At 42.4% G+C, this 66,732-nt stretch overlaps 1 protein-coding gene across 1 annotated transcript; it reads left to right on the forward strand.

Moving 5' to 3' along the window:
• Positions 1-22,573: 22,573 nt before the first annotated feature.
• Positions 22,574-50,158, forward strand: OPN5 (opsin 5). The gene is made up of 6 exons (XM_077811532.1): positions 22,574-22,739; positions 36,315-36,434; positions 38,329-38,499; positions 40,430-40,764; positions 47,461-47,690; positions 50,095-50,158. The coding sequence occupies exons 1-6, from the start codon at positions 22,610-22,612 to the stop codon at positions 50,156-50,158; spliced, it is 1,050 nt and encodes a 349-aa protein (XP_077667658.1). The 5' UTR covers positions 22,574-22,609.
• The last annotated feature ends 16,574 nt before the right edge of the window (positions 50,159-66,732 follow it).

The following is a 66,732-nucleotide window of genomic DNA, read 5'->3' on the forward strand; positions in this document are numbered from 1 at the left end:
GGAATGGGCATCGTATTCTTGGGTTACAGTCCCAGCCATTGACTCGTAGCGCAAGTAACTACACTGCTCAGTAATTAACTTTACACATTGTAAAATACTTACGTGAACACATAACTCACACGGCTTTTGAAAGACTTCATTCTTCTATGTGAGAAGTGAATACATGTGACCTTATAGGCTGGTCAACACTTCCCTCACTTTGTCAACTGTAACTCTCTATTGGTATCAGAGTAACAGCCGTGTTAGTCTGTATTCGCAAAAAGAAAAGGAGGACTTGTGGCACCTTAGAGACTAACCAATTTATTTGAGCATGAGCTTTCGTGAGCTACAGCTCACGTCTCTATTGGTAATTATATACAGTACAATTATGTAGACAAGGCACTCTGCATATTGTTCCATGCTCCCACTGAAAGGGAGTAGGCCCATTCATAGGAGACCTCTACCTGAAAGAGTTCTAGGATGTTTGGCATAACAATCCTAAATAATAAAAGGTCTGTTAAATTAAATAATTACAGACAATATATTTTTTTGTGGACTTGAATTTCTTTTCGGTTTTATTTATTTTTGTTTTGTTTGTTTTTGTGCAGGGAGATTTTTGTATTTGTATTTTTCTCCTGCATTCTCGTATAGGAAAGTACAACACAAAATATCATTGCAATAACTCAGTATTATTCTGTGAAAATTGTGCACATTGTTGCTTTGCTGTTGCTCTGTCTTTGGTCTGATTTCTGGGGTTTCTGAAGTTGGAGCTGCTATTTTGTGGGCATTTCTGTTCCCAAATACTCGCCTTCATGTCTGGACAGCCTTCACTGGTTTGTTGATTTGTATTACTGCTATTGAGACACCAGTCATCACTTGATTGCTGTTGCTTTGACTTTTCCTAATTTTTGATCACTGTAATTGATTTAGAGCTCAGTTCTGCAAGCACTCAGTGTAGTGGTTACTACCATGAATAGCCCTATTGAAGTACTCGACTATCCACAAGAGCAAACCAACAGTAAATATTTGCAGCTTTTATTACTTTGCAAAGCAGACTGTGACTCTGTTGTGAAGGGTGCTATTAAAATCATGTTGCTGTTATTGAAGCACTAGTATTTCCGGAACAGAGGCATCCACTGTTGAGATATTATCTCGTGTTAGTCAGAGTCTGACCTGTGGGGCACAAACATTCTTGCCACATCTTTTATTTTTATTTATATTTTTTATTGATTTTTTCAACTATAACAAATATACCAAAGCACCTGATTCGTGCCACATCTCATAGTCTGGTATCACACTGCAAAGTATATTTTTTGGTGTTCTTTGCTGAGCCATAGGGATGGACCCCAAAGATGTTATAAGTTCAGACGGTTCTGAACATTATCATGCCTCCCTCACCGGGAGAAGGTGAGGATTAACTAATTAATATGTTTTCTGGTTTAGCTTCCCAAATGTGGTTATTACTTTGACTATCAGAGAAATGTGTGATTAAGGATGTATATCTCTAGTAGAAACCAGCTTAGAGAAAGCGGTGCTAAGTGGAGAAAATGACTGAATGAGGAGAAGCAGGTGGTTAAGGGATATGGCACTGATTGTCATGACATGTGTTGGACTCCTTTACAATGCCATTGTGGATTTAACGGTCAGGACCAAGAGGTATAGAAGGACGCAGACGATGCGGGTGTACCATCACAGGCACATTGTCTTGTGAACTACTAGGGTCTTGCAAATCTTGACCAAAGCAAAGGTTGCTTCATCCAAATGAACAGGGAAAGAAATCACTGGAGCGCAGGAATCACAAACAGAAGTCCCCCAAAGCTGTAGGGGTTTGAACTTGCAAGGGCTGAACATTCCGTAAAGTATGGACTGCCCATAACTCCCATTGAAGCCAGCTGGGGGCTGATGGTGTTCAGCATTTGGCAGGCAGGAGCCCGACATGCGGCATAGATTCCCTTTCTTAATGATTTTATAATAGTTGTAAAACACAAGCGTGAGGGAGCTTATCAATTATCTGCATCTTTATCAAGCCACAAAAGCCTGGAATTTGGCACTGGAACAGCTGAGGAGAGAACAGCTGGGATTTGCAAGGGCTATTTTTAGTTGGGATCTCTCTGGCTTGAACATCCTAAATGTCCAAGACGAAAGCTGGAGTTGCTTATCACTTGATAATGAACGTATGATTATGTTTTAAATCTTTCCTTTGTTAAGTGTCAGTTCCCTATATGAAGCAAAATGTTTGCAATGACTCTATGTTGTACAATTATTCTTAGATCTAATTGTGAAGACTAACTTAGGAGATACTTGGAAATGTTTGTTATTACCTTCTTCTTCCTTGCTTACCCAACAAATGGGGTATGCGCCACGAGTCCTCTTCCTCCAAAGTGCTCTTTTCAATGCCCTATCCTCTGTCACACCACATGTTAACATGCTTTAATTTATGACATTCCATCTCTTCTTCTTGGGGCAGCCTGTCTGTCTTTTCCCTTCAGTCATGATCTCTTGGACTGTCTTACCCACATCATTGCCAGAACTGTGCGTTACATGACCAAACTAGCTGAGCCTGCACTCCTTCATTTTTTTCATTTATGGATGTTACTTTGAGCAAGTATCAAACATACACAGTCCTTATGTGGCCTTTCTTGCTTACGCCACTCCTCCCTCCCAACATTCACATTTCTGTGGAAGAAATCATTTTGCTCATGTTTCTTCTTTGTTGCCCAACACTCAGCACCATACATTAAAACTGGACGGACCACTGTTTTATAGATTTTCCCATTTAATTTTGCTGGTATCTTCCTATCACACACTAAACCACTTATCTTTCTCCATCTGAGCCAAGCATTTTTTATCCTTTGTTGTTACCATGTCAAGTAATTTTGTTACAAATTATTTTATTTTGGCCTGATCCCGTGCCAGTTTAAACTGATGGAGAGGTTTGCATTGACTACATTGGCATTACGTCAGCTAGAAATATACAAAGTGATCTAGTCCAAACATCAGAAATGCCTCTCTTTACCAAAAAGCAGAACAGGGGCACAGCATTACATAATTAGGGCCATTGATCAAATCTGTGGAAACATGATGTTGCATTTAACAAGTGACCATGTAAAAGAAAATTTGGGCAAAATACATAAATATAATAATTTTAAAAATATTGAAAAAAAAATCTAGTATAAACTGCCAATGAAATAAATTCATTTTAACTTAATTCATTGTTTGTTTTATAATATAGCCTTTGATTCAGCAAGATGTGTGTAACTTTAAGCATGTGTTCCCCAAGGCACAATCTGGACCATTAAACAGCTGTCTCTCGCAGTTCTCCCACGAAGGAGAGAGACAGCTGCTCTTACACTGCTTTACTATGAGATCAGCCACTCCTGGCCAGACAACCCAGTCTTCAGCATGTAACTTGCTCCCAGTTGCACAGTATTGAGTCTACTAGCTAGCTACTCACAGATTAAATTGAAGAATAACAGCAGCACGTTCTCTAGTCCCAGACTGCCCCCTAGAAACGTGCATCTCATACTGTCCAGTCCACTCATTGCATAGTACAAGATCATATAAAGTCCGTGATTTCTTTAAAGGAAAATGGTAATGCACCAGCCTTGTTGTCCCAAATGGAGTTGCCCACACACTTTAATTCAAACACACTGGGTAAGATAAAACAGTAAACCAAGTTTATTAACTACAGAAAGATAGATTGTAAATCATGAGGCATAAAAGTCAGAACTGGTTACAAAGTGAATAAAAATGAAAAAATGTAATCTAATGTCTAAATTTAGCAAGCTAAATAAATGTCAAAGCAAAATGTTTGTCTCACCGTAAACTGTAGTACATTTCACAAGCTGGCTCTCCTTTCAGCCTGGGACCCTTCCCTCTTAGGTCAGAGTCATTCAGGTATTCTTTGATGTCTTCAGTACAGAGATGGGAGGAGGAGGAGAGGTCAAGTGGAGGCCACTGTCTCTCATTTTATACTGCCCTCCTCTTTTTGACCTGGGGTGAAGGTCACAAGCTGTCTGTTGAGGACGTGAAATTTGCACTGTCCCCACTGCTGGACAATGTGTGCTTATGTAACCTACACACCTCCTGGGTGTGGTGTTCTGTCCCCTCTAGTGGCACCAAGACCACTTAGAGAGAAAGAGATAAAATGAGTCTGCTCTACAGCCCTAGCTAACAGCCAGTTGCCTTTTAACTCATGTGGTAGAGGCTCATGCAGTAAGGTCCACAGGTCTCCGGTTTGATCCTGCCCACCGACAACCAGGGTCTGTCGGTGTTACCCTTAGATGACTCTGTAACTGGCTGGGACCAGTATGCCTCTCTCTCTGAAAAACTGGTTTGTGGGTATTACCCGGAATTATAGCAAGTTTCAGTAACATTCATACAGTAGAATCTTATAACTTCATACACAGTGTCGCAACACATATCTCAACAGGACAATAATGCTCAGCAGATTATGAGTTTTCAATTGATACCTCACAAGGCACACTTTGTACAAAATTTATCATAGTCTTGTAAAAGTGATGAACAAAACTGTCACAGTAGTCTCATTATCTTCAAGTCACATGCTTGTGTCCCTTGCTGAATCAGGACAATAACGATAATTTCCAATTGGCTGAGTTTCTCAAGGTAAAGCATACTGAAACTTTGTTAAAAAATAACCTAAATTGGAAGAGAAGATACAGACAGACAGTCCTTAGGGCATCCCATACTGGGGAAACTTTTTACTATATATTATAACAAGAGAAGGGTGTCCAGGTTGCTGCACTGTCTAGATATTTTTCTTGTGGATTCAACAGGCCAGACAGTGAATTCCATTTACTTCGGTAGTGACAACAGTAGAGCATTTAAGGCATTGTTAATTTAACTGATCCCTGACTTTGAAAGGTTTCATTTTCATTCCACATTGAGCATGAAAAGATTTTGAAACCTCAAAATGGTTCATGAAATGGAAATGTTTTCTGCCCAGCCCTACGTATTACACCCTTTTAGATCCCAACCCTGTGAAGTCTTATTGAATTCAGTGGAACTACTTGGATAAGTAAAGTTACACATGTGCTGTATCTCTTTGTGGGCTTGGAACCTTTGTTAGTGAATTGTTACCCAAACTTTGTTCACATTGTTAATGTCCTATGAACTGTGTCTTCCATTGTGATTTTGCAGCAGACTCTTTTACTTGTAAAATTGAAGCTGATCTAGTTCAAGTCCTATGATATTTTTCATCTTTTGCAAAGTAGCAAACTGATCTTTATCAAATAGTTGTAGCCTTGTTCTTCTAATCTTCGAGGTTTTCCATGAAAGTAGCAAATCTTGATGCAAACAGTTATAGCAACTATTGCAAAGTGTTGTTCCTCTGTTGCCTTTTTCTCCAGTTTCTCTTTATCATCTGGAAGATACTGCCAATTTTTGATAGTTTTTGTGACTCTCCATTTGGGCATAGGTCTCAAGCTATTAAGGCCCAAATGATGAACTCAATGTGTGATGTTAACAAAGCCCCAAAATGAAGGACTTTAAATCCCATTTAAAATGCTGTGAACATAAAACACTTTTGTCTTTTGGCTATTGTCAAAGATATTAGGGGAAGAGGCCAAGGAGCACATTTTAAACTTCGGACAAGATAAGACTCTTTTTTTCCTTCACTTTTAACGAAGGAAATGGTCCAATGTAACTTTGGTCTTTTACCATTCCAGATGAAATTGTTTACAGTTGTATGGAGGTTTTAAAAAGAAATCTATTTGGTAATGTGATAAGGAGGAAAGTTTTTGTTTTTTTGTTTTTAAAGACAATCACTGTTTGCCACTTCACCATTTTCATTACATTAATTCTTCCAAGCCAGTTAATAAAGGAGGGAATATAGTACAAAGGGCCAACACAGTGTTATACACCACTTTATTCCGTGAGCTTATCTGGAATTTATAAGCTGATGTAGTGGGGCCTTAACCCTGTGCTGGCCTTTTGTACTGGAGTGAATTTTACCTTAATGGATTAGACCATTTTTAAAAATCCTCCATAACTCGGTCCAGTAAGATGTTTGTGGTATATATGTCCTTGATCTCAAGCCTTATACTGGTATCTAGGTACTTAGGGCCTAACCCAAAGTCTATTGAAGTCAATCGAAAAATTTAAATCAGTGGGCTTCAGATAAGGCCCATAAAGCCTTTTTTGGGACACTGAGGGTGTATCTACACAGCAGCTGGGAGGATGATTCCCAGCTTGGGTAGACATTCACATGGAAGCTCTGCTCAAGCTAGTGCTTAAAAATAGCAGTGTGGCCATGGCAGCACAGGTTGTGGATGATGGATCAGGTTAGCTGCCCAAATACAATCCCACCCAACCCCTGCGTATGGACTTGGGCAACTAGCCCAAGTCGCCGCCCATGCTGCTATTTTGAGGCGTGAGTTGGAGCAGACCTACTGCATTTATTTCTACCCAAGCTGGTTTCAGAGTAACAGCCGTGTTAGTCTGTATTCGCAAAAAGAAAAGGAGTACTTGTGGCACCTTAGAGACTAACCAATTTATTTGAGCATGAGCTTTCGTGAGCTACAGCTCACTTCATCGGATGCATACCGTGGAAACTGCAGCAGACTTTATATATACACAGAGAATATGAAACAATACCTCCTCCCACCCCACTGTCCCAAGCTGGGACTCACTCTCCCACTTGCTGTGTAGATCTACCCAAACAAAGTGCAGTGATTAATTGCTTTCTTTACCCTTTCCCAATCCTTACCAAGGATTTGTTTGCCTTTATTTTAAATCCAGAGATGTGTTGCCCCAATTCCTCAGAAAAAAAAAAATTGAATTAAGCCTGCTTGGTACAGGAGCACATAGCATCTGTATGGAGAACAAAAGCAGAAAAGGAACGTTGGCAAATTGGTTACCCTGGAAGCCTTTATTAAACTCCCAGTTCAGGAAAGTAATTAAGTATGTGCTTAACTCTCAGTATGTAATCAGTCTTATTTATTTCAACAGGACTATGTATGTGCCAAAGTACCTTCCTGAATCAGGGCCTTAGGCCATGTCTACACTAGCAATTATGTCATAAAAACTTGTCTCTCTCAGGAGTGTGAAAAAAACAACCCGAGTGACACAAGTGTCGCCAGCATAAGTGCTCATGTGTGCAGTGCTGTGTCGGTGCGAGAGCTTCTCCCACTGACATAGCTACCACCACTCATTGAGGTTGTTTTATTATGTCGATGGGAGAGCTCTCTTCCGTCAGCATAGAGCAGCTACACAAGCAATTTTACAGGGGTGCAGCTGCGTTCGTACAGCTTGTGTCTCTGTAAGTTCATTAGTGTGGACATGCCCTTTGTCTTGGTGTTTGTACCAGGGGTCCAAGGGTAGTATTAAATAAAATTGGTGAAAGGCCTCCTGGCCTGCATCTCCCTTCCATCTTAAAATGTACAGATTTATCCCCTATTCACAGTTATAACAGCCATAGGACCGGCATATATCCCCCTCGTCCAATGTCAGAAGTGCGAGGGGCGGACCCTGTTTGTCAGCAGGGGAGTCCCCATTGGCCCAGTGTGGGTTGGTACACCACATCACACAGTCATCTGTGCTCCCTGGGCGATCAAATAATTGGAACAATGTGCTCTCGGGACCTCTAGCGGGGTCGAACAAATATCTATCCGTGGCCCATGGGTAGCTCCTGAGTGGGGCAGAGCAAACAGTCTATGGCCCCTGAGCCTCCTGGCTGGGGCAGGCAAACAGCAACTGGAGTTCTGACCCTCAGGGCAGGGGAGAACACAGTCAGTTTGTAGCCCCCAGAACAAAGTGGGGCAGAACAAACAAGCAGTAGCCGCAGCTAGTGGCAAGGTGCTTCTCATGCATCTCCCCGGTTGGCAGTGACTTGGCGTCCCCGTCAATCTGTGTGGCCATCTGGTTGCTCACAGCATAGTCCTGGTCTATGGTTTCCGCCCCCTGGGAGTCTGCAGCGTCTCCCCAGGAGCTTGCAACACATGTCCTTCCTTCTCCTCAGTCAGACCAAACTGAGCTGGGCTGCCTTCTTTTATCTGTCCCTTCCACCTGGAGCATGCGCAGCAGGTTTGAGGGGCATGGCCTCCTGGGCCCACAGTGATTGATCCATACCCATTGGCTCAGAGCAGGGTGGGTACACCCCATCACAAGAATTTTCCCTAAAATCTCATCACCACTGATTGGAACAAGTGACTAGAGTCACTCTAAAGCTTATATCTGTATTAGCAGAGTCTTTTGATAGATCCCTTCTTCTCCTGTCTTATTTTGTGCCACAGCCTATCCTGCCATGTACTCACATGATGTTATTGTTATTAATATTACACCAGTGCCAGGGCACACTAAGCAAGATTGAGACCCCTTTCTGCTAAGCACTGCTCAGACACAGAATAAGAGGTACTCTCTGACCTGAAGAGCTTGCAATCTAAATAGAAAAGCCAGGCCCAGATTTGGGAGGAAAAGGTTATAACACACAAGCAGAGGGAGCAATGTGATGGTCAGCAAATGGCTTGTTAATGCACTTTCCATTGTAGATTTTGCTTCTAGGTCTAGGGGCTCCAGGGGAGGGGAGAAGGGGAACATTAGGTGTCTCAGCTCCTCACTCCTCCCCTCATCCCCCGCCATTCTGTGTTCTTCATGATGAAAGCTGCCTGGGTAGCTTTACTCACATGGGGTGAGAAGGCCTCGTGCTGACTTTCTGCCAAGGGATGAATTTAATGCATGACTAGTCCCACTGACATCAATGGGGCTACTCACATGAATAAAGCAGCTCATGTGCTTAAGTGATTGTATCATACACGGTGGCTGGGGCTCAACCATTTTTACAGAGTTTTCAACAACTTTGTACAGAACTGGAATGAAGGAGGCATGAAATTCTGTGGGCATTATTTTAATTGTGTTAATATCCACTGATAATATTACATTCAAATCTTGGCTTTGCACATCAGTTATAGTAGTAAATTGTAACGTAGTCAACGTTTTGTTTTGTTTTTCTTTTTTCTTTTCAAGTTCACCATTTGTAGGGATTGGAGAACCAGACAGAAGTTGGCAGATGGAAATACATAATTTTATAATAGCATCATGGTTCTTTGATGAAATAGCAAAGACTTGTTGCACCAGGCTCGTCATTCCTTTGCTATGCATTGCAATATTGTCCTTAGTTTCTTTAAAACAAAATTTGGAAATCAGCGTTTGAGGCACAGATATTAAAAGAAATTGAAAAATTCTTACCCTGGCCTTGTATTAATACCAGAAAACCATCTTCAGTCTTTATTGTTATTTTCCAGCATTGAATGGGAAATATTTGTTTACCAGGGTTGCAACTCCTATTGATTTTGAATGACAAGAGGAACAGTAAACTCACTAATCTGTTCTGCTTTAGGTTTCTAGTGTTCTTGAATCAATTCTATATTAGGGTTCCTTTTTGGATGTAAGAAAAGGCATGCTTTCTTATTTTAGGATAATTTAGGCCTTTTGTAATAAGAGGCTGAATTCATTTCTCCACCAGTCAACAAGATAAACTTTTAAAGAAATAGCCCATTTTTAAAAGTCAAGAATACCATGGTTTTGGTACAAACTAGGAAAGAGAAAATCCATTGAAATGAGATAAAGCTACGTTTTTTTGTATAAAAAGATAAGGTTGGATTTTCTCTTTCCTGGTTTGTACCAAAACCATGGTATTCCTGACATTTTCTTAAATCTCTAAGGGCTGAATTTCCACCTTGCAGCCCAGCCAAAGCAGGACAGAGCATGTAGCTCTGCAGTCCGAAGAGCAGGGCAGGAAGCTGACAGTGACTCCAAAGGGTCACAATCTATTCCATGCTTCCCCCTTGCTTCAAGTGGGGAGTAACAGCCTGGCGGTGACTGCGCTCCCCCAAACCCTGTGCCAGTTCGGCTGGTATTGGAAGATTGTGCTATTTGCTCCCCTACACATTTACATAGCCAGGCTCATGACTGAGTGCAAAGAGAATCCACCCGACTGACACTAATAACAGTGAAAAAATTGTAAGAACTGGTGCAGCCTGGGCCTTCACCACTGGTGTGTTTTTTGGGAAAATTCCATAAAATGAAATTTCATAAGCTCATAATGACCATACTAGGAGCAATGATTCATCTAGCCCACTATCCTGACTTCCCACAGTGGCCAGTGCCAGATCTTCAGAGGGAATCCAGTCCCTGTTGTCCAGTCCCAGCTTCTAGCAGTCATAGGTTTAGGGACACCCAGAGCATGGGGTTGCATCCCTGACCATCTTGGCTAATAGCTATGGATGGACCTATCCTCCATGAATTTATCCAATTCTTTTCTGAACCCAGTTAATTATGAGGATTCAACATTTGGTTACAGACTTTTTAAAATTTTTCATGAAAAAACAGACAGTGAGCGAGGACCAACCCATAAAGTCAGACTCTCTTTCTTCCCAGTGAATATTTATTTACGTAAGATGGAACAGTTTGAACACAAGTGAGTGAGAGCCCCCACCCGGAATAGGCAGTCGCCCGATGTTTAGGGAACTCACATGGGATATGGGAGACCCAAGGTCAAGTTTCTTCACTGAATCAGGCAGAGGAGAAACTTGAGCCTGGGTGTCTCAAGTCTCAGATGAATATTGCAGCCATGAGGTGGGTATTGCCCCCTCTCTCTGGTTTTCATTGGAAACTCCATTCTGAATCGGAGAAGTCTGCTTTACAAAACTTTTGTCAAAACGGATACATTTCTTCCAAAACTTTATGTTTTGGCAATCAGTATCATCTGATGAATAAATATTTTGTAAAAAAAAAAATTTCTTGACTGGCTCCATCTGTGCAACACCTATATCTCATTGAACTCGGTAAGATCTGGCCTTTGTTTTTATAGTAATGTATATAGAACCCTGTTGGTGTAACCTCTTTTAAATCCTACAGGCATGTTCCAGAAGGATTAAAAACACATTTGCAGAGTTGTAAAACTTTTATTTTCATAAATCTTACAAAAAAGTCACTCTGAAAAATTTATCATTAGAAAAATGGTGAATAAATCCTTCTGCTATACTTATTTTATAAATTATTCTCACCATCATTCTGTATTGCTATTGTTGTTATGTGTATTGTGGTAGCACCTCTGAGTTCGAGTCATGGGCCAAGATCCCCTTGTGCTATGCCCTGTACAAACACAGAACAAAAAGATGGCCCCTGTCCCAACTGGCTTAACGTTCTAAGTATAATACAAGAGACCAACAGATGGATAGAGCCAGATGGGAGAGCACAGAGAAACAATGAGACAATATTAGCATGACAGGCAGTGATCTTGGTACACCTGAAGCCTAACCCTTGTCAAGTTTTTTGTATGCATCATGGCAAAGGCAAATTTTAGGAAGGGATTTGAAAGAGGGCAATGATGTGGTTTTATGGATGTTTATGGAGCGCTCCTCTCAAATGTGAGGGGCAACGGGAAAAAGCACAAAGGTGCTTTTTTGAAAATTTAACAAGGATCATTTATATAATGTGGATTTGTAACATTTACTTCCAATTCAAGGAAAATAATAAAGAATGAGGAAATGTTGAAAGAATTGGGCATGCTTAGTCTAGAGAAGAGAAGGAAACCTGCAGCTTTCCTCTGGTGACAATTTAAGAACCAGATTTACTGAAGTGGGCTTCTTGGTGGAGTGAAATGTGGGCTGCAGATTTGAAATAAACAGTGTGATTTACAAATCTAGACAATATTCTCCTTTGTGCCATGTAGAGAACTGCTCTTGATGCCGATGGAGTTTTGCAAGCAGAACAATATGCCCCTACATATGCTGATATTATGTATTTAGGTTGCAACCAAAATGTGCTGGAAGATTCCAAACACAGAGGAAATTATTTCCCCACTCACATAAATGCATCTACTCTTAAGGTTCAAATATAACAGATGTTTAAAAGTGTAAAGCAACTCTGCACGACAGACATAGAAGAGAATGTAAAGAAGGGTTCAGTTTCAAACTGGAATGGGAGAGGGGATTTTGAAAGGCAGAATGTAATTGCCCAGATTAAAATTAATTTAACCAGAATTCCAGGACTAACACTCCTATTCTGAGGAAAGTTAGTCTTGTGACTAAGGCATTGGACTGGGACTTGGATTGCTGGGGTGCTGCAGACTTGCTCTGTGATTTGGGGCAAATTGTATAATCTCACTGTGCCTTGTTTCCCCTACGTAAAATGGGGATCATAGGAATTCCTTTCTCTGTAGACTCTCTTGTAGAGTACTTAGCACCATGATACCCTGATCTTGGTTGGGGCCTTTAGGGCTACAATAATTCAAATAATAGTAATAGTTTCCACATGTGATCGTGGCCTTGAGATTTTATATTTTATATTAATATATTCATAGATTTTTAAGACCAGAAAGGGATCACTGTAATCATCTAGTCTGACCTCCTGTGTAACACAGGCCATAGGACTTCCCCAAAAATTATTGCTAGAGAATATTTCTTAGAAAAACATCCCATCTTGATTTAAAAATGGACAGTGATGGGAAATCCACCATGACCCTTGGTAAATTGCTCCAGTGGTTAATAACTTTCACCATTAAAAATGTTTCTGGTCTGAATTTGTCCAGCTTCAGCTTTCAGCCATTGGATTGTGTTATACACCTTTCTCTGCTAGACTGAAGAGCTCATGTAGATACTTGTAAATTGTAATCAAGTCACCCCTTAATCGTCTCTTTGTCAAACTAAATAGATTGAGTTCCTTCAGTCTATAACTCTGAGGCATGTTTTCTAATCCTTTAATTATTCTTGAGGCTCTTCTCTGAATCCTCTACAATTTATTAACATGCTTCTTGAATTGTGTACACCAGAACTGAATTACAGAATTCCCAACCGTGGTCGCACTAGTGCCAAACACAGAGGTAAAATAATCTCTCTACTCCTACTTGAAATTCCCCTGTCTATACATACCAGAGTCACATTAGCTCTTTTGACCTCAGCATCACATGGGAGCTCATATTCAGCTGACTATTCACCATGACCCCCAAATCTTATTCAGTCACTGCTTCCCAGGACAGAGTCCCTTATCCTGTAAGTATGGCCCATATTCTTTGTTTCTAGATGTATCCATGTATGTTTAATCATAGAATTAGAGAATATCAGGGTTGAAAGGGACCTCAGGAGGTCATCTAGTCCAATCCCCTGCTCAAAGCAGGACCAATCCCCAACTAAATCACCCCAGCCAGGGCTTTGTCAAGCCTGACCTTGAAAACCTCTAAGGAAGGAGATTCCACCACCTCCCTAGGTAACACATTCCAATGCTTCGCCACCCTCTTCGTGAAAAAGTTTTTCCTAACATCCAACCTAAACCTCTCCCACTGCAACTTGAGACCATTTCTCCTTGTTCTGTCTTTTGCTACCACTGAGAACAGTCTAGATCCATCCTCTTTGGAACCCCCTTTCAGGTAGTTGAAAGCACCTATCAAATCCCCCCTCATTCTTCTCTTCGGCAGACTAAACAATCCCAGTTCCCTCAGCCTCTCCTCATGAGTCATAAGCCCCCAATCATTTTTGTTGCCCTCTGCTGGACTCTTTCCAATTTTTCCACATTCTGCTTGCAGTGTTGGGCCCAAAACTAGACAAGGTACTCCAGAAGAGGCCTCACCAATGTCAAATAGAGGGGAATGATCATGTCCCTCAATCTGCTGGCAATGTCCCTACATATACAGCCCAAAATGACGTTAGCCTTCTTGACAACAAGGGCACACTGTTGACTTATATCCAGCTTCTCATCCACTGTAACCCATAGGTACTTTTCGGCAGAACTGCTGCCTAGCCATTCGGTCCCCAACCTGTACCAGTGCATGGGATTCTTCCGTCCTTAGTGCAGGACTCTGCACTTGTCCTTGTTGAACCTCATCCGATTTCTTTTGGCCCAATCCTCTGATTTGTCTAAGTCCCTCTGTATCCTATCCCTATCCTCTAGCGTATCTATCACTCCTCCCAGTTTAGTGTCATCTGCAAACTTGCTGAGGGTGCAGTCCACGCCATCCTCCAAATCATTAATGAAGGTACTGAACAAAACTGGCCCCAGGACCAACTCTTGGGGCACTCCGCTTGATACCAGCTGCCAACTAGACATGGAGCCATTGATCACTACCTGTTGAGCTCGACGATCTAGCCAGCTTTCTATCCACCTTACAGTCCATTCATCCATCACATACTTCTTTAACTTGCTGGCAAGAATACTGTGGGAGACCGTATCAAAAGCTTTGCTAAAGTCAAGGAATAACATGCCCACTGCTTTCCCCTCATCCACAGAGCCAGTTATCTTGCCATAGAAGGCAATTAGGTTAGTCAGGCATGACTTGCCCTTGGTGAATCCATGCTGACTGTTTCTGATCACTTTCCTCTCCTCTAAGTGCTTCAGAATTGATTCCTTGAGGACCTGCTCCATGATTTTTCCAGGGACTGAGGTAAGGCTGACTGGCCTGTAGTTCCCCGGATCCTCCTCCTTCCCTTTTTTAAAGATGGGCACTACATTAGCCTTTTCCCAGTCTTCCGGGACCTCCCCCGATCGCCATGAGTTTTCAAAGATAATCACCAATGGCTCTGCAATCACATCCGCCAAGTCCTTTAGCACTCTCGGATGCAGTGCATCCGGCAGCTGTGGACTTGTGCTCGTCCAGTTTTTCTAAATAGTCCTGAATCACTTATTTCTCCACAGAGGGCTGGTCACCTCCTCCCCATGTTGTGCTGCCCAGTGCAGCAGTCTGGGAGATGACCTTGTTCATGAAGACAGGCAAAAAAGCATTGAGTATATTAGCTTTTTCCGCATCCTCTGTCACTAGGTTGCCTCCCTCATTCAGAAAGGGGCCCACACTTTCTTTGCCTTTCTTCTTGCTGCTAACATACCTGAAGAAACCCTTCTTGTTACTCTTAACATCTCTTGATAGCTGCAACTCCAAGTGTGATTTAGCCTTCCTGATTTAGCCATATTACAGTGCATACTAATTACTTGCACCCAGTTTACCAAAGCCATCCAGCTCAATTCGAATCAGTGACCTGTCATCTTCATTATTTACCACACCCTGAATTATTGTGTTATCCCCTTCATCGTGTTTTTGCTTTTAAACAAAATAAATCAAATTATTTTTTAAATGGCCTGTATATCTGCAACATATTTTCCTAAAATTAATAAATTCTGGCATAGATATAAGGTGTAATGCTACCTGTTTGGGATCTCTGGAACACCATTAGACTTCTTGCCACATGTTAGTCACTCCAAAGTTTCCTCTGTCAGCTTGTGTTGGGACTTTAAACTTTTCATTACCGCATCATAGGGCAGGAGAGAAAGAAACATCTACAGTCAGAATAACAGTCTTACTGCCAGATGACTAATTCACGATGCAATGTTGCACTTCTTTCACTTCGGAAAATGCACAAGACCACATCTCCCATGGATTTACTGTATGAACAGGGGTTTATCAGTATATAATGGAGCAGTGTGTGCTCCTGGTGTCTGACTTTCTTTGAACTGATCTGTCTTTTGTGTGTGTGGAGCAGCTAGAGAATGGGACACCAGTTGTCCAGATGTTAGAGGACCTCCACCATAGTTTTATTTGTCTGGTACATTTTCCCCATCACTGTGGCTGTTGTAGAAGAGACCATAGAGAGAGTGAATAGGTGAGATAACAAAACATATTTCTGCATGTGGATTATGTATAGCTGAAAGCTGTTCATTCTAGCCGAACTGTGGGATCCTTAGCTGCACATTATTGAGCTGGTTGTGCAGGGAGAGGCTATAAATATAGAGCGATGTTGAGAGCCAGACAGGGAGAGTTATTTTTCCAGACAAATACCCCTATTTTTCTCCTCTGGAGAAAAACAAAACGTTAGTTAAAGATCTGTAGAGAAAAGTTTATTTCTCGATCATCTTCTGAGCACATTGAGTAAAGTAAAAGAGGGTATTTTCCCCCCTCTTGATTTGATTAAGTGCACACACAATAAGTACTTCCCAAGGAATTGACTGTGAATTTAAAAAAAAGTTTCGGTCCCTCCGACATTAGGGAAACGTGCTACTCTGTAATGAACACCTAACCTGCTTCACTGGTATAAAACATGGACTGAATAGAGACACTGGATGTATGGGTTTGAAGGAACAAATATGGACACCGTGTAGAATCAAGGACGTGGGTTTATTACGCACAGCACTGGCGGAGTGTCGCCTCACTTATTAGGCTCAGAGACAATATCAAACAATTGATTACAAAGAATTATATGGATTTTCCGTGGGCGGAGGGAAATGACGGGGTAGGCAGTCCTGAACCCCTGGATAGGTCTAGCAGCAAGACAAGATAAGCACAGTATCCAATGGTCAAAAAGTTACATGTCTCCACCCATGGTTTCAGGTTAACCCATGACACTTAATTAGTACACAGGTGTTTTCCATTCAACAATATATAAAGTGTGTTAGTATAAAATATACATATGTTGAATTCTGATTTGGGATCCATAGATAATGACAGGTTTCAGAGTAACAGCCGTGTTAGTCTGTATTCGCAGAAAGAAAAGGAGGACTTGTGGCGCCTTAGAGACTAATAAATTTATTTGAGCATAAGCTTTCGTGAGCTGTAGCTCCCCTGATTCTCCAACAGCTACACACCTAGGAGTTAAAGCAAAAGGACAAATGAAAAGTATATAGCAATAAAGATAGTCTTTTAATTATTTATTTGTGTTTCTAAGGCAGGTACTGGCAATGGCTAGGAGGAGAGGTGCACATCTGTGAGAAGGAGGATATCATGTCTCATACTGATATGTTTGAACCTCTTCCATAAACTCAAGGCTGGTGTGTAGGAATGCACCTCTTCTACAGAAGAAACAGGGCCCCTTTCATTCCTATGGTCTGTTCCTAACTTTGAGATAAAGCCCCCAATTATAATTTCCACCTGGCTTCTTGCTGACCAAGCTTATCTTAGCAAAAAACAAGGTTGTCCTTTGTTTGTTCTGCTTCTTAGCTAATATTGTTCACTATTTGCTAGGCCTCTGTCTTCTTGACCAAACTCTGGATTTTGGGCCTGTAAAAAGAGCGGACACAGTCTATATTTCAGGTTGTAACATAAACAGCATACGGATTTTAGCCCTTCACGTTATTACAACAATCTATAACTCCTCCCCTCCCACAGCTTTTTTTCCCCTTTCCCCCTGTGCCTGGAGAGATAATGGGCCACTTCACTTTGAATGGTCCCTTGAACTATGTATTAACTACTTATGCTAAACAATCTGTTCCATCTTGTATTTAGCTGTGACTGTATAATTCCCAGATCTGAAGATGAGCTCTGTGTAAGCTTATCTCTCTCACCAATAAAAGGTCCAATAAAATATATTCTCTCACCCACCTTGTCTCTCTAATATCCGGTAACTAACATGGCTACATCAGCACTGCATGGAACAATGGAAGATATCGAATTTTGCCATCTGAAGCAATGTTCCCTCTAATTTTTCACAGGCCGTGTTCGCAAAAAATTTATTCTGTGCAAATTATTGTGCTTCTATGCAAATTTTTGTGCGTGCAGTGTTTTGCCGTGTGCATGAGGTTTAGGATCTGTGTGCGTGCGCACAGCTTAGAGGGAACAGTGATCTGAAGTAGAAATTCCACAATATCAAGAAAAAGGAAGCAAAACTGAACAGCGACATCTACTTACTAAGCAAATGTAGGACACAAAACATCATCCGCAGGGGTTTCACCTTCTATAACCCTCTGATCACTGCATACAACTCCAAATATGCTGAACAGCTCTGCAAAAGGACTTCCACAAAACTGAGGAACCACTTACTGCGTCTCAGATACTCCAGAAGGGACCACCTCAGACAGGAAATCATCACACAATCCACGCACTGGAAGAAAAAATCAGGAAAGATACCTGGAAATCATGCAAGAAACCCAAAACAGTTATCAAAAAAACCTGAGGATACTCAACTAATACAAAAACGAAAAGTGGAACCAACTACAACAACTTAACAGCCCACAGAATACCACCTCCGGGAGAAACCATGGCACCAGGACCCACCACATGGACACTACACGACACCCCAACATCATCAATGTATCAAGACTACCTGAAATGGGGTTGGCACCCACCTCACGTGACCGTCCCCTCTGGTTGGGTGTGTCTGCATTCTTTCAGTCCTGGTGACCCTTTTTGGTGGTTCTCAGATTTTTTTTCAGCAACTCAGCCCTCCAGCCAAATCACACACATTGTCTGTATGTGAACCAGAACATACCCCTTCTGAGGGATACTGTCCACCCCTCTGGTGATGGTATCTTTATCCCTCCCTGGGCTCAATCTTTAAGTAGCCCTGGTATGGGGCTGTATCCCCAGGGCTTCCTCCCTGGAGACAATATCTTCCCGTGGCCCTCCGCGGGCTCAGTCCCAGCAGCCAGCTCTCTCACTCCCTTGGTCCCTGCCAGCAGACTGTCTTTGGTCCTGCTGCTCTTCCAGCCTGCCAGGCATGCAGTCCTTTCTTCTCCAGCTCCAAGCAGCAACTAACTATTGCTGTGTTCTGCAGCTCCTTTTATAGGGCCCTCCTGGCTCCTGACAGTTCCAGCAGCCCTTGTGATTAGTTGCTTCCTCACAACCACTCTAGCCCCTTGGAGAACCTCTCCACTACTTCTTTCCTGGGATGGGTATGGCAGAACCCTGAGGCCTCCAACAGGGGGCCTTTGGGCCTACTCCACCCCATTACATTACCCCTAACCAGCGTTGCTATCTGTCTCTCCAAGGGACTGAACTTCTGCCCCTCCACAGAACCTGATACCATACAAACATATTGAGAACTAGAAGAATTCTTTCACCGACTCTGCCTCAAACAATTTTTACACAAAAATGACACCACTGCGCACAATTACCACATCCTCACAAACAATCAGAAGAAAAAATAATCATCTGACTGGATGATGGAACTACAGTCTGGATCATTACATTGATTGCTTCAGGAAAAAAATTGACTATGAAATCCTTAACAAACATCACATCCACCACAACCTCTCCACAGTTGAGACGACAGCTAGACAGTCTCTGAAATCCAACTACCAAATAGGAATCAAACCAGCAGACAAAGGGGGCGCCATCATCGTCCTCAACTATGATGACTATGTCAAGGAGGCCAACCGACACCTCTCATAGAATCATAGAATATCAGGGTTGGAAGGGACCTCAGGAGGTCATCTAGACCAACCCCCTGCTCAAAGCAGGACCAATCCCCAACTAAATCATCCCAGCCAGGGCTTTGTCAAGCCTGACCTTAAAAACCTCAAAGGAAAGAGATTCCACCATCTCCCTAGGTAACTCTCCAACATCACTTACTAAAAAGAACTCAAAGTACACCCCACACCACAATTTACCAAGGAATTCAAGGATATCATCAAATTCTTCCCCAAACAACAAGAGAAATTTTATATTCTCATTCCCTGTGAGCTCATCCCAGGGACTTTCCACAGACTTTCCAAGATACACAAACAAGGAACCCAGGCAAAACTATTGTATCTATCCTCATCACTCTTACTGAAGGAATATTGACAGGTTTCAGAGTAACAGTCATCTTAGTCTGTATTCGCAAAAAGAAAAGGAGTACTTGTGGCACCTTAGAGACTAACCAATTTATTTGAGCATAAGCTTTCGTGAGCTACAGCTCACGTCATCGGATGCATACTGTGGAAACTGCAGAAGACATTATATACACAGAGACCATGAAACAATACCTCCTCCCACCCCACTCTCCTGTTAGATAAGCTATTACCAGCAGGAGAGTGGGGTGGGAGGAGGTATTGTTTCATGGTCTCTGTGTATATAATGTCTTCTGCAGTTTCCACAGTATGCATCCGATGAAGTGAGCTGTAGCTCACGAACGCTTATGCTCAAATAAATTGGTTAGTCTCTAAGGTGCCACAAGTACTCCTTTTCTTTTTGAAGGAATATTGGGACTCATATAAAACATCCTTAAGCTGCTCATCACACAAAGGGCCAGCTTTCTCCAGGACACAACCAACTTCCTCCAGAAACTCCACAACATGAACAGCCTCCCTCAGAACATCATCCTTGCAACCATGGATGTAACCTCCCTATATGCCAACATTTCTTTTCAATGACAGCATTGTTGCCGGCCTTATATATTTACTAGATAATGGACAACCATCCAATAGCCACCCCAAACACATCACCAAACTCATCCATTTCATCCTCACACATAATTTTACATTAAACTATAAACACTTTGTCCAAACCATTGGAACAGCTATGGGCACTAGGATGGCTCCCTAGTATGCCATTCTCTTCATGGGCCACCTTGGAGAAGAATTTCTGGACAAATGCATCATGAAACCAATGACATATCTGAGATACATAGATGATATTTTCATCCTCTAGACAGGAAACGTAAACTCCCTCCGAGATTTCTACCAAAACTTCACCATCCATCCACTAAACCATCTGTGGAACACACCCACACTAACATCAACTTCCTGAACACTACGATCAGCTTCAACAATGGAATCCTCCAGTTAAAATATTGAAAAGTTTGTGAACAGGACATTCAGAAAAAAATGTAGGTTTAGGTCAATGAAAATGTTTCATTTTGATAATTTTAAAATGTTTCATTCAGATTTCAATTTTTTATTTATTTTGTAATTGTTTTTACTATAATCATCTTAAATTTCAAAACAAAAAGTAATTTTGAACTGAAAAAAACAATTTTTTTGGTTGAAAAAGCCAAAATAATAGTTTTGATTATTTCAGACCTTTTTTCAAAATATTTTTCAAGACAAGAAATTAACTGAAACCATCCCTTTCTAACAAAAAAAGTTGGGTGTTGAATCAGGATTTCCTACAAAAAAGGTTTTTGAAGAAAATTTCCCAATCAGCTCTACTTATTAGGTAGATTGACCATGTGCCTCTGGAACGATCCTCGTTTCCTGACTTTGTGTCCGGTTTTGCAAGAGATGCTGTCCTGGCTTGCTTTTTTTTTCTTCTTTTTTTAAACTCACTGCAGACTCTGGCCACTGGTGAGCTGAGACAGTGAAAATAAAAATAGGCTGACTGAGCCCATGATCAGCCAATCAGCCTCTGTCAGGCATGTCACATGTTACCATCCTGCCATTCCTCGGGTAAGACTTCCTGGTCAGCCCCCTTTCCCATGGGACCCTGAGCCAGCTTTCCTCCAGAAATGGTCTGATACACATAGTCTATAGAGCACGACATGAGGCAACCGCATGGATCCCCAGAACAAAATTGGCTTTTTGCCCTTGATTTCCTGGAATTTTCCATTTGCAGTTGATTTTTTTTTCTTCCTTAGCTTGGCCTTTGCTTTCTTCTCCTTCATTTTGGTGATTTAGTATTGGCTTCTGCCATAAGGTAGGTTTGGATGGCACACTAAAGGTGGCCAGGTTCTCAAGCATATTTCTGATTTTCTCAAGTAGGGTGGGTGTTCCTAGCTCAGGACTTGGCACTAAAAAGGTGGTGCTTGCAGCTCCAAAAGGCATTGAGAGTGCAGTGGTTTTGGAGGGCTGCAGTGCAGAGGCCAACTCTGAGGTATCATAGACTATCTGGGTTGGAAGGGACCTCAGGAGGTCATTTAGTCCAACCCCCTGCTCAAAGCAGGACCAATCCCCAATTTTTGCCCCAGATCCCTAAATGGCCCCCCTCAAGGATTGAACTCACAACCCTGGGTTTAGCAGGCCAATGCTCAAACCCCTGAGCTATCCCTCCCCCCTGAAAGGTAGCTTGATCCCAAATTACTAAGGGCTTTAATATCTAAAACCAGGAACTTGAATTGGATTCAGTAACCCTTTGAGATGCCAGGGGTAGAGAATATATAGTCTCAATGGGGCTATTACATCCACATTTTTCTGTAGAAGCTTTATAAGCAGAAATACCCCTGCTTTTCCTTTTAGCCTGAAATGCTTTTGATGGACATCAAGTGAGGGACCCAGTCTTGGACCGTCACAACATAATGGATAGGGAAGTGAAATCTGACTTTCAGAATAAAGCTGCTACAACTCCATTTTGCATTGCGCCTTTCTTCAAATCTGTGTTCTGAATCTGCATCACTCACTCACTGAGCCAGCCTCTCTGTGCCTCGGTTTCCCTATCTGTAAAATGGGGATGATAATGCAAACCTCCCTTAGCAGGGAGCTCTGAGATGTATGGATGAAAAGTGCTATACAAATGTGAAGTATTATTTACTAAATATGGCATGTAAGTAGGATCAATACTATGGTTTTTGCATCTAAAAGGAGCTGCCTATGTGAAAGTGCTTGGATCAAGAGTTGTAAGAGTGGTTGAAGGGGCAGATGAGAGTCTATTGCCATATGAACAGAGGGGCTGGAGAGTAAAGACATTGCTCAAGTATATTACATTGCTGAGACCCTTATAAGTACTGTACCTACATACATAGAGAAAGTCAGGTAGTAACTTGCAGCAAGACACTGGAGGAGGGGGAGGGTTGAAAGCCAGGATTGAAAGCCAGGAGTACAATTTTGAACTGGACCCTGAAATGAAAGGAGAGCTGGTAGACCATAGATGGGGATGGGGTGATGTGGTTGCGCTCTTCTGTATCTAAACAAAAATTCCATTGTGATTCCTGGTGGCAATTCTAATCTCTTATGGATTCCATTATTTCACTTTTCAGACACTGCTAATCTGTACGTGAGTGGCATGGCATCAAATTACAGCACTTCGCCCCAAGATGACCATCTTCCTCATTACCTCCAGGATGAAGACCCCTTTGCATCAAAACTCTCTAGGGAAGCTGACATAGTAGCTGGATTTTATTTAACAATAATTGGTAAGGCTCTTTAATTATTTTGTTAATGGTGTTGTAAGTCACTACATGGTCTGTCAGGCACCCGCAAAGAAGGCTGCAGCCAGTCATGTTTGTGGTGCACCAGACAGAAGAAGAAAAGATGTAGTGGGATGGTGGGTGGGGGACTTAAGTAATAGGAACATGGGTATTGCCAGACTGGATCAGATCCATGACCCATCTGGTCCAGTATCCTATCTGTGACAGTGACCAGTACTAGATGCGTCAGAGGAAAATGCAAGAAATCCTTAAAGGACAATTATTCGGTAAACTGCTCATAGGAGTTGCTTCCTAGCCTCGGACAATTAGTGGCTGGCTTCTGCCCTTATAGCATAGGAGTTTATACCGCTTCCATTTTTAAAAAAGATCTATCTAATATAACTATATGGATAATGAGAATAGCCACAAACACCCAATCATATTTCAGTCTTGCTAAGCTCTTGGTCTCAGTGATCCTGCATGTCAATGAGTTCCATGTGTTGAGGAAATACATCACTACGTGCATGGGTTTTATATTTATTGTCTTTCATTGCATTTCCCCTTGTTCTATTTAATATTGCACGTAATACCAGGGGCTCCCAATTTACCTTCTTTATAATCATTCATTATTTCATATATCTCTATCCGACGCTCTCTTATTTGTCTCCTCCCAAAACAAGCTTGATATTTCAATCTCTTCTGCTATGAAAGTCTCTTCAAGATTTGAGTAATTGTTGTTGCCTTTCTTGGCACCTCTTCTACCTGTTGTTATTCAGTAGTATAATGTCACTCTATAAATCAGGGGCATATGCTCATATAGAGTGCTGTGTTCAGAATGTGTTTCCTGGTTTCAGTAACTGAACCCAGTATTCCATGTGAAAGGTACATCATTGATTTACACAGTGACATTACACTATTCTCAGTACTCTTTTCCTGCTCTCTATGCAGCCTAGCATTTTGTTTGCTACCCCCCGCTTTTTTCTTTCCTGCTGCTGTGTAAACAGATGTCTTCAGTGAGTTGTCCAAAACAAACCAACCCTCAGGTCTTTTTCCTGAGTAAGTTATGTTGACTGAGATTCCAGGAACTATGTAGGACTCAGAGCAGTTGAAAGTATTCCTTTCAAAATACATTGTCTTGCCTTTAAATACAATAATTTTTAAATGTAGATTTCAATATATAAACTTTAAAAGAAACATCTCTCGCAGGCTCTAAGCAGCTTTGAGAAATAATAAAAAATACAATCAGAGGAAGACAAAGAAAAGCAGTAGTAAACTCTCTGCATAAAAGAAACCAGGCCACATAACCAGAATTTCCCCACCTCAGGTCCCGCAAACCCTAATCCTTTAGAAATAAAACTTGAGTGGAACCTTTGAAAGTGTGTGCCCACAAAGATGGCCTTTGCATGTCATACATGAATGGATGCACTCTTGCCAAAGTATAGAGGGCCAGAGAAGTGTGGGGGGCCCTTAAAAGTGGCCTCTGTGAAGAAGCAGAGCATTGTGTCTTTAGTATAAGTAGGGAATTACTGATACTAAAGTAGAGTGATCATCTAGTCATTGGGATATTAAGCAAGAAACGCTTCAAAAAATTACTGTTAACGCCCACGCTAACTCTGAAACCAATGGTACAAAAGGCTTGGTAATCTTGAGTTAGTGAAAATGCTGCCAACACACTGTCTACTAGGCCTCTGAGCTTCTGATTATGTTTCATGTAAACAAACAGCGAAGTTAGATTAAAGGCATAAAATACTCTTGCTGGATGGTTGCAATGTAACACTTCTTTATTTCTAAGAATTCAGAATAACACAGAAGAACCCCAAACAGAGAAAGACAAAGCAGACTGCTCCCTAAAATAAAGAGGCACAACTCACCCACCCCGGCCTCGACTCTGATCCCAGCCATACTTCCCTGCAGAGCCCCCTGCCTGCAAGAAGGACCAGGAAAACCACTGAGAATTTAAAGTGATAGATCACAGTTCTAATAGTTTTCAGTACACCACTCTTCTGAATTCAGACTCCTTCTGCTCTGATACTATAGACCCCAGTGTTCATGAACTTGATTCCAAGCATGTGAGCTTTCAGTTATGTGGCTGAGGGGGATTAAAAAGCGTTGGGCTCTACAATCTTGTCCAAAAAAAGGAGGTGGTTGGTGAGGGCTTTACAGAGAGATTGTGGGGCTCACAAAGATCATGAAAGGAGCCATGCTAGGTGGTCCGCATCTCCTTTTATCTGGAGACAGTGGGAACGGTTCCTCAACCAACCTTTTGTACAGTATAAAATGGTTTTGATTTGATTCAAGGTTTGAGTGAACCTGGTTTTGTTGTAGCTGATCTGGTTAGCTCATCATCATCGGAGACTGCAGTAGACTTTTGCTTGTATTAAAATACACAGCGTCTCATGTGTCCATGTTTATGTGGAAGATAATCATTTAATGACATTCCACCAAATTCACTCTAATAAATCATTCTGAGCAAATCTTTATTTCTCATGCCAGCCATTTCCCTGTACACCGCTTTGTGGTGTCTTTTCCCATGGTATAGCAGTACTTTCAAAACAAAAATAAGGACTATAGAGACATAAGCCTCCCTCCCCACATAATTTGACCCCTAACCTAAATAGAGAGTGCATATCCCCAGCACATTGCAGAGTTCAGCTTTGCAGATGTGGAAGAGGGGAGGCTATTGTTGGTTCAGTTGAGAGGGCTCTGTGAGTAAGTGCATCTTCTGGCTGAAATCTCAGTCCCTCAGAAGGGTTGCTGGTGCAATATTTGGCAGTGCCAGAGGAGGATTGTGATAGTGCCTGAAGGTCGTGACCTTGTTCTAAAAACCTGCAAAGGGGATTTCTTTAAATTTGCCCATAGAACCTACAGCTGACCAGAACATTTCTGACCTACGTCTTCCCTTGAAAAAATGCTGCTTTGTTGTAATTGAAATATTTCACAGGAACGTGTGGATTCCTACAAAACTTTGCTTAGAAAAAAATTGAAATGAAGCACTTTGGGGATGTTGAAACATTCCATTTCAACATTACCAGCGTGGAACATTGTGATTTTTCATTTTAAAAAATCCCCTTTCATTTCAGAATTTATTTTATTTTATACTTTTTTATGGGTTTTTTTTTTAAATAAACAGTCAAAATCAAAACAAAGCATTTTGACTTTGGTGGGGGGGGGGAGGGAATTTCAGCTGAAACTATTTCCCAAATTTGACCTGAATTTATGAATAGTTTTCATCAGCCCAAGATTGCATTTTCTGGAGAATATACTATTTGTCCCAAAAATTTTGCCCAGGTGTAGAAAGAATAGTTCTGAGGTTTAAACTATAGTATCTTAATGGCAATGTGTACTAACTCAGATGACAGTAATGATTATTTAAATGTCAACAATTGGGTAAAGCATATTAAATAGTGATTGGTAAACAGCGAGGCAACCTGTTATCCTCTCCATTGGTTTACAGTACAAACGGCCTCTGAAGCATTAAAGTAAATCCTCTGAAACATCTGGTACTGGCCATTATCAGAGACAGTATATTGCACTAGATGGATCAATGTTCTGATCTACTATGACAATCCCTGTATTTTTGTTAATAGCAATGCTGGTATATGGGGTCATGTGAATGGATAAATAAAAACCATATTGCCCACCTCACCATATTTGACATTAAATAATTATTATAATGATTTTGCTTGTAGATGAATGTGTTTTCTGATTAGATGATCTTTGCCCAATTATTAAAGTGTTAAATTAGGAATTTCACTTGTTCATAGTATAGACTACATCTTAATAGGCATATTCTAGAGGACTGACGTCCCCTCTCATTCACCTTTAGACTGCCTCTTTTCTGCTTCACATTTACACAATGTCCTCGTAGCAATTGCAACCATTGCTTACATATAAAAGAAATATTAAGCCCGCTAAAATCTGTTCAAAACAATATAATGCTTTTAATACACTTTACCAGTTGCAAATAAGGAGAATCCATACATGCAACCAGCTAGCTCTCACACAGGTGGAGAGCCACTGCCTTATGTAATTGCATTATAAAGTTGTACAATACTTCATAGTGGTTTTTAATATTTTATTTTTCTTGAAAAGTGTTTAGTAAACACATGCATTTTGTCACAATGAACAATTTGTATCTGCTGAATGTAGCCCTTTCCCTGTTTGAGAATTGTCACAGTTTGAAGTAAATAAAACTATTTGACATACAAACGCATTTTGGCCTCTGGGTTGTTTGTGTTCTGCTAATAATGAGAAGTCACCTGAGTTTTGTTGTTTGGAATTATCGATTCGAGAACTGTGATTGGTCACCCAAGTCCCATAGTATTTTGAACAATTTTGAAATTTAAATACCTAAATTTATGCACCTAAATCCATAGCTAGGCCTCTAGTAAGTAGCCTGGCTTTCTGAGTTGCTGAGCACCCACCGTTTTCATTGACTTCAACTAGAATTGCATGTGCTCAGCACCTCTGAATACTAAGTCACATAGGTACCTAAATATCCCAAAGCTGGAATTTAGGGTATGACTGCTCTGCAATCAGGGGATGTGACTGTAGCTTATGTAGATATCCCGGAGCTAGCTTTAATCTACCTAGCTCGGGTACTGGAGCAGTAGCTGTGAGAGTAATTACCCAGGGTTCAGGGTGGACTTGTACAGTTCACGCTGAAGTGCATGCTGCTGCAGGATCAGCATCATTGCTGCAATACCTGAGCTAGCTAGATGAAAGCTAATTCGGGTATTGTCAACATGAGCTACCATCACACTCCAGGATTGCAGTGTAGATACATCCTTTGAGGGCTCTGACAATGTGAGGCAGCAGCTTGGAAAGGGTTAAGGCATCCCTGACTACCTGGGTGGAATGTATAAGGAAGAGGAAGCTGGGTCCAGTGGCCCTTCCAGGTGCTGAAGTAGATCCAATCCCTAGAGTCTCAGTTTGCTGCTACTTGTGTTTCTTATTGTCAGTGACAGAGCTGAGAAAAATTTGAATTTCCATCCTGTGGGAAATTCCAGCATATTGACATTTGTTTTTGTCTCAAATTTTGAATTTTTTCACAGAAATGAAAGTCTGAAAAATCTCAATACAGAAACGGGGAAATGATTTGTTTCGGTTTATTGAAATGGCTCAAAACACTTTGTTTCAAGTCAGTTCAATATTAAATTGCATTTTTGAAAGAGGCACATGGCCTATGTTCATATCATGTCTAGCACAATGGGGCTTTGATCCTGATAGAATTTCTAGATGCTACTGAAATACTGTCACTGAAAATAATGACTTAGCACTTATTAGTCAGCTGTATCTGAAATAAATTTATTGGAATTACTTTTGGATTTCCAGCCTGTTGAAAATTATTGGAAAATATCAGGAGATGACAAGTATTTTTGAGGGGTTTGCCAAAAGTTATCATTTTATAGCACCACAGATGATATACCTAATTTCACTAGAGCTACAATGTAAAAATAGGTTTCAGAGTAGCAGCCGTGTTAGTCTGTATTCACAAAAAGAAAAGGAGTACTTGTGGCACCTTAGAGACTAACCAATTTATTTGAGCATAAGCTTTCGTGAGCTACAGCTCACTTCATCGGATGCATACTGTGGAAAGTATAGAAGATCTTTTTTTCATGCTTTGTGTGTATATAAAAAGATCTTCTACACTTTCCACAGTATGCATCCGATGAAGTGAGCTGTAGCTCATGAAAGCTTATGCTCAAATAAATTGGTTAGTCTCTAAGGTGCCACAAGTACTCCTTTTCTTAATGTAAAAATAGGCATAAAAAGGAGTAAGATTACATGTAAACAAAACTGAAGTAAAATCATTCACAAAACCGCAAGGAACACGTTAGTGGGAAAACAGGATTTTTGTATCTTCCTATAATTAAAAATAAATTCCTAGTAGGAAACTATGGCGACATAACATTTTAAGATAATCAGATTTCTTATTTTAAAAAACCCTGTGTGTGTGTGTGTCTCTATATAATTGTAAAATTATTATTATTACAGAACTACAGGGCAATATTGATGGCTGGATGTCATGACTGGGAAAAAGGAAATGAAAGAAATTACTTTTGTCTTCAATTCTGAAAGTGGTTAGTTTCATGATCATTCATATCTATTATGATCTTGAGTTCCATAGTCTAGGGTCCAACTCCTGTCAAAGTTCTGTCTCATTCATCCAAGAACCTCCCCAGCATGGGTGCTGGAACTAAGGATGCTGGGTGTTCCCGCCTCCCTGGCTTGCAGGGGTTTCCATCATTTGCAGGGTTTACAGTTTGGTTCAATGGCTCTCAGCACCCTCACTATAAAAATTGTTCCAGCACCTCTGTTCCCTGGTTGGATGATGGTTTCTTTGTTCTTGTTGAACGTAGCTATCATGGGTTCTCTGAGAGGAAATGAGCAATTCATTGGTGGCATTGGAGACTACTTGTGTTTTGCTAGCTTTTCAATCATATTATTTAGAAAATGTGGGCTAGATACATGATAATATTTTGCAAGGTCTCTAGCATCAGTCAATGGTCTCTTCAGTTTTGGTGGAACTACTGTATGTTTAGGAAGTGTGGCAGATTCCTCTCCATAAAGGAGATGTTGATAGTCTTTATTAGTAGGATCTCTGTTATTTTCTACTCTTCTACCATGCAGAAGAGGCGGGAATCAGAATCAAGATGGTGATCCTGATTCCTGTTGGTGTCTCCATGGCTTCTGTTTGTTTGAATGGGCTAAAATCTTGGCAGAAGGGCAATGTGATTCTGGTTCTCTGACTCGCTTGTTATCTGCGGTGGCCCATGAAGCCATCCTAGATGTGAGTGATCCTGTCGGTGAAACAAGATTATAATTCCTTGCAGCAGTAGGTGCTGTATTCTGGGACTGAATGGAGGCACTTTGAGTTTGCAAAGCTATTTATGGTCTGTTAGACTTTGCTATTTCTATGGTGGAGGACTGTTAAGCTCTTTGTGCCTCTTTCATAAAAATGACACAAGTTTGTAAAATTTGTTTGTGGTTTTCTGACACCAATACTCAAGGTTTCTTCTTTCATGATCTTCTTTCACAAGATATCCAGTTAGGACAATCTAGATGGGTAGTCCAGCTCTCTGAAAGACCAGATGGCAAGGAGAGGCTTCCTCTTTAAGGGATCACATATCCCACAGTGTCAATATCAGTGAACTTAGGGTCAGTGATGAGCTACCAAAATCTTAACAACTGGTTCCCTCCTCACCCCATGAGGGGGTCGTGGCCTACCCCATCCCGGGAACCTTACCCCATCTGCCCCCCACCCCGTCCCCTGACTGCCCCCGGAACTGGGCAGGAGGGTCTCATGGGCCACCGTAGTGGGTGCCCACCGAACCCCTAAGAGCCAGAGGGCCCGCGAATCAGCTGTTTGCACAGGAAGCCTGGGAGGGCTGAGAAGCAGGCGGCAGCTTCACGCTCAGGCCCAGGGAGGTGGAGGCGAGCTGGGGCAGGGAGCGGTTCCCCTGCGCGCCCCCCCGCAGGGTTACCTGCTGCGGCATCGGTGGCCCTCCTCGCGCCCCCCCCACCGCAGCTCACCTCCACTTTGCCTCCGTCTCCACCTCCTTGGGACTGAGCGTGAAGCCGCCGCCTGCTTCTCAGCCCTCCCAGGCTTCCCGCGTGAACAGCTGATTCGTGGGAAGTCGGGGGTGGGGGGAGAAGCAGAGCGGGGCGGCGCGTTCAGGGGAGGAGGCGGAGCGGACCGGGCGTGGGGCGGGGCCAGGAGCTGCCAGTGGGTGCTCTGCACCCACCAAATTTTTCCTGTGGGTGCTCCAGCCCCTGAGCACCCATGGAGTCATCGCCTAAGGTGCCACGCTTGGCCAGTTGTTAAATTTAGAAGCCCTTTTAGAACCGGTTGGGGGGGTTCAGAACCGGTTTGAACCCCGGTTGGGGGTTGGAGGGACAACCAGTTCTAAAAGGGCTTCTAAATTTAACAACCGGTTCCAGTGAACCAGTGCGAACCCGCTCGAGCTCACCACTGGTTAGGGTGATGGTAGAGTGGCAGCTCCAAGACAAGGGTCTGTGAGTCCCCAGCTGGTGAGCAGAGAGAGATTATTGGATTAATAATGGATAAAAATCCTTTCACCTGTAAAGGGTTAAGAAGCTAAGGTAACCTTGGTGGCACCAATGAGAGGACAAGATACTTCAAATCTGGAGTGGGGGGGAAAGGCTTTTGTCTCTCTGTCTGTGTGATACCTTTGCCGGGAACAGATCAAGGATGCAAGCTCTCCAACTCCTGTAAAGTTAGTAAGTAATCTAGCTAGAAAATGAGTTAGGTTTTCTTTGTTTTTCGGCTTGTAAATTTGTTGTGCTGGAGGAAATGTGTATTTCTGTTTTTTTGTCTTTTCGTAACTTAAGGTTTTGCCTAGAGGGATTCTCTATGTTTTGAATCTGACTACCTGTAAGATTATCTTCCATTCTGATCTTACAGACTTGTTCTCTTTTCTTTTTTTGTTCTTCTAATAAAGTTCTGTTTTTTAAGAATCTGACTGGGTTTTTTCGGTCTTAAAAATCCAACGCTGGTTTGTGCTCATCTTGTTTATTCTCAAGCCTCCCCAAGAAAGGGGGTGTAAGGGCTTGGGGGGATATTTTGGGGAAATAGGAACTCCAAGTGGTCCTTTTCCCTGATTCTTTGTTAAAGCACTTGGTGGTGGCAGCGTTTTACCTAATCCAAGGAAAAGACTTTGTGCCTTGGGGAAGTTTTAACCTAAGCTGGTAAAAATAAGCTTAGGGGGTCTTTCATGCAGGTCCCCACATCTGTACCCTAGAGTTCAGAGTGGGGAAGGAACCTTGACACAAACAAAATGTAAAACACACAGTGAAGTAAGAACTGATGTGTTTTAAGTTCTGTTTGTTGGTGTTTTAACTCTAGAGTTAACCATAGTGAGCTAAAACACATTTCAATGCTTCAATCGTTGTATACACTAACTGTTCTAATCCTGTGTCTTTTCCCATTGTGAGCAACTCCTCTGGTGCTGGAATCGATGAGAAATGAGTATTTTTTGTACTGTTGGACATTTCTGTTAAGGTTACAGCTGGGTGAAAATTTTCAGTTGGAACTTTTTTTCAGTGAAAAATGCAAATTCAGGACAGCCGAAACATTTTGCAAATCCATGTCCGTCGCAGGGCAGGGCTTCTCCTGAGCTTCCAACACTAGCTGCCTTGCCCTGTCTCCTTTAAGAAGGTTTATTCTCTTAAAACAGGCAAGTAAACCAATAGAAAACAGTCTTCGAACTCACCTTTTTTCTTTCAGGCTTCAGATAGGGTTGCCAACTTTCTAATAATGGAAGTCTGAGCATCCTTGCCCTGCCCCTTCTCCAAGGCCCCGCCCCCACTCACTTCATTCCCCTCCATACGTTGCTCACTTTCCCACACCCTCACTCACTCGTTCATTTTCACCAGGCTGTGGCAGGGGGTTGGGGTGAGGGATCCATCTGGGGGTGTGGGCTCCGGGGTGGGGCCGGGGATGAGGGATTTGGAGTACAGGAAGGGGCTCAGGGCTGGGGAAGTGTGTTGGGGTGCAGAAGGGTGTGAGGGGTGAAGGCTCCGGGCAGCACTTACCTCAGGTGACTCCCAGGAAGCATGTCCCTCTGGCTTCTATGTGGAGAGGCAGCCAGGGCATACTGCTTCTGCCCACAGGTGATGCGCCTGCAGCTCCCATTGGCTGCAGTTCCTGGCCAACAGGAGCTGTGGAGCCAGTGCTCAGGGTGGGGGTAGCGCGCAGAGCCTCAAGGCCACCCTTCCAGCTAGGAGCCAGAGGGACATGCCAGACACTTCCTGGGAGCTGCACAGAGCTGGGTAGGGAGCCTGCCAGTACCATGCCAACCCGACTTTTAATGGTCCGGTCAGCAGTTCTGATTGAGCTGCCAGGGTCCCTTTTCAACTGGGTGTTCCAGTCAAAAAACCCTCGCTTCAGTGCCACCCCTCCCAGGATTCTCTGGGGCTTCTGCTCCGGACAGTCCCCAGATCTAGTCAGCTATGTTCCCTTCCTGGAGCAGTTCAGGGTTGCTTCTCTGAGTATCTATCTCCTTGCTCCAGGGAACCACCACAAGTGTTAGCTCCACTCTGGTGTGATGTCCTTTCCACAGGCACAGCCTGTCCCCATCACTCCCTTCCACCTCTCACTTCCTGCCCTCTGATGGCCCTTTATAGACCAAGATGTATCCCAGACCCCTTGTCTGGAGTAGGCTCACCAGTTACCCTGTGACAGTGTCAAATCGGGTGAATTTTGTGTCAAAAACAAACAAACCAAGTGTTCCAAAACAAAAAGTTGAAATATTTAATTGAAGATTTTGAAACGGAAACATTTTGACTTTTCATTTTGAAATTTACTTCAATTTTATTTTTAATAAAAAGGTTTATTTGTTTGTGTATGTGTGATATACATATAATTTTTGGGGTTCACCAAAATTTTTGCTTAGGGTCAACCCAAAATGAATATTTTTTCAGTATGGCCAGAGAACCCCCCAAAATCAGTTATTCACATATCTCTAGCTAGGGTCTTTTCCATTCCTCTCTTTCTTTTCTAGGTGATTGTGATGGATTTGGAGCTGCCCTGTGATAATTTATGAGTACTATATGTTGGCCTGTATAAGGGACCAGGGCGTAGGCAGTCTGGCCTAGCGATCACAGCTGGATTGGGGTCCACACATCGGGGCAGTAGTCAGTGAGGGGTTGGAGGAATCACTAGAAGAGTCAGGGTCATCGTCAGCCTGGGGTCAGGGACAGTACCAGGCTGGAATCAGATTCAGGCCAGAATTGGAGATCAGAGGTAGATCTGGGGTCCCAGCAAGCCTGAAAACCATATGATTGCCCAGATGACTTCCTGGGCCACCCTCCAGGGTGAAATAGGGCACTTGGCCAATCAACACTCTGCAGGGTCCTTTGGGCAGTATTTCCTGTGGTGCCTACTCTCCACAGTGCTACCTGGTGCTACCTGGCTACAGCACTGCATTACCTCCTGGTCGCACTGTGGTTCCATCAGCTAGTCCATGCTCTGCAAACCTAGGGTCTAGTCTACGGGTCCTTACAGCCTGGTTATTGGGATGTTATTTAGCGTATGACTATATTGGTTAAAGTTAATAGGAATTTTTTCTGGATGCAGGCAGCAAGGAGAAGAATGGCTGAAGATAGCCTTCTATCAGCAAACACTTGAGTTGTTAAGGGATGATGGCAGAACTATTAGCTTGGATGACTCTCTCTCAGTCTCTGCCTTCAACTGGTTTAATGAGGAATGACCAAGGCCTGCCAAACGCAGGAGAGCAAAGGATTTGGGCAGACGGGTGTTAAAGAAGGGCAGCCAATCAGGGACAAAGAGGGTGGTGAGGTGGGACCAGACTCAGACCCAGATACAGGAGCCTGCTGGTGTTGTCTGCAGAAGTTAGGCTAGGGGCTCATCTACATGGCAGGATAATGAGTTGTATGTGATGGGGGATCTGGTTTCTAAAGTGTACTAATCTGTTGTGCATTACTTGGTCCATGCAGACCCTGTAGTTGTGCACTAAAATTTCCCTATTGCGCTTTAACATAGAAAAATAGCATGATGTTACAGTATTCCTACAGGGTCTACTTGGACCAGTTAGTGCACTTTAGAAATCACACCCCCGTAGAGCGCACTACCTCACTGTATAGACAAACTTCATTATGGGATGGCTTTAGGTAAGAGAGAGACGCATGTAGACTGTTGTTTTAAAATCCTTTTTCTCTTATGCTTTGATCCTACTGCTAAATAAACAATACTTTTGTTTAAAAAGGCTGATTGGTCACCATATACCACTGGTCACTGGCTCCTGAAGGGAAGAATCGCAGGGGCCAGAATTCAGTCGGACCTGCAGGGTAAGAACAGTTAAGACACATTGTACTGTGGCCCAGGTCGTAGTCTGAGAGTGGAGGAATCGTGTGATTCTACCTTGAGGCAGGTAAGAGCACAGGGCCCAACCATGTGGACATGTACACAGAGAAACCAGAAAGGGGACAAAGATGGCTGCAGCTAGCCCTGTCACTGGAACAACTGTATTCTAAATTGCTACATTTTTTTTATGCTTTAATGTTCGCTACATTCTTTCAATAATTTTAAGCATTTGGTTGTGGTCACTTTAATTTTGACCACAATCTTTACGTTTTACCTCCCTTCAGCTGCTCAACTCAATATCAAAAATAATTAACATGATTTTTAATGCTCCTGGTATTGCTTACTAGTATTGGCTTCAGTACTTCACAGTACTTCACAGCCCAGATCCTGTCGATTTAAATGGGACCATGATCAAGCTCCTTGTTATGTTTTTTTTTAATGAATATCTGAAATGCATCTTTATGTTCAGATAAAAATGGAAAAAGGAAACCCAAAGCTGAAGCAGTGAGCACATGTTTTGGAACTAAATCCTCTGTGGAAATAGAAAATGAGCTGTAAAAGTGGAGCCGGAAGGTCTACTGCTGTGGATGATTGTGTACGGGGGGAAACGTGTTTTCATTTAAACTGCCTGTTAAGTCAATGTGGATTTGTCCCTGGGGCTGGGGTTAAACGGTGTATAGCAATGCACTTTCACAGTACACCACTGGAGTTGTTTCAAATTGTATAACTCAGATGCCTTGTTACATCCTCTTATTAGTTGCTACCATGGTCCACAACGTTGCTTTTCTCTTTTAGGGGGAGGTACACTGGTTTTTCTCTAGTGGGAACTGTAGAGGGTCTGGGTAACCAGGAAAGGGAAATGGAGTCAGTAGGGCGATGGGAGGAGGACAGATGCTATGATTCAGAACAGAGATGGGGTGTGGTGAGTTGCAGAGGGACAAGATTAAAAATAAAACAATAAGGCCGGTTATACCATTTTTGCATTCACACTCATTTCTAACAAGTTTATACGGGACATATACTGTACACCACTGTTTGGCACATTTCATGCTGAATTTGTCCTGGTTGGGAATTTAATACAAGACAAGAGTGGCATCTGCTTATATCTAGCCTACATTTGGCTGGCTGAATGGGATTGCTGGTAGTGACATAGCAGTCAGCAGCCTCTGGTTTGATCACTTTTTGTCTTTTATAACTTTCTTATAGTACCCTGGCCATAAATCAAAGCTGCTTTTTGTTCTTAAATCACCCACAGTGGAGACAAGCAGTTCAAATGTTGCCTGGCGTCTCCCAGAGGATGATTTTTCCTTTCACTACAATAGTTCTCAGAATGGGATTGGATTGAGTGCACTATAATCTCCAGGACTTTGTTTTGTCAAGATCTAATGATGGGACACTTCACTATTCCATAGCCTATTATCTCAGTTAGATGTTGCATCTAAATTCTCCTTTACCTAATTCCAACTTGTCACTCTTAATGCACTATCACACACAGTTCTTCAGTTTCCTCGATTTACAGCCTTCCATGTGATTGTTCCCTAATCCCACCCACTTGGACTGTACTCATTTTTGTTACTCTGCTCTGAATTCCTTCTAGTTTGTTGACCTCTCTCTCTCTCTGGAACTGTGAAGCTCAGAATGAAAATAAAAACACTGTTGTGCCAAAGAATTGTGGGGAAGTGTTTCTCAGCACTTTTGTTTACATGCAGTTTATTTTGATATTTTTATTACAGGGGTTCTTTCAACTTTTGGGAATGGCTATGTTCTTTTTATGTCCTTGAAACGGAAAAAGAAGCTCAGACCCGCTGAGATAATGACTGTCAATTTAGCCATGTGTGACTTGGGAATTTCAGGTAATTCAGTGTTTTATTTCTTCTTTTACATTTCCTCCCTTTTTATTTTTATTTCTTTTTTGGTCATGATATGTGAGGCCAAATTCTACCCGGTGTTGTGCAGATGGGACTCCCCTATGTGAAATAGGAAGCCAGGGGGTGCTTGTGATGGCGCAACTCAGCCCACACTGTTTCCATTCCATTGTTTCTACATTAAAAAAAAAAAAAGGAAAGAGTACAACAGAAAAATTTTAGGGAGGAGCAAATCCCCTGGAAAGAGAATGAAAATGAAGAGAAATATGACCTATTCCAGCGGTCCTGAATCAGGCAAATGGCCCAGGCAGGTTCAAATCTCAGAAGCTCACATTGTACCATTTGGCATGATGAATACAAAACAGCCTTCATAACAGCTGAAGAACACTATATTTCAGTTTTACCAAATGTTATACCCAGGATATAAACACATACTGAACAAACCCCATAGAACGAGGGATGAGGAATGCTGAGGGCTTTGAGATCTTCAAATCTAATAGTTTTCTACCTAGTTACCCTTTTAAGAATGGGATGCCGCCCCTTTTCCTTCCTGTAAAAAGCCATGCTTTACTGTCTGTGTCAATTTGTAAAGAAGAAGCAACCCATGAAAAGATTCATATGCCCAACTCTCAACCTGAATATGTTCAGGGGTGAGAATAGACACCCTTTAGAAGACTGTGCAGCACTGTGGAGGTGCCTAGCTCTTGGTGATACTTTATTTTTTAATCTGATGCTTGTGCAAATCTCATTACACTCATGAGAGTTGTACACACCTGGGAGAAGAACTGTACACACCTTTTGAAAAAAATGGTTTGGACTGCAGGAGTGGGAGGAAATCCACCCGAAATCCACACCTGATATTCACCCAACTAACCACAGGGTGTCATCCGTGTGGTACAAATGATAGCTTAAAGGAACAGGCGGCTCCAAACTTCCTTAGATCCCAGTATCGTTATCTCTCATTTGTTAATACACCTCACAGAAAAGTCATTGTCATTATGCTTTTCAGGAAATGGCAAGATTGGGTCTGAGAATCTGTACAAGATGATATTTTCTGGCTGAGTGATCAGCCTGTGGATATACAACTAAGTCTCTGCTGTGGGATTTGCTTGTTTCTAAGAGTGTTAGCATAAAAGTGTCTGCTCTAGTGTCAAGATAATCCCCTTAGAATGCTAAATTAGGTATTTTCCATCTCTAGCACTTAGAAATGCAGCAAATGAATTCTAGATAGGCAAGAAACAGCTCCAATCTCATACGTCAATTATGCCCTGTGAATCCAACTCATTTAATCGTGAAGTATCAGCTTGCTGGTGATGTTTGCAAACATGCATTCATTTCTGATGCCATCTACTGGATAGCGCATGCCTGTAGTGTGCAACTCACAGTATGTTAAGGATTGTGATTACAGCAAGCATTTTATGATCAGGACTTCTGGGTTCTATTCCCAGTTCTAGTCCCTGTTCCCAGACATAGAGTGTGCTCCTTGACCAAATCAATCTCCCTATGCCTTTGTGTAAAAGGCCTATAATGAACATTGAGTGAATACTTTGCAACAAATAATTAATGTGATTAGTTCAGCCTTTTTCTGCTTATGTAATGCTGTGACTAGCACAGGGCAAAATTGTTTGGATGAATAGTTTATTTACTGAAAAATACAATTTTAATCAACCTGAAACTATTTGCAAATTTGACAAGTTTGACCTTACTCCTGGACAAAAGGCAATTACCTCACTCAACCCTATGTTTGAAGATGCCTATATTATCATTGATCTCCCCTCAGTGTCCTGTCTTCTGAATAAAGGTAGTTTTTTGTTTGTTTGTTTTAAAGATTATTTTGACAGCACCAACTTTTCCAATGACCCACTGTTTCCCCTCTTTGTAGTTGTAGGAAAACCATTTAGTATTATTTCCTTCTTCTCTCACCGATGGGTGTTTGGCTGGCTGGGCTGTCGTTGGTATGGATGGGCCGGCTTCTTCTTTGGCTGTGGGAGCCTTATCACCATGACAGCTGTCAGCCTGGATAGATACCTGAAAATTTGTCATTTAACTTACGGTAAGAAGGAAAATTTGCATTGAGTGACACTATGTAGCTATTTTCTCTCCCCATCCTCGCTGGAGACTTGTTTAGAAGCATTAAGCTGAACTGTATAAGAATCATGTTCCCTATTCCTAGGGTGACCATATTTCCCAAAAGGAAAATGGGGCATTGTGCGAGGCTGGCCCAAGCCGTCCCTACCCTTCCCCCTGGGGCTGGCCTGAGTTATCTCCTGAGCCCTGCCTGCCTGTCCCCTACCCCCCCGCTGCATGGGGCTGGCATTGCTGCTCCCCCTGCACATTCCTCTGCATTGCACCCCACTTTTTTGACAAAAGTGGGCATTTGTCCTGTTTACTCTTGCCAATTGATCAAGTTAGCAAGAGCAAATGCCCACTTTTGCCAAAAAAGTTAGGATGGCCAGGACAGGGCTTAAAAAAGGGACTGTCCTGGCTAAAAAAGGATGTATGGTCACCCTACCTATCCCTCAGAACAGTGGGAAAGTTCCTAAAGGTCAGGTTAGGCCCAAACAGTAATTTAGTTTACAAAATCTAGTGTCAGAGGAAATGCTTTCATGCGCTTTTAAAAATTTCCGTTATTAAACAATTTTTTGCTGTGTTTGAAACCCAAACACTGCAGCACTGAAGGTGCCTAAGCAAAAGTGAACAGGGTTAGGAACAAAACTGACGACTTTGATTGATCTATTTTCATAGTCCAAGTAAAAATTATAATAAGAGAAATGAAGAAATAATATGAACAGTAATGAGTAAATTAGTAAATTTAGATTTTTATAATTATTTTAGTTGTAATAATCCATGGTACTGAGAGTAGTAACTGAGAAACATAGATTTTAAGGTCAAAAAGGACCATTATGATCATCTGCTTTGACCCCTCTATATCATAGGCCATAACATTTCACCAAGTAGTTTCTACATCAAGCCTATAACTTCTAGTTGAGCTAGAATGTATCTTTTATCAGAGGGTTAGCCATCTGTATCTGCAAAAATGAGGAGTTCGGTGGCACCTTAAAGATGAACAGATTTATTAGGGCATCAATTATTGGGAGTGTACCACATAATTAGGACATCAATTATTGGGAGTGTACCACATACACCCTGACTAAATTGGCCTTCAACACTGGCTCTCCACTTGTAAGGTAACTCCCTCTCTTCATGGGTCAATATATATTTATGCCTGTTTCTGTAATTTTCACTCCATGCATCTGAAGAAGTGGGTTCTTTACCCACGAAAGCTTATGCTCAAATAAATCTGTTAGTCTTTAAGGTGCCACCGGACTCCTCGTTGTTTTTTTTTAACATATCTTTTGGGAATACAACCAGTCTTGATTTAAAGACTTCCGGGCATGTCTGCACTGCATCTGGGAGTGTGCCCTCTCAGCCCAGGCAGACAGATTTTCACTGGCTTTGCTTGAGCTTGCATGTTAAAAATAGCAGTGTGGACATTGCTACAAAGGTGTGGCTTGGGCTAGCTGCCTAAGTCCAATCCTGCCCAACCCCCTGGGTCTGGGCCCGGGTGGCTAGCCCAAGCCACTGTTGTCATGCTGCAACATCCGCGCTCTGTGTAGGCTAGCATGAGTCTGTATACTTGGGAGGCATGCTCCCAGATGCAGTGTAGACATACCCCAAGCGTTGTAGAATCCATGACATCCCTAAGTACATTGTTCCAATGGTTAGCTAACCTCTCTGTAAAAAAAATTACACATCTTATTTCTAGTCTGAATTTGTCTAGTTTCAATTTCTAGCCATTGCATCTTTCTATCCCTTTCTCTGCTAAACCAAGAAAGGTTCACAAAAATGATAGTGACAAATGCAACAAAGAGTTGGTTTGCAGTAAATGGTCTGACCAGCTCTTAATTGCAGGTGTAGAATTTCAAGTTGTTTTTAGCCAAATATATATAATCTGACATTATAATTGTTGAATTATCTTCCAGGAACCTGGCTTAAGAGACATCATGCCTTTATCTGCCTGGCAATAATTTGGGCCTATGCTACATTCTGGGCTACTGTGCCATTTGCTGGTTTGGGGAACTATGCTCCTGAGCCATTTGGAACCTCGTGCACTCTGGATTGGTGGCTGGCTCAAGGTTCAGTGGCTGGACAGGCATTTATTCTGAATATTCTTTTCTTCTGCCTCTTGCTCCCAACTGCAGTGATTGTGTTTTCCTATGTTAAAATCATTGCCAAAGTCAAGTCTTCTGCCAAAGAAGTTGCTCATTATGACACCAGGATTCAAAACAGCCATGTACTGGAAATTAAATTGACCAAGGTAGGTAAGAGACATTTTTATCAAACTCTGTCAGACCGTAAAACCAGGTGGGAAGAACCCATAGATTCTATAATTGGTACTGAATATTTGTGAAGCTCTAATGTGTCAAAGCAAAAGATTGTGGTGGCCTGCGATGTTAGTTGCAGCCCTTATTCTCGCTGTATCTGCAAGGCACAGCTGAAGGAAGGGGAGGATGGAGTTGTGACTAAGGCACTTAGAATGAGACCCTGGAGATGGGTCCAGTCTGAAGCTGTGTAACCTTGGATCAATCGTTTGATCTGTGCCTCAGTTTCCCCATCCATAAAATGGGGATAATAATACTTCCCTACCTCACAGGTGTGGTCATGAAGATAAATTTAAAAATGTTTTTGAGGCACTCAGGTATCACTGTGAAGGGGGTCATAAAATAGATGAAAAGCGTGCTTTTATTACTGGTGAAATAAAACTATGGACAATTTGTATTCTTCTATCAAAGACGATACACATACAAGAAAATGTGGTGATTATGTGGATTTCTTTATGATTAAAGATTCACAATGAATTTTTTATAAAAATTAAAGTCCAGACAAAATGCCAAGATGGCCTCTATTTTCACAAATTTTGGTTACCCCGGCCTTATTTTTGCAGTTCTTTTTTTAAGAAACCCTCCAAGAACCTTGGGAATATAGTAGTGTGTTCCCCATCCGACTGTACCCTTTTTCTGTTTGGCAAACATGTTAGCCACAAGCTTGGCTGACACTGGAGGATTGAACTGGGAACCTCCAGTGCTAAAAGCATCAGTCTCTAGAGCCTGAGACAAAGAGCCAAAGTTTCCAGAAACAGAATCACATCTTCTGTGGCTCGGGTATGGGGGTGGGAGGAAACTTGTAACACACTGACTAGTAGGATACACATTTATTTTCTTTCCATGTTTGGAAATGAACTGAAATTAACAAGTGGTTGCGATGCATATAATGGATTTATAGATTCACAGAGTCTAAGGCAAGAAGGGGCCATTATAATCACCTAGTCTGACCTTCTGTATAACACAGGCCAAAGAACTTCCCCAAAATAATTCCTAGAACAGATGTTTTAGAAAAACATCCAATCTTGATTTAAAAATGGTCAGTGATGGAGAATCCACCGCGACCCTTGGCAAATTGTTCCAGGCATTAATTACCCTCACCGTTAAAAATGCATGCCTTATTTCCAGCTGAATTTATCTACCTTCATCTTTCAGATGTTGGATTGTGTTATATCTTTCTCTCCTAGGCTGAAGAGTTCATTATTAAATATTTGTCCCCCCTGTAGATACTTACAGACTGTAATCAAGTCACCCCTTATCCTTCTTTTGGTTAAGCTAAATAGATTGAGCTCCTTGAATCTATCCCTATAAGGCTTGTTTTCCAAACCCTTAATCATTCATACAGCTCTTCTCTGAATCCTCTCCAGTTTATTAACATCCTTCTTGAATTGTAGACACCAGAACTGGACACAGTATTCCACTCACAGTTGCACCAATGCCAAATATAGAGGTAAAATAACATATCTACTCATACGCGAGATTCCCCTGTTTATGCATTACAGACTTGCATTAGCGCTTTTGGCCACAACAACACACTAGGAGCTCATGTTTAGAGCCCAGCAAATCTGCAGATAACTGCTTTATATCCACAGATATTCACATCCATGGATGCAGATGTGGATATCCACGGACCATTTTTATGGACGGTGGATGGATGCGGATCCAAATTTTATATCGAAAGCTTTGCAAACCTGCAGCTATCCGCTTTGTATCCACCAGTACCCGTGGATCATTTTTGCGGATCATGGATTCGATGTGGATACAAATTTTGCATCTGCTCAGGGCTCTACTCATGTTCAGCTGATTATCCACCATGATCCTCAAATCTGTTTCAGAGTCACTGCTTCCCAGGATAGAATCCCATATCTTGTAAGTATGGCCTACATTCTTTGTTCCTACATGTATACATTTACATTTAGCTGTATTAAAACACATACTGTTTACTTGTGCCCAGTTTACCAAGAGATCCAGATTGCTCTCAATCAGTGACCTGTCCTCTTCATTATTTACCACTTCACCAATTTTTTTTTCATCTGAAACTTTATCAATGATGGTTTTATGTTTTCTTCTAGGTCGTTGATTAAAATGTTAAATAGTGTAGGGCTAAAACCTGATCCCTGTGGATGCCACTAGAAACACATTCACTTGATGATCATTCCCCATTTACATAATTACATTTTCAGATCTATCAGTTAGCCAGCTTTTAATTCATTTAATGTGTTCCATGTTAATTTTATAACATTCTAGTTTTCTAATTAAAACGTTGTGCATACCAAGTCAAATGCCATACAGAAGTCTAAGTATGTTATGTCAACAGTATTACTTTTATCAACCAAACTTTTAATCTCATCAAAAAAAGATGTATTTTCCACTGAATGCATCCGATGAAGTGAGCTGTAGCTCATGAAAGCTTATGCTCAAATAAATTTATTAGTCTCTAAGGTGCCACAAGTACTCCTTTTCTTTTTGACAGGATATGTTTTCCACAAACCCATGCTGATTTACATTAATTACATTACCCTCCTTTAATTCTTTATTAACTGAGTCCCATATCAATCACTCCATTATCTTGCCCTGGACTGATGTCAGGCTGACAGGCCTATAATTTCCTGAGTCATCCCATTTACGTTAGCTTTCTTCCAGTCTTCTGGAACTTCCCTAATGCTCCAAGACTTACTGTAAATCAACATTAACAGTACAGCAAACTCCTCAGTCAGCTATTTTAAAACTATTGGATGTGGTTATCTGGACCTGCTGATTTAAAAATGTCTAACTTTTGTAGCTTCTGTTTAATATCCTCCAGAGATACTAGTGGAATGGAAAGAGTGTTATCATCACCATATGATTAGACTATATAATCTGTTTTCCTCCAAATACAAAATAGAAACATTTATTGAACACTTCTGCCTTTTTTGCATTACTATTGATAATTCTACCATTTCCATCTAGTAACGGGCCAATGCTATTGTCAAGATTCTTTTTATTCCTAATATATTTTAAAAATTCCTTCTAATAAATATGTTTCTACATAGTATACAAAGCCAAAACATCATTGGGAATTCAGACTATGTCAAGGTTCCTTCGCCACTCTGAACTCTAGGGTACAGATGTGGGGACCTGCATGAAAAACCCCCTAAGCTTATTTTTACCAGCTTAGGTTAAAACTTGCCCAAGGTACAAACTATTTTACCTTTTGTCTCTGGACTTTATTGCTGCCACCACCAAGCGTCTCACAAATATAACAGGGAAAGAGCCCGCTTGGAAACGTCTTTCCCTCCAAAATCCCCCCAAGCCCTACACCCCCTTTCCTGGGGAAGGATTGATAAAAAATCCTCACCAATTTGCATAGGTGAACACAGACCCAAACCCTTGGATCTTAAGAACAATGAAAAAATAATCAGGTTCTTAAAAGAAGAATTGTAATTGAAGAAAAAAGTAAAAGAATCACCTCTGTAAAATCAGGATGGTAAATACCTTACAGGGTAATCTGATTCAAAATGTAGAGAATCCCTCTAGGCAAAACCTTAAGTTACAAAAAGACACAAAAACAGGAATATACATTCCATTCAGCATAACTTATTTTATCAGCTATTTAAACAAAACAGAATCTAACGCATATCTAATTAGATTGCTCACTGATTTTTTACAGGAGTTCTGACTTGCATTCCTACTCTGGTCCCAGCAAAAGACAACACACAGACAGAGAGAACCCTTTGTTTCCCCCCCTCCCCCAGCTTTGAAAGTATCTTGTCTCCTCATTGGTCATTTTGATCAGGTGCCAGCGAGGTTGTCTTAGCTTCTTAACCCTTTACAGGTGAAAGGGTTTTTCCTCTGGCCAGCAGGGATTTAAAGTGTTTACCCTTCCCTTTATATTTATGACAGACCACCTGCAGCATAATCAGTCAGGCTAATACAGCCATGGAAATAGTTTTGGTTAGTTACCTGCTGCTGCCTTGACAGTAGAAAGAACCCCAAATTCTGGTGGCCTTATTTTCAGAGATACCAAGTACCTACAGTGCTGCTTTCACAATCATATTTTGCACTTCTATAGCCCCTTCTGTGCAAAGGTCTTGATTCTAAATCTGGAACATTTTGATCCAATATTACAGAAATATGAAATCAGCTGTTATGAGATTTCTGCCATCTGGAAGGGCAGACGTTCATGTGCAATTTCTGTCAGATCTGAATCAGTACACTGGAAGCCATGTCCCATCCAGTTCCAGATCCTAACTGGAACCCAAAATGTTGGGGCAGGTTTGGGTCTGGGAAGTGAAATCCCATGATCCACCTTCAAAATTTCAAAGGGGGTTGAATTTGAGTTTCCCTTTTTGGCTCATGAATGTTAGACGGCCCAAAAAAAAAAAAAGGGGTGGGGGAAGGTTTACAATCTTTATGTAATTTACTTCTTCAAGAATATTGAAATCACATCCACTAAGAATATCAACACATGGAACAGAGGTTGAGAATAACACAATGTCTGAAAGGCTTTAGCTGGCTTGAGAACAGAGCATTCACTGAAGATATGTATTGTAATCCTACTAATTACTTCTCCCAAATGACTATTCATGTACTGTTATCTATTAGGATGCTGTGCAATACCCTATGAATTATGGTAGTGCTGTCAAACATGGACTTCAGTATACAATATCATGTGATGCAATATGGAACCTGTATCATATTGCATATAGGTGTGGACACACTTGTTCAGGTAAAATAAGTGACTCAAAACTTTAGCTCAGTTAGAATATTTTTTGACTTTTGAACAAACTGTATGTAGATCTTCTTTTCCTGACTTCTTATGAAAATCTTTTATGATTTAATAGGAATGTAACCAATGAGGTTCTGCAGAAATTAAATAGGATTCTACAGAAATTATTCCTACAACATCAGAATTTAACAGAGAATGAGATCCCTGCTATGAGCTGGTTAAAAAAAAAATCTGTAGAAGTGTTAAATTCTCAGCAGTGTCATTTTGGAATGTACCAGTGAAATACAATAGTTATGGCTATGCCTACAGGTCTGTCAATGCATGTGTTTGGCAAGTGACAAGTGCACATTCAGTTTCTCACCAGTTCACCCTCCGAAGTAATCAGATTGTCTGCATTTTCTCAGTGAAAGATGGGAAGGATTCTTATTAGCTGCCTGGGCACAGGGAGGAGGTGAGGCTGACTTAGGACTCTAACCCTCCTATTACAACCAACCCTCCACCATGACCTATTGCAAGCTGCTCCCAGGGTGCTGGTGATGCCGTCACACAACATCAGTACTGCCTGCAAGGGAGGAAGAATCCTTATGTTGACTCCGGCTGCTGCCATCTGTTTTCCTCTCTCTAGTCCTTTGTCCTCACTGCACTGACTGGCAATGGGGAACAGGGAGAGGAGAACGCTATAGCTCCTCCAATGCACACAACACTTGGATAGCAACCTAGTGTTCTTTCTGAAACATTAACAGGAAATATTTCAACCCAATCCTGGAAATCTCTCTAGAGTCCTTGGTCTTACAAGGTTTGTAGTGTGATTGCAGAGGGGTTCAAATGAGTGGTAGGAAGAATGGCCTTGAGCTTTCACCATAAGGCTGGGCTCCAGGAGACCAGGATTCTGTTCATGTCTTTGCCACTGATTTGCTCATTTGCCGATTTGGCAAGTCACTTAGGTCAAAATTTTCAGACTTGGGTGTACAGAGTTGGGCACCTAAATCCCTTTTTAGGCCTTTCAATAAGTAATTTTATATTGACAGGTGCTGAGCACTAGCCAGCTCCCATTGACTTCAAGCCTTAGACACCCCAGTTTTAAATTTTGGGGCTCAGTCTCGCTTGACCTCGGTTTGCCATTTATGAAATAGAGACAAAATAATACTTACTACTTCTCAGGGGTGTTGTGAGGCTCATTGAATGTGTATTTGGAAAGCAGTTGGGGGAAAGAGGCTGTAAAAGTAAAAAGTATTTCAGATAAGCACCAAATCTGTGGCTTAAGCAGCACAAATTTTTAAATGGTCCCAGATCACTTTAATGTTATCTAGGACTTTGACATTTCAAATAATTTCTCTTGGTGTTAAATTCCCAAGAACAAGGTGACTTTTGTTTTTATAAAGGATATATATATATATATATATATATATAATTATAATATTATAATATATATAATAATATAATATATAAAAGATATATAAATATAAATATCCCTTTTTTAAACATCATCCCCTCTTTGTTCTCTCTGTGTATATATATATATAATGTATATATATATAATGTATATATATATATATATATGTAGTAAATACTCATTTAATTTAACTTCAAAGAATCATATTTCACTGGCTTTTTGTTCAGTTTCTTCACTTTTGGTCTGGCCTAATGACCGCAAGGAAAGATTTGGGCCAACGGAATACCTATTTGTTCTATAAATGTCAAGCAAAAGTACAGCTGGAGATAGATAAGGAAAAGTGAAATGAATTACAGCATTGGTGCATACTGCAGACCTTATCTGACATGGGGGTCATTTTTCCTTTCTGTTGCATGCACCCTTGCATTGCCTGCAACACTGGGAAAGATGAGTACTGTGCAGTGCAGTGCATCAATAAAAGACCATTCAATTAGGTAACTGATTTCTCTCCTTTCTTTTTATTCTCACAAGGTGGCAATGTTGATCTGTGCAGGATTTCTAATTGCCTGGATCCCATATGCCGTGGTATCCGTGTGGTCAGCTTTTGGACAGCCAGATTCAGTGCCCATTCAAGTTTCAGTCATCCCAACCTTGCTTGCAAAATCGGCAGCTATGTACAACCCAATTATTTACCAGGTCATTGATTGTAAATTTTCCTGTTGCCGCTCATTGCAGAAGAAGAGCTCCTTGAAGAAATCCAGGTAAATTTTGGAAAAAAGTGGGCAGCCCAAAAACATTTTGATTTCTGGATACTCATTTCCTTACTCTAAAATCTTTACAGAGCCTAAGCATTGCAATCCTGCAATACAGAAATGGTCCATCTGGCCTAGTTTCTTTTTTTCACATAGTGGCCAGTGCTGGACACTACACAGGAAGGTTTCACCACTCCCCTACTAATACACTTAGCTGTACCACATCTGTAGTATAAAATGAGGGACAATTTCTTCTTGGGTGTAACTGGTGATCAGCTTATCATCTGAAGCACAGAAATAGTTTGTGTAGGTCCTGATTCAAAAAGCATGGAAATGAATGGAAAGATCCCCGTTCACTTCAATGGGCTTTGAATCAGACACATACTCTTACCATCCTAGCTAATGTAAGCACTCAACCCCGAAAGGAACTGATTCCCAGTGAAGTCAGTGGGAGCAGCGTGTGCTCAGCACCTTCCAGGATCGATCCCTAAATGCAGGTGTTAGTCACAGAAGTGCCGAATTAAAAAAAGAATCTTTCTAAGCTATTTGCTTTAGTGATATAATGATATAATTGATATCATATAGTGATATAATTGAGGCAAAACCAGCCCTTACAAGCCTGCAGTGTCCTGGGGCGTATCCAGGGCAGAATTTGGCCTCTTAGCTGTATGAGATGCTAAAGTGTTGGCACCATCTGTGCATTTTATTTTCTTTATTGACAAAGAATATCAATTTGTTGTTCATCACCAAACCTGTGGAGAATGGTGTTGAGGGCCTAGCAATGCTGGGAGATTTAAGCATCAGCATTTCAGATTCCAACAGCATCCTCTGGTGCGGAAGTACAAAATAGAATTTTTCACAGAATTATAGAATTACAGACCAGATCCTATTCATCACCCATTCCTTTACCAATTACAGAACTGCACCCTATAGTGCATTTTCCTGCCTGTTGTCCAGCCTAGGTTTAAATATCCCAAGCTTCCACAGCTTCCTTTGTCCCCCCAGCCCCGGAGCACCTGGCAGGCGGGTGGTGCGAACACCGGCTCCAGCCGCCTGGAGTCCTGGCTGCAGACCGCCCCCACTAGCACCAGTCCAGAGCAAGGGCACCAGAGCCCTCCCAAAAGTGTGTGGGGGGGAGGGGCTCTGCCCGAGGTGGCGGCAAAGGCAGCCCCCTGCCCTTGTCCCAGGCCCCCGCCCAGGGTAGGTGGAGGGACCCAGGATCCCCACAGCTGCCCGCACAGCTCTTTCCGACCCAGCTCCAGCTGAGGGGGGCATCGGAGCTGCAGCCTGGCCATGATTAGAGCCAGGCAGGCAGCTGTGGGAAGCCATGGCGGCAGATCCACTACCTGCCCGCGGTGCGGGGGGCCCGAGCAGTCCCCACCCCCTGGGCTCCCCGCCCACCCGGGGCAGATGGAGAGTCCGCAGCTCCTTTCAGCCACCTGCATGGCTCTTACCATGGCCAGGCTGCAGCTCTGAGGCCCCTCTATCTGGCCAGACCTGGGCCAGGGAGAGCCACGTGGGCAGTTGTGGGGAGCCAGCGTGGAGTTTCAGACCCTTGTCTTGCCCGAGGCGGCCGGGGAGCCCAGGGGGTGGGGACACGGGTTGGGGGCTGCTCTCGGCCCCCTACCCCACACCTCAAGCAGGTGGAGGGTCCGCTGCGGCTCCCTATAGCTGACCGTGCTCCAGGCTGGCCTGGCTGGGGGTTGGGGTCTTGGGCAGGGGGGAGAGCGAGGAGAGAAAGAGGGTGGGGTCTGCCCTGGCAAAAAGTGGATGGGCCAGGTCCATCCACTTTCAAAAAGTGGGAGGGCTATGGCCCCCTGACCTGTTCCAGTGGTGGGAGGCAGGAGGGGACTTGGGGGCAGAGTGTGGGTGAGACCATGCAGGCAGTTTGGATAGGCTGAACCTTCCCCTGTCTTTGATACCCGCTGCCCATGAGTCAGGGTGTGGTTTTTACACCCCTGACCTACACAGCTATCTCGATATAACTTTTCCATGGAGACCAGGCCTTAGAATGCATCCCTAGTCTACAACTGTCTTTACATTTTACGTGGAAACAAGAACCATCTTATCAACCAGAATTAATGGAGGTTGTCTCCCTCTGCCACAGTACAACTCCGCTATAACCCCCCAGGCTAGTCCATATATTGGTTTTGGCCCTTTCATGTGGAAGGGCTCAGGGAGTGTAAGACTGAGTGTGTGTCTAGCTTTTGTGCTGGGGTTCCACATGGGAGGGAGGTTTTTTACAGTCTCTCCCAGCTTTTACACCTGCGGAAGGGCTGCTTTAGCCTTAGGTGAGGACTTGAGAATTTCTGTATGTTTGGTGATGAATAAAATGATCTGCAGGAATGAAACCTTAATCATTTATAAAGCCAGGTTATTTCAGGCAATATGACTATATTTTTCCTTCCTGTAGGCTGTATATGATATCTGGAAATAGAGAGCCAACAGAAATGAACGAAACCCACCTGGAGTTGTGACAGCAGATGGACAGGTGTATGGAAACATGCTGACAATCATTTTCTTCTCAACTTCTTTCTTTGCAAATTAGTTAAAATACAGTGGCAGATTTATTTTGGTATTTCTTTTCCCCTCTAACCTACATACCATGTGATTTTTCACCCTATCTGGAGTATCAACATTAGAGCTGGGCAAATAGAAGAAGAAAATATAGAGAATATTCATTTCAATTAAAACTATGAATTCACATTGGCCGGATTCATAACCCTTTTTATTTATTTTCTGTGCACATTCATATGAATGACTCTTTTTCTTCATGGAAAGTGAGGGTCTCATGAGTACCCATGCTATGCATTTGTAAGGCTATCTTGAAATCGCTTGATTTCCCTCTTCCTGTTTATCAACTTTATCCAATCCAAGGAGCAGAATCCTTGAAGGAAAGGCAACATTTAAGAGAGAAGTTCAGCTAATAGCCTGTTTGAGATGAGTTGTTACACCCAGACTATAGAAGACGTGGTGCTTTTATCATATTGTCATTCCACAGCTGCGCTATAAACAGTTCTCACTGTATCGGTTGATTTTCAGACAAGGGACTGAAAAGTGTATGTTGTAGATCCTGGGCTGGGTACAAGGGAAAATACAATTTCCCCTTTTAAAATAGTTAAGTAAGGAAATGAGTTGAGGAAGTTCTGGAAGAGCCTTGTGGTAGGCTTTTCTAGGGAACCTGGGATTCCTCTCTGCCTTCCCCCCCCGAATAATTTCAGTATGACCAACACTGCATTTTGCACAGTGCAACTACTGACAGCCAAATCCAGAAAGTGGGCTTCCATTTGGCAATGAAACGATTCTGCAGCTCTTAATCAGTCCTTACTCATGTCCATGGATGTTTAACCTAACTAAGGACTGACTGCGACCTGCAGATTGTGGCCCTACAAATAGAGATTTGTTATATCAGAGTTCATGATAGTGGTAAGAGTTACCAGCATTCTGACCAAATTCCAACAAGGTTGGTTTCATGGTTCCTGCCTAAATTTCTCCTTCAATTTCAAACTTTTCTTCTTCACTTCTTGCCCTGAACAATTAGCTGTGTTACTATACATTGTTAAATAGCTGTTGTGTCACCCCAGAGGTGGCTGCATTTTGGTGATAGATGAAGCATGTGTTCAAGTGCAGTCCTAGATAGAGATGTTTTCCTGAATCAGGGCCTGAAGCATTAAGTGTATAATACTCTAATTTAAGTACTGGTAACTTATGTAAACCCTAATAAGGCCTTGTAGCTCTCATCCAATTAATAGATTTTAAGGCAAGATGGAACTATTAGATTATCTATTCTATTACAGGCCATGGTATTTCACCTATTTACCCCTGCACTGAGCACAACAATTTGTGTTGGACTAAAGCACATCTTCCAGAAAGACATCCAGTCTTGATCTGAAGATGATAAGAGATGGAGAATCCACCACTTCCCTTTCTTGCTTGTTCCAATGGTTGATCATGCTCACCTTTAAAAATAAAATTCATATTTCACAAGGACAGTGTATGAAAATCTTATAAAACTTCCTCATAAGATCCACACTTGTGATTGTTGTAATCTGGGCTGGGATCCAAATACTTGAGTCAAATTACTGAAAAAATAAAAGCAAGTCAGTATGAATGAGTGTGAAATATGACTCTGAAAGACCTTTTTATGATATTTTCAGTAATTCAGTGTCTTAGCTATGTTAAGGAACTTCTTGGTTTTATGCATAAATATTAACACAAATGCTGAATAAATATTATAAATAATATTATACATTTACATATCTCATTAGATGCCTTATATGCACACTCAGATAAAACTGTCCTAATTCAAAGTGTTGTCAGGTAAAGTCATAAAAACTTAAACTTGCTTCCAATGCCTCCTGGATAAAGAAAATTATTGAATTCCAGTCCTAAACAGGACAGCATTATCCTTTAATATTCACCTATCTTGGGCACCTCAGTTGGCTCAGTGAGATCTAGCCCTGCTGTCTATTTCAAGGTTACAGTTCAGCTTGCAGATGGTAAAGTCACACAGACCATATGGATGTGAAGACTTTTTGATTAGCTTGTTATGTAGACATAGACAATGGAGAAAATGGAACCCCAACATAAAGTTGTAAGTACTTCCCGTACAGATTTCAAAGGCTACTGAAAGCTCATCTTGGAAGGATTAGCTTTTTATCCGTAAACGTAGATTTCACCATATCCACATAAACCGAGGACAAAAATGTTTCCATAGATGACATTTACAGATAGGCAAAGTAAGAAAAATGTTGTTTGAGAATTTATTAGTGTTTGATTTAAGGATATTGACTTTGTATATTTTGACATGTGATGCTGACAATTTGTGTTTTAACAGTTATAACTCTAACTTTTTTAATTTCGATATGTATTGTCATTAAACAATTCCTATCTGATCCCTGTACTTCCTGGCCCTTCCCCTAATTTCCCACAATGGTGAACATTTAAATTGATAAAAATAGAAAAAAATGCTTAAAACCCATTAATTTTGTACATCTGTAAAAATGTAAAATGATAAAAGGCTGAACAATAAACACCAATATTATATGTCAAAATTATAAAAAAATAAAAATTGAATTCTGCCAAGGTTTCTGATGTAGCAAGAGATACCAGGGCTGGCAGAAGATTAAACAGAAACTTTTATGTTATCCAAAAAATTGAAGAAAGCAATGCACTGAAATGTAAAAAGTTAACAGTATCCCCAGCCTTTGAAGATTTTGAAAAGTGTCTGCTCATACAATGTAAGCAGAATTGAAGCAAAGGTTCCCATCCAGGGCAGTGGAAGGAGCATGTGAAACCCTGTTGCTTGGTTGGTTTACTTAGCATGGGTGCTTGATGCCTTTGATTCTGTTTTGGACTTTTGACACTCCCCCCTCCTCCCTTTGGAACTTGCAAGTGTCATCAGCATTGACCCCATCATTTTGATCTGGTTTACACTCAAGAGGCAAATTTATACCAGCAGAGAATCTTCTCCAACACTGTGGAGAATCAGGCTTCCTGAATTCAATGGAGTTACTTCTGATTTACAACGGTGTGAACAGAGACTGCCCCATTGCATGTAGTTCTGGTCCCCATGGTTTAGCAAAGATATAGGGAGGGAAAGGTGGAAAAATGCTACAGTAAAAGCAATGGAGGCTCTGAGGAGAAGCCGATACGGTTAAGTTGAAGTAGTCTAGAATAGAGATGGCTTGGAGTGATTTGTCAGTCTCTATATAAGATGATAATGCAAATGAAGGCAGGGAATTATTCACAGTTTCAGAAGATAGTAGAAAAACAAACAAACAAACAAATCCTGATGCTAAAGAAGGAAAAATTGAGCTAAACAGTCTCAGCTACAAGAGCACTTGAGCAATGGAACAGGCTCCCAAGTGAAGCCGTTGGGGCACCGTTTCTGTGGATATTCAAGAACAGATTAGATAACCCACCAGTGGTGTCTTTATTATGAGGAGAGTCAGTAGCGACCCCTGTGTATAGGTCGCTATATTGCACACAATGAAGTCATCTTCTCGCGAACTCGCATGCAGTGCAACTGCAACTCCATTGATAGTGAAGTAGAGTGAAGGTTAGAGGTTGTTGCAAAGCTCTGAGGTGTGCAAAGTCAGTTAGGGTTCACTCTGCTTAGAGTTACTTTTCTGCGAAAGAACTGGCTTCCCTAAATAAAGTTCCACTTATTGCATACAGGATATTTATTGGTAGCGCCAAATATGCAACACGTGTCGTTCAGGCTGAGATGAAATATTGCAATTTATGATATAACCCTTACTTTGAAATGTGACAAAATATGTTCTCTGCCTGATACGTATATTGTGAAGTTGTTATTATTAATATTATTTGTGTTACCACCTAGGAGCCCTAGTTATGGACCAGGACCCCACGGTGCTAGGTGCTGTACAAACATGGAACAAAAAGACAGTGCTGGCCCCAGTGAGCTTACAATCCAAGTATAAGACAAGAGACAACAAATGGATACAGACAGATGGGGGAGTACAAACAAATAATGAGACAATACTTTTGTTATATCTCAGATCTGGATACACTTAAATATTTTGGCGGGGAGGTGGTGATAAAATAGGTAGACAAATGGTTTTTGATGACAGCCCTATTTTCCCCCCGATATGTGCCTGAGTGAGATGGGACAAAGCTCCCCAACATCAGTGAAAAATAGCCCCATCTCACATTGATTCCTAAACTCAACATGTTTAAACCAGGGCATTTTCAACAATGCCAATGACTGTTGAGAGTACAATTGTATGTACAGCATATTATGTTTAGAAACCACTAGGCTCATGTATATTGTAACTGAAGGGGAAAATAAATGGTAGAAAATGACATGAATATATATAAAACAACTACTAGGGGCTTGTGGTTATATATTTTGATATTTTAGCTATATAAAATATATTTTAGATATATTCTAAAAAAGCAGAATATAGTAATATAGGAAATGTACCTTGACTTTTGGTGAATAATAAGTGAAATCCAAATCTCATTTCAAAACTTAACTATATATGCTATATATAGAATCATTCCTAGTGCTAGAGGTTCCACTGTAAGCTATTCAGAAAGTAATTTAAATATAGTTTTATATTGATGTTTTCATATTTATTGATTGATTGACTTAGTTTGGCAGACAGGTTAGTAGTTCTAGAATGAAGTAGGTAGTTGAACACTTGTTAGTGTGGAGTTCAGTGTCATGACATTATCCTACCTTGAGTGCATCAGAGCCAAACTCACAGAGATGAAAGAGTTAACTTCCCTCTTTGCTCCATTTAGTGGATTAAGTTCTCTGCTGGTATATATGGCTACAGCTCCATTGAAGTCTGTGGTGCTTCACCCATTTATGCCAGCAGAGAATTCAGCTGGCCCTGTGTTTGCACATTAAGTGTGAAATCCTGGTCTAATTGAAATCAATGGGAGTTTTGCCATTGACTTCAGGATTTCACCCTGAAAACATGAAACAAAAAGGAGCATGGTTTTTGTGATGGTTCCTTACCATTGTGTGGTTTGTGTTCCTCTTGTTTTGCTTTAACAGTGAAATCCACCCAACTCCACAGAGTCAGTGCAAGGCCCTTTCCGCCACTTACATCCCACACTAGTCTTTACTGCAAGGCTGAAGATGGGCTTAAGTACTGTGACTTGATGCTACAAATGTATTCACATCTCAGAACTTTGTTACACCACAATTGTCGCCTAACCTAGCTCTCAACAACAGGCCGGGCGTGTCAACATTTAGTGCAGGCTCATGAAGATGTTCCTACTTTGAGGGGTTCCATTGACATTGTGGGAAATGCTAAACCTAGTCAAAAGGGCTGTCTGCTGGCAGGGGTGGATCCTAAATTCAATTTTTTTTATATTCCTTGGACCTTGGCCACATGAAGGACCTGATTTGGATCTCATTTACAGGGGTTTTACCTTAGTGTAACTCTGTAACTTCAACGATTTGCAAAAAAGTAAGTGGGAAAAAAGAATCACAGTCTGACCAACATCCAGTCTTTATAAAAGTTGAAACAATTAGCCCAATTTTTATTAATTTATTCTGTTTTGAGTAAGTTGACCAGTTCAAAGCCACCTTAAACCCATTGGAACTAGCCTGCTGGATTCCTACCCAGCGTGAGGGAATTTTTCAATAACATAAGACTTCCAAAAAATCTCCTATGCTACTACCTCCCAGCTCCCTTGGCCTAAGGGCATGGCCAGGGAAAAGGTGACAAGCTATCCAAGTATCAAAGAAGCATAAACTAGTTTGAAGCTGCCTGTGTCCACCACCCGTGTCTGGTGCCAAGGGTAGCTTGGTCATGCCTGAGAATCTGAACCAGCTATAAACTGAGTTATAACCAGGTTCCCACACATGGCTTTATTAATGTAACAAGGGTCGTACATGTTTGCTTCTTGTCACCAGGAAACTCCATCAACCGGAAGGCCTGGGATGCATTGCCCTAGGGATGGGGGTTCCACAACCACCACTCCTAAGAGGAGAAGATAGTTGGTAGTGGTGGTTGGGGACTCCCTCCTAAGGGGGACAGAGTCATCCATCTGCCGTCCAGACCGGGAAACTCAAGAAGTGTGCTGCTTTCCTGGAGCTAGAGTTCAGGAAGTGATGGAGTGTCTGCCGAGACAGATCAAGCTCTCAGACCACTACCCGTTCCTACTTCTCCACATGGGCACCAATGATACTGCCAAGAATGACATTGAGCGGGTAATCGCAGACTATGTGGCTCTGGGAAGAAGGATAAAGGAGTTTGAGGCACAAGTAATGTACTCATCCATCCTCCCTGTTGAAGGAAATGGCCCAGGTAGCGACAATCAAATTGTGGAGGTAAGTGCATGGTTGTTCAGATGGTGTTGGAGAGAGGGTTTTGGATTCTTCAATTATGGGATGTTGTTCCAGGAAGAAGGATTACTAGGAAGAGATGGGATCCACCTAATGAAGAGAGGGAAGAGCATCTTCACAGGCAGGCTTGCTAACCTAGTGAGGAGGGCTTTAAACTAGGTTCGCCAGGGGATGGAGACCTGAGGTAAGTGGGGACGTGAGATACCAGGAGAAAGCACAAGAAGGGGGGTGTAACAGGGGAGGTCTCCTGATTCATACTGAGAAACTAGTGTAATTGGCTAGGTATCTTAGCTGCCCTTACACGAATGCAAGAAGCCTGGGAAACAAGCAGGAAGAATTTGAAGTCCTGGCATAGCCAAGGAACTATGATGTGATTGGAATAACAAAGACTTGGTGGGGTAACTCACCTGACTGGAACACTGTCATGGATGGGTATAAAATGTTCAGGAAGGACATGAGGGGGAGAAAAGGTGGAGGAGTTTCACTCTATGCAAGAGAGCAGTATGATTGCTCAGAGCTCAAGTATGAAACTGCAGAAAAGCCTGTTGAGAGTCTTTAGGTTAAGTTTAGAGGTGAGAGCAACAAGGGTGATGTCGTGGTGGGCGTCTGCTATAGACCACCAGAGCAGGAGTATGAGGTAGATGAGGCTTTTTTCAGACAAGTAACAGAAGTTTCCAGATCACAGGCCCTGGTTCTCATGGGGGACTTCAAACTCCCTAGCATCTGCTGAGAGAGCAATATAGCAGTGCACAGACAATCCAGTTTTTGGAGAGTGTTGGGGACAACGTTCTGGTGCAAGTGCTGGAAGAACCAACTAGGGGCCGTGCTCCTCTTGACCTGCTGCTCACAAACAGGGAAGAATTGGTAAGGGAAGTAGAAGTGAGTGGCAACCTGGGCAGCAGTGGCCATGAGATTGTCAAGTTCAGGATCCTCACAAAAGGAAGGAAGAAGAGCAGCAGAATACGGATCTTGGACTTCAGAAAAGCAGACTTTGACTCCCGCAGGGAACTGATGGGCAGGATCCCCTGGGAGGCTAATATGAGGGGGAAAGGAGTCGAGGAGAGCTGGCTGTATTTTAAAGAAGTCCTATTGAGGGCACAGGAACAAACCATCCTGATGTGCAGAAAGAAAAGCAAATAAGGCAAGCGATCAGCTTGGCTCAACAGAGAAATCTTCGGTGAGCTTAAACACAAAAAGGAAGCTACAAGAAGTGGAAATTTGGACAGATGACTAGGGAGGAGTATAAAAATATTGCTCGAGTATGCAGGGGTGTAATCAGGAAGGACAAAGCACAATTGGAGTTGCAGCTAGCAAGGGATGTGAAGGGTACCAAGACCGGTTTCTACAGGTATGTTAGCAACAAGAAGAAGGTCAGGGAAAGTGTGGGACCCAAACTGAATGGGGGAGGCAACCTAGTGACAGATGATGTGGAAAAAGCTGAAATACTCAATGGTTTGTTTTTTTTTTTGCCTCGGTCTTCACAGACAAGGTCAGCTCCCAGACTGCTGCAGTATGGGGAGGAGGTGAGCAACCCTCAGTGGTGAAAGAACAGGTTAAGGACTATTTAGAAAAGCTGGACATATACAAGCCCCTGGGGACGGATGCAATGCATCCAAGGGTACTGAGGGAGTTGGCAGATGTGATTGCAGAACCATTGGACATTCTCTTGAAAATTCATGGCAATTGGGTAAGGTCCCGGATGACTGGAAAAAGGGAAATATAGTGCCCATCCTTAAGAAAAGGGAAGATGGAGAATCCAGGGAACTACAGACCGGTCAGCCTCACCTCAGTGCCTGGAAAAATCATGGAGCAGGTCCTCAAGGTATCAATTTTGAAGTACTTGGAGAGGAAGGTGATCAGAAACAGTCAGCATGGATTCACCGAGGGCGAGTCATGCCTGATCAACCTGATTGCCTTCAATGATGAGATAATTGGCTCTGTGGATACGGGGAAAGTGGTGGATGTGATAAACCTTGACTGTAGCAAGGCTTTTGATACGGTCTCCCACAGTATTCTTGCCAGCAAGTTAAAGAAGTATGGATTGGATGAATGGACTATCAGGTGGCTAGAAAGCTGACTAGACCTTCGGGCTCAGCAGGTAGTGATCAACAGCTTGATGTCTAGCTGGCAGCCAGTATCAATCGGAGTGCCCCAGTGGTTGGTCCTGGGGCTGGTTTTCTTCAACATCTCATTAATGATCTAGATGATGGGATGGATTGCACCCTCAGCAAGTTCATGGATGACACTAAGTTGGGGGGAGAGGGAGATATGCTGGAGGGTAGGGATAGGGTCCATAGTGACATAGATAAATTGGAGGATTGTGACAAAAGAAATTGAATGAGGTTCAACAAGGACAAGTGCAGAGTCCTGCACTTAGGACGGAAGAATCCCAAGGCACCGCTACAGGCTGGGTATCAACTGGCTAAGTGGCAGTTCTGCAGAAAAAGACCTGGGGGGTTACAGTGGATGAGAAGCTGGATATGAGTGAACAGTGAGCCCTTGTTGCCAAGAAGGCTAACGGTATATTGGGCTGCATTAGTAGGAGCTTTGCGAGCTGATCAAGGGAAGTGATTATTCCCCTCTATTTGGCACTGATGGGGCCACATCTGGAGTATTGCATCCAGTTTTGGGCCCCCTACTACAGAAAGGATTTGAACAAATTGAGAGAGTCCAGCAGAGGGCAACGAAAATTATTAAGGGCTTGAGGCATATGACTTATGAGGAGAGGCTGAGGGAACTGGGCTAATTTAATCTGCAGAAGAGAAGAGTGAGGGGGGATTTGATAGCAGCCTTCAACTACCTGAAGAGGGGTTCCAAAGAGGATGGGGCTAGGCTGTTCTCAGTGGTGGCATATGACAAAACAAGGAGCAATGGTCTTAAGTTGCAGTTAGGGAGGTCTAGGTTGGATATTAGGAAAAACGATTACACGAGGCTGGTGGTGAAGCACTGGACTGGGTTACCTAGGGAGGTGGTGGAATCTCCATCCTTAGAGGTTTTTAAGGCCCTGTTTGACAAAGCTCTGGCTGGGATGATTTAGTTGGTGTTGGTCCTGCTTTGAGGAGGGGGTTGGACTAGATGACCTCCTGAGGTCTCTTCCAACCCTAATATTCTATGATTCTATAGTTCTAAATAAGTTTTCCACCACAGCAGCTCCTTCAGCATAAGTGGAGTTGCATCTAATTTATACCAATACAACTTAGAATAGAATCAGACTCTGCTTTCATTATGTCTACCCATTATGCCTAGGCATAACGAAAGAAGACTGTGGTCCTGGTTCTTTACTCACCTACATGTCATAAATCAGGAGTAACTTCACCAATGTCAATGGAACTACCTTGTAAAAAATGTGGTGGAAGTTAGAAGAGACTCATGTTCTATTAGTCCAGCCTCCACAAACGTTTGCCTTCAGTGTACATTATACAAGAGATGGCTGATGTATTGTCGCATTTTGAAGGGGTAGTTTTCGTGGTCTGACTGTTTTTGGTAGTAATTAAATGGTACGCAAACATTTAGAAGTGAGAAGCAGCCACATAATAACCAGCTGAGAGCTGATGTTGAGCGGAATGCACTCAACATTCTACCCCGCCGTTGGCAGACAGCTGACAAATGTCAGTGTTTAAGTGCCAATGTCAGCAAGTATCATTTAATGCTGCCGACAGCTGTAAGGTGAGAAATCGTACCAAATATTTACCAAATATTTATTATGACGTTCTGTAATATAATGTAAGATCAAAATAATGTGGGAAATATGAACAAGACTATTAATGCTCCTGAGACGTCATAAACTGCTACAACTTTGTAATTAATAGTAACTCATTAATTATTATCTACTGTAAATATTTAAAATGCTACTTAAATATATGGGATGCACTTGTAAATACCATCCACATAATTTCTCAAGTGATGCTGCAGATTGACTCTGTTAGCAATATATAGCAATATGTTGTGTAGTAACATAAAACCCTGTGCACGGCCTGCCATTGTAACTGTGGTTTCTGTCATTGCATTGGAACAACAGGTCATTTATTTTCACCTGCTTTCTCGCTAACCATGGACAGTCTAGACCAACAGACTCACTGGTAGACTTTGTTTTTTGTTCCACAGTTATGTTATTGGAGTGTGGTTTTAAATAAAAAAAAATAGCACCACATTGTTGCAAGTTGTTTCATTTCCGTGTTAGGATTGCACGCTTTAGACTAAAGGAAGCAGCGATATGAAATTTTATCTCAAGCATAGATAGGAATATAGAGCCTGATCTGTATCCCAATGACATCAATCAGAGTTTTGCCATTGATGTCAGTGGGAGCAGGAATAGGATCAGGCCTACTGTGGTATAATGGAAAGAACATAGGACCTGTAAGGTGAAAATAAATAATTTTTGTAGAAGATGAAAAGGAATCTCCCATTGAAGAGTTAAAAACACCAACGCAAAATCCCCCAGAAAGGTAAAATGGCTCAGTTAGAGTGTAAAATTAAAGGGAGACCATCCAATGCAAAATCAGACTTCTGTCTGAAACTATTTTTACCTTCTATTGTTCTGAGTGTGAGGTGTGGTACAGACCTTTTGAGATCTGAGGGGTTCCCTTGTGGACATAGTACCTCCACCTCCCAGCTTACAAAACATCAGGGGAAAGGAGGGGGAGTTTTTATTATTTCTATCGTGGTAGCACCTAGAAGCCACAAGTGATGGGCTAGGACCCCAGTGTGCTAGGTGCTGTACAAACATAGAACAAAAAGACTGCCCCATACTGAAAGAACTTACGGTCCAACTAAGTAAAAAGAGTGTGGTTGTTTCCTTGCTCAGGGTGATGAGGAGGCAGGAGGGTGTCTGATTGAACTGGATGGATAGGTAGGGTAGATTTCTTGCCTTAAAGGAGGTGTCCATCCACTGTGATCTGTGTATATATGTGATCTGTGTAATATAGCATCCTGGCCTGTGATACAACCACGCTGTCCCTTCCTTACAAGTCAGGGGAGAGATAGAGAAACTCTCAAACTGATTTTGCAAGTCAGCATTTTGCAGCATGCTGGGCCAATGCAATGCTGTGATGTTGAGGCTGCCATTTGTTGTGTTGTACAAACTCGAAGCGACAGCTCTTCCTCTGGCTAATGACTAGAAGAGGACACCCCTAGCACATACATTCTCCAAAAGAAGTCTCTGGCCCTGCAAAGACTCATGCACATACTTCACCGTAAGCACATGGGTAGGGCCATTCAAGTCAATGGGACTCCTTGAGTGCAAAGAGTTAAGCATGTGGGTAAGTCTTCATAGGATCTGGGACTTAGTGGTTCCTTGAGCACCTACAGCTTGAATGAATATTTACAGGAAGTGCAATGGTGTGAGGCTGTTGGTGGTACAACCTTGATGCCAATGACAGCTGTGGGCTGACAACACCTCTGACAATCAAGCTACTCATTTGGGTGCCTAAATTTATAAATTTTGTCCCAACTGCCTTGTTCTCCCTCCCTTTTCCCTCACAGGGGGTGTATGACCCAGGAATCTCTTGGTGCCAACTGGCAGAAGGCATAGGGGGTGCATAGTTATTTGTTCCTACCTACACACACACACAGTAATAATTCACTAAAGGCTGGCATGTGAGGTCTCTACCAAGAGCCAGTAGCTCAGTGGTCATCATAATCAGTGTGAAATGTATGTGCAGATAATATTTAAGAAGTTATCTATCTATATAAAATTATGTTCTTAGTGACTTGGGATTAGTATAGGTCAACAGGAGGTGACTTACCTCAGGAGTGTTCCTTTCAAGGAGGAGGTAATAGATCCTTACTGCTCTGCCTCGTCATGTACATTGGACATTGTATGTCTCTCAGAGGATGTCTGTTTGCATGCTGAGCCAAATGCTACTCAAGAGATTGCAAAATCCTCCAGAGGAAGTTTACAAGAAGAAATAAACAGCAGGAGAGGAGTCTGTTTATGAACACAGACAAAGGTTTGTTGGAATGTATCTGGGGGTGAAACAGACACCTGGAATCTTTCACCTAGGAGGCAAGCTGAGAGCGTGAATTGGCTCATGCATGGAGATCGCAGCCTACCCTGGCTGTACAATGCTGGAAGGACTTTGGGTCACCATTGCTCTGTAAGACATAAAAGTGTCCAGTTAAATAAGTCTAGGTTCGAGAATGTGCGTTATGATATTGTATTTGATATGGAACCACCTGCTTCCAATACTTCTCCCTGCTATCACTTGCATGTTGGTGCTTTGTTACATAAACTTATACTAGTTCGCACTGTAAAACATAGCTGTTTGCTGTGAGTTAAGTGGAGCAGTGATCTGAAGTGTAACTGCTAAGCTGGGATTTACTGCTGCTTTGGGAGCCACAGATCAGTGAATATTGAGAGCGTCCGGTGGACCAGGGGCTGGACACTTCAGGGAAATGCTCGGAGGGCTTGGGGGTTGCTGTGTGTCTATCGCTAAGCTGCAGAGAGAGAGAGAGAGCGCGGCCTGTGTAGGCCCAGAGGGGAATGTTTGTGTTGCCCGTGGCCAGTGGAGTTGGGAAGTTGACCCCTGGCAGACACAGACAAGGCTTCCTCACGCTAAGGGCTGGCAGTGGCGAGGTGCCTCACAACACTAGGAACCCACAAGAAGTGTCACGGAGGGGCATGGCTTATCCCAGCAATATACTGTCAGTATACTAATAAAGGACTCTGACAAAATCTCTCCCTGAGTATGTGCCCAACTCCATGTAGTATGGTAGGGGATGGGTATTGGAGGTGTGCACCCGAAGAGAGCTGGAACAAAGGACTGTGGAATCCATGCATTGTTTTTTTTTTCCTTTGAGCAAAATGACCAAAATCAGGGGGATGGGATAATGCCATCTTTCAAATCACTTGTGTTCACTTGCACTTGGCTGGGAATATTTGGCCCCGGGCTTCTCCTGGCTTTCACTGGTGGAAACACCCCATGGGCCCCCAGTGAGAAAAGTCTCCCAGGAACACGGTTGCAGTTGTCCATGCTGCCCTTTCCACCTCTTCCACTCTGGGATGGGAGCTGACCAAGAGACCCCACACAGTGGGGATAGCTGACTTAAGCAGAGGTGGAGCGAAAGACTCAGTGGATATAATAATTTGGGCAGCCTCAGCTGGTGAGGTTTGGCCTGGCTGGATTTTTAAGTTGGCCAACCCTGACTGGACATCTCCCCGACCCCCAAGAGAGGAGACATGGTAGCTCCCTCTCCCCCAGAGTGAATTTCCCCCTTTTTTCTGTACAAGACCCAGGTGGATTACGTGTTGGGGTGGAATGACTTCATATGCCATTAGCTGCAGCTCTGGGGCTAGTGCATAATGGTCATAGGCAGCAGTGTTATTTACCAGCTTTATGCTGAAGAGAAAATCGTTGCCACTGTCTAGGTGGGGTTTATTATATGACTTGGGAGCAGCACAGGGAAAAGCAGCATTTATTATTTAGATACAAGGAGAACCAAGTGGTCGAGTCAGACAGCCGGGGAAGAGCAGCGTCTCTAGCCCAGGAGTAGTGAGCAGCCGCCGGCAGGCAACTCGCCTCGGCACTAAGCTGATGGCAGCGCAGCACAGGTGTAGACACAGCCAACACTGTTGCTGCTGCTGCCCCCCGTCCCCACCCCCCCGTGGACTTGCCATTTCCCGTCCTTCCTCCCTTTGGCTGCAATGCTTCATAGTAAACAAAGAAGCTGCAACTGGAGGGGGGGGGCAGGGAAGACTGAGTGGAAAAGCTCATAAAGCATCACTGGGGTAAATTTCCCCCTGCCTCTGTGTCCGGTGCACTTGTGGTTGGGCTAGCCTGGTTCTTGTGCACTGTGGAACCCAGCTTTATGGGGAAACACGGTATCCCAGTGCCCAGGGAGGTTGGCAGAGCGGGTAGAGGCCTAGTTGCTACTACACGCACTACTCCAGCCCCGAGTCTGCAACGGCAACCGTGGCACTATGTTGTTGGCTGGTGGAGGATATTTCTTCCCCCCCACACCAGACCTACCTTGCCTGAGCCTGGCTATTCGGGCTTGGCAGGGGAACAGGCATTGCCCTGCTGTACATGCAGCCAGCCCAACCATATGAGGGCAAAGGGCAAGGATGCAGGAGCTTGTTCTAGGGAGGATTCACCCTGGCGTTGCCACCACCGCCATTCTCGCAGTGGGACTCTCTCAATAGGGCAAAAGATTCTAAGACGAAAAGCTTTCTCACCAGGCTGGAATTGCAGTCAGTGCAGCTCCACAGGCAGATAGTGGCTGCCCCAGACCCTCATGAGGTTTTCCTCTCAGGTTCTCTCTCTGCCTCACCTAAATCCTGCCCTTATCCTTTTCCCACATTGCCCTGCACCTTATGTAGAGGTTTACATGGGTGTCAAAGGGCGGGGAGGGTAGTGTTTAAACACCCACAGTGTGTAGGGCAATGGAGAAATGGGCCCACAGACTCTTAGTTGAAACCATGGCAGTGTCTTGGAGCAAATCTCAGACCACCCCTACTGTACACAGTTGTCATTAGTCAGGACTTCTTGACAGCAGAAAGGACAGAGCTTGGAACCTCCTGCTTCAAAAACCACAGCCCCAGCTGCTGTTGTAAGACTTCAGCCTGAAATGGCAGAACTTGCTTATATGCAATAAATGCTACAATGATTGTTCTCAGGAGATTTCAGCCACAGCAGGAAGACAGGCCCTTTCCGATGTGGGATCTGACCCAGAACCTTGAGGGATGGGTTCGTATCTAGGTCTTTTAATCCACTTTCATGCCCAGATTTGAAAGAGTTAAGATTTAAAGGCCAGGGCTGGCACATCTCTGACCATGTCATCATGACACACACATCACCAGTTGTGTGGGAGCACTTTGGGCACTCATCCCAGGTCTGAATTGGCCTGTGATAACTACCTGAGAGCTCATACAAAGAGTAAAGCACACAAGTGATACGATTGTTGGTCCTGTTTTGTGCAGGGGGTTGGACTAGATGACCCCCTGAGGTCTCATCCAACCCTAATATTCTATGATTCTATGATTGCACCATTAAGTCATAGCTTAAAGATTGCCTGCTATATTTTCATACGCTGAACTGAATGTAAAGCTTTTGCAGGAAAGCTAGTTGAAAAAGAATTCAAGCCTTCTTGGATCTGAGAGTTGCAAGAATGGACTGGTTAGAGCAGCTCCTTACTGGGTCTGGAGCAAAGGAAATATTTGCATTTTGACTTCTTTGATGCTAGACGACTTTGAGGGGATCCAATGATAATAATTTTAAGTTAATAAAGAACTAAGCAAGTTTATTTTTTCTTTAAAGGTCACCCTTGTAAATGACATAAAAGGAATTTTCTGGAGATAACGTTTCTCTTAGATGTTTCAAAAGATCGTAATACAGCTCTTTATAAAAGAAGGGAAACTTATTCTTCAACCCAAATCTGTTACTCTGATATGCTGAAATAGAAACAAAGGTGTTAGCAACAGAAGTTAAATTCGATTATGAAAAAAAAATCAAAATAAATTACTTTAAGATCAATAGGAAACCTCTGAGTTCAAAACAGAACACCAGAGCAGAGTTATACCCCATGGAGATTTGGAGATTAGTAATTTCCTCCCTTTAGTAAGCTTTTCTTTAACAGAAGCTAAAAATGGGGAAAGAATTGATGTAGGATTTAAAAGCAATAAGGCTCTGACTAACGTAAAATTGACAAGTGAAGATGGTAAAACAACCAGTGTTTGCAACTAAGCAAATTATGTGGTTTGGCCATCCTTACTAAGCTCTTAGAATCACAGAAGATTAGGATTGGAAGAGACCTCAGGAGGTCATCTAGTCCAACCTCCTGCCCAAAGCAGGACCAACAGCAACTAAATCGTCCCAGCCAGGGCTTTGTCAAGCCAAGCCTTAAAAACCTCTAGGAATGGAGATTCCACCACCTCCCTAGGTAACCCAGTCCAGTGCTTCACCACCCTCCTAGTGAAATAGTGTTTCCTAATATCCAACCTAGACCTCCCACACTGCAACTTGAGACCATTGCTCCTTGTTCTGTCATCTGCCACCACTGAGAACAGCCTAGCTCCATCCTCTTTGGAATCCCCTTTCAGGTAGTTGAAGGCTGCTATCAAATCCCCCCTCACTCTTCTCTTCTGCAGACTAAACAAGCCCAGTTCTCTCAGCCTCTCCTTGTAAGTCATGTGGCCCAGTCCCCTGATCATTTTTGTTTCTCTCCTCTGGACTCTCTCCAATATGTCCATATCCTTTCTGCAGTGGGGGGCCCAAAACTGGATGC

Source organism: Eretmochelys imbricata, chromosome 3 (assembly GCF_965152235.1).
Source record: "Eretmochelys imbricata isolate rEreImb1 chromosome 3, rEreImb1.hap1, whole genome shotgun sequence".
NCBI lineage: Eukaryota > Metazoa > Chordata > Testudines > Cheloniidae > Eretmochelys > Eretmochelys imbricata.

What these genes read in the sequence shown, in the direction of transcription:
- OPN5 (XM_077811532.1), top strand. Translation starts at nt 22,610, where the DNA reads ATGGCATCAAATTACAGCACTTCGCCCCAAGATGACCATCTTCCTCAT. An exon ending in TGGAAATTAAATTGACCAAG is followed by an intron (nt 40,765 to 47,460) that starts GTAGGTAAGAGA and finishes TATTCTCACAAG; the next exon opens with GTGGCAATGTTGATCTGTGC. An exon ending in AGCTCCTTGAAGAAATCCAG is followed by an intron (nt 47,691 to 50,094) that starts GTAAATTTTGGA and finishes TCCTTCCTGTAG; the next exon opens with GCTGTATATGATATCTGGAA.